Here is a 63,899-nt window from a genome sequence, read left to right on the forward strand (position 1 = left end):
AGTTGGTAATTTCGTGGCTAGTTATGCTGTTTACCCATATTGTTTTCTCGCCCTCCTTCTTGACTGTTTTTATTCTAACTGTCTTATACTATTGGTCTGACCAACTGCAAAGCACTTTGATCAACTTTGTTGCATTATTATGTGCTATAGAAATAATTTTTGATTTTTGTTGATATCAAGAGTGACACTGTGGTTGTACAGCAGAGTAATGTGTGCACTTTTCCAGATAGATGACATTGAGTGATCGAAAGATAAAAATCAGGACTGTTTAGGATTTTTTAAATCATTGCTTAAATAATATTTACAGTAACCTGAATTTGACTTTTGCTAATGTTAGTTAGCTGAAACACATGCCTACACCCCAGCCCAGGCTGCCTGAGCCAACCCATGATGGGTTTAAACTTGAACAAGTCTAATCCCAAAGTCCAAACAGGCTGGTCAGCGGGAACGCCTGTTCAAACAAAGCAGCATCAAGTGTGCCTTGTATCGCTGGGACTCTACCAGTTGATATCTAAGAGCTCAGTATGGATCAGTGTAAAAAGATCACAAGTCCTCACATTAGTTGAGTGATTTAACACAGATGTAATGACCTGAATTCTTGGCCATGCAGGTTCTGTAATTTATACATTTCTAACAAGAGAAATGAACTCTAATTCCCGTTTTAGTTTTTTCCAGTCCTTTTGACTCTGGAGTACAAAGACTCCTCTGTAGGTCTGTGTAGCTGATTAACAGATGAGTTGGTCGGATGTTTGCTGAACGTCACAGCAGAATATTTGTAGGCAGAGGAGCTGGGTTTGACAGTCGGTGTCTCACCACCAGCTCTGTTAGACCTGCTTTGAAAGTTGATGGTAGAGTAATGCAGTGAGTCAGGCTGGTTTGGGGGATTCACAGTGAGATAAACTGTGTTTGTTGCAGTTTCTGAGTCTGGATACTCAAGGTGCTCCTGGAACTCTTCATAGATATTCTCCTGCAGGAAAGAATGAAAACACACCGTTGAACAGTTTATATTTGATCTAACAGGAAGCCTTTTCCATGCAAAGCGCAAATAAAATTCCTGGCCAACTCATTTCAATTGTGACTTTTCTTGTGATAACATTATCAAGCAAGATCCAGTTAGCCAGCTGGCTACAACTTAACATTGATGCACTGATCTGGCAATGGTTAGGTCATAATTTCTTGAGCATATTCACACAAGATCATTAAGAAACTGGTTTCCTCTAACAATCACATTTTCATTGGTAAAATGGGCTTCATCACATGAAAGCAAGAAGCAACCCAGCTGAAAAATCCGCACCCAAAAGTGCCAGAAACTTGAGCTTCTCTCCACCTGCACCTTAACCCAAAAGCAAGGTAATCTCCATAAACTACCACATTATAATGATCAACAATACAGGATTAAAACGCCTGAACAAAAAGTGGTTTTGGTCTCACTGTATAGTTTCTCCAAGTATGACAGCTCTATGGAGGTCCCCGCCTCTCCTCCAGTTGTGCACTGAGCAGTGGCTCCCCACGAGTGTGTGTGCTGAGCCCACTGCTCTACACCCTCTACGCTACAGACTGACCTGCTCACTCCAGCAACAAGTGTGACAAGTGCAATACCCATAGGTTGTGTTTTTATTGTTATCTATTCAAAATGCTGCAGCTGGGAGTTGCTTCTAATTTCGTTGAACATCTGATGTTTAATGACAATAAAAGAATAGTTATCCTGATTCTGACTTTTTACAATTCATCCATATAGATTTTATAGTTAGATCTGTGACAACTCTGACTTGTGTTCCATTTTAAATCAGGTATCTTGAACTGGCTCAAGTCAGACTTCCAGTTCATAAAGATATAGCAGTCCCACCAAGCCTGACTTAACACTCCACAGCTGTGAATGTAAATAGTAGTAAAACTGTAAGACATGTTTAAGAGCTTTATCCAGGCTCTGGATGTGAGTGCGCTGCAGCTGTGTTTTCAAACAAAAACAGCAAGCACTGATGAATTAAAGGTTCTACCTTTTCTAAAGAGAGAAAAATCCTTCATATCTCTGCTTTTCCAACTTAATGCTTAGTTATTGTTACTGTAACAAGCTCAACTGAGGAGTCACTCCCAGCTCAACCATCAGACTTCTGAGGCATTACATTAATAATACTAATACATTACAATGCAATACAGTGAACAGACATGACACATGACACAGCCTAAGTCACTCACCTCTTTTATATTCTGTACTGCTGCTTCATTTCCTGTGTTTTGTAATTTTGAAATTCCTGCCAAACAGAAAAGAAATAGTGCAAATTGATCAAATTTCTACAAATCTCATAAAAATAAATTCAATTTCTTCCACGAGCTCAATGACCTTTAAAGAAAGAACTGTAAGAGTTTCATTGATAATGTAGTATTTACATATTAAAATATCAATTTCAAAAAGCAAATAAAAATGAATAGAAGCTGCTAACATCATCCTGTCTGCTGTGGGATTTTAGACATCATATGTACAAAACACAGGGAAGGAAGTGATGGTCGTTCTGTGCTCCACAAATGAATAATAAAATGTACTTACGTTTGTAGATAAGGATCAAGACTATCACAAACACCAGCAGCAGCAGCAGCAGCAGCAAAGTGACACAGACGATCACAACAATCCCTACATCTGAGGAAATGAAGGCAAACAAAAAGTCAGCATGGCTTTATCTCCCAGACTGTGGACGCTTGTGTAATTTTATTTGAGACTGTAGAGAAATTTAAATGAAACTGTTCTTTTTAAACCTCGTGAACATCTTCACCTCACTCGTGTTCAGCAACAGTTTTAAAACATTAAATGTATGGAATGGGTCTTGGTTGGAACTCAGTTTATCATGTTCGTAGTGACAAACAAGAATTAAAACATTAAGTGTAATCTCTTACCATGACTTTTAGAAGCTGCATCAGGTGCTGTGTTTGCATCTGTTCATGAGGAAAAACGTTTTATTTTCTTCATATAAGACAAACAAATCAAATATAAATGCATATGCAATGTTCAGTCGTGTTCGGGGAACAACCAACAAACTCTGAGCCTGGAACCAAAGACAACAGGCAGTGGTGTATTTTCAGAATCAGAATCAGAATCAGAAAGGGGTTTATTGCCAAATGTTGAGCAGGTTTACAACATCAGGAAATTGCTGCGGTGCTTCAGTGCAAACATAGTGTCATAAGTTGCGCTTAAATAGACATGAAAAAATAAAAGTAAGAATAAGAATTAAAAGTGCTACGTAGAAAGATATGTGCATGAGCTATACATGAGATATATACATGAGAATAAGAATTAAGAGTGTTACGTAGAAAGATATATACATGAGTGCAGGTGGTGATCAGTGCCAAACATGGAATGATGCAGTGAACACAGCGTAGGGTCATGAGTTAGTGGTGGGAACAGTCATATGGTTATTGTTCATGTGTCCAACAGCAGAGGGGAAGAAACTGTTCTTATGGCGAGAGGTTCTGGTGCGAATGGACCGGAGCCTCCTACCTGAGGGGAGCAGGTCAAACAGACTGTGTCCAGGGTGAGAAGGGTCAGCTGAGATCTGGGCTGCACGCCGCAATGTCCTGGAGGTGTACAGGTCCTGCAGAGATGGGAGTCTGCAGCCAATCACCTTCTCAGCAGAGCGCACAACACGCTGCAGTCTCTGTTTGTCCCTGATAGTGGCTCCAGCGTACCACACGGTGATGGAGGAGGTGAGGATGGACTCGATGATTGCAGTGTAGAACTGCATCATCGTCCGTGTTGGCAGGTTGAATTTCTTCAGCTGCCTCAGGAAGTACATCCTCTGCTGGGCTTTCTTGATGACGGAGGTGATGGTGGGCTCCCACTTCAGGTCCTGGGTGATGGTGGTACCCAGGAAGCGGAATGAGTCCACAGAGGTGATGGGGGTGTCAGTCAGGATGATGGGGGGGAGTGGGGCTGTGTGCTTTTATAAGAAGCTTGGATAAATAATCTGGGGCATGGCCATTTAGTGCTCTATGTTAAAACAAGAATTTTAAAACGAATTCTAAAATCTATTTGGAGCCAATGTAAATAATATAAAATGGGGGTAATGTGAGCACGCTTGCTAGAGCATGGTAGTAGCCTGGCCGCTGCATTTTGTATAGCTTAGAGGCGAGAAAGAGATGATTTGTCCAAGCTGGTAAACAGGGCGCTACAATAATCTAAACACGATGACACAAATACATGAACAATGTTTTATAATTCAGCTGAGGAACCCATATGTTGGAGTTTAGAAATGTTCCTTAAATGAAAGAAGCAGGAAGGAGGTCCAGAGAAGAATCAAAGCTTACTCCAAGATTTCGAATATTTGACTTGGCAGAAGGAAAGAAAGAGGCAATAACTTGACTGATTTTAGACTGTAGTTCTTAAGGAGCTACAGTCATGGTCTCTGTTTTATTTTTGTTTAAAATAAGGTAATTGTTAGAAAGCCAATCAGAGATTTGAGTTAAACACTGGACTAAGGTGGACAGCCTACCCAGCTGGTGAGGCTTAAAGGACATATGCAGCTGAATGTCATCGGCATAGACATAATAAGATTGAATTATGCCAGCTAAAGGAAGAATATAAAAAGAAAATCATAATAGACCCAAAACTGAACCCTGTGGAACCCCACAGGTTAGGGGGGTAATGTTAGAGGTAAACCTGTCAGTCCTAACAGAAAAGGTCCTATCTGATAATTAGGAAGAAAACCAGGCAGATCCAGATAGGCCAGCCAAAACCTTCAACTTGTTAAGTAGAATTTTATGGTCAATGGTATCAAAGGCAGCATGGTGGTTAGCACTGTTACCTCACAGCGTGGGTTCCCTCCGGGTACTCCGGCTTCCTCCCACAGTCCAAAGACATGCACTTTGTGGGGATAGGTTAATTGAAAAATCTAAATTGCCTATAGGTGAAAATGCAGGAGCGAATGTGAGTGCGAATGATTGTCTATCCCTGTGTGTTAGCACTGCGACAGACATGCGAACTGTCCAGAGTGTACCCCGCCTCTCGCCCTATGACAGCTGGGATAGGCTCCAGCGCCCTGACAAGGATAAGTGGAAGCGAATGGATGGATGGATGGTATCAAAGGCTGCACTGAGGTCAAGCAAAATGATCACAGAACAATCCCCTGCATCAGAAGCCATTAATAAATCATTATAGACCCTTAAGAGAGCCGTCTCAGTGGAGTGATGCTTTTGAAAGCCAGACTGAAAAGGGTCAGCAATCTATAATCTGCATACTAAGGACCTGAACAGATTTTCTACATTTCTTTACAGTAATTTGCTTAAAAATGGCAATTTTGAAATAGGCTGGTAATTACTAGTAGAGCTGTTTTTTCAATAGAGGAGTTACCTCAGCATGTTTAAAATAGGATGGAACACAACCTTGCCTCAGTGTGCTGTTGATGACGGATAGCAATGTGGGACCAATGCTGCTGAGAGTCCCAGACAGGACAAAGGGAAGTAATGGTGAGGATTTCATTTTACCTATCACTGTAATTAAATCATTAAGTGTGATTGGAGAAAAGGAAGTACATGACCCAGGACACCGAGGGGCATCTTCATAAGGGGAGGCACTTTAGGAGATTTTGGATCTCAAGTCCATCACCTTATTTACAAAGTGATGGAGAAAAGTATTACAATCTTAATCAGAAAGTAACTGAGCATGCTGAGTTGGAGGAGAAACAATACTGTTGATGGTATCAAATAGAATTCTTGAGTTATTCTTATGACGATTTATAAGATTATTGAAATAAGAGGATCTAGCCTTTTCACAGACTCGTTTTATAAGTGAAGAAGATCTTTGAATTGCTCACGATGGACAACCAGACCAGTGAACTTCCAGAGACGCTCTGCTTTCTGACAGGAGCGTCGAAGACCACAAGATTGATTATTTAACCAGGGTGTACGGGACCGAACAGAACAATGCCTAGTTTCAAAAGGAGCAACCTGATGGAGAATGGCAAGATAGTGTTCATTAAAAGAGTTAATGTGGAGCTCAACATCGTCAAAAGAAGTCTTAAAATCAAAAAAGGGAGAACATTTAGAAATAAAAGTCATCAATAAAACGCCTGCGCCTAATAAACCCTTGTGGAAGAGACTCTGAGTTGACAGATACATCAAAAGAGACTGTCTTATGATCGCTAAAAACGACGTCATTTAAATCCAACTGGTCAAGGGAAATGCCATAAGTGAAGACCAAGTCCAGAGTATGCCATGCAGTGTGAGTAGGGCCTGATACATGCTGAACAAAATTAAAAGAGTGCATGATGCTCAGGAATTCCTTAGTTGTACTATTTGATGAGTCCTCTGCATGAATGTTGAAGTCTCAAACAATGATGACCATGACCAGTTTAATAGTGGAAGTTAAAAGTTCTTGCAAGTCTGAAAGAAAAGCTGCAGCAGACCCAGGTGGACGATAAATTAAGATACCGTAGAGGGGCTAATCTCTTCCAATTTTTATCATGATCATCTCGAAAGAATTGTAACAGCTCAAAGAGATCATCTGGCATAAAAATGTCTTTTTAAAAATTACAGCTGTTCCACCTCCTCGTCCAGATATCAGAGGTGCACAGAGAAATGAACAGTCTGCGGGACAAAGCTCTAAAAGACGTGAGACTTCATTCTCACGTTGCCACGTCTCATAAACATGAAGTCAAGCTTCTTTGCACAGAACAAGTCATTTAAAATATAAGACTTGTTGGCAATTGAGCGGGCATCAATTCACTTTTTGCATCCCACCGGGACAGGGGTAGAGTCCGCACAATGTGGTAAGCCACACAGCAAATCAGGGTTCCTACTGCAATGAGCCGTGGCTTTCCATGCTTTCAGGTGACAGCCCGGATGGTAAACACAGGGAGTCGTGGGGATTAATCCAGCTCCAACAAGTTTCTGGCGTATCTTACCAGCAGCAGCCCAAGAGTAAGCCCCTGAAGACCAAGTTCTCTGCTTCCTCCGATGAGGCCTTGGAAGCAAAAAAGAGCTGACCAGCAAGAATGGAGGTAAACCGGGTGCTGCGCCGCGCTCAAGCGGCGGTGGGAAAACAACCTTGTTTCGTTGACTCTGAAAATTATCCATAGCAGATTTGATTGCCAATAACGCATGGAGATCATAAATGCGAAGTGCGCTGGACAAAAGTGTAGCAAAGACACTAGCACAACATGAAAAGTAAACAAACAGGGGCCATCTTGCTCATGACAAATGTATACACTTACTAACACAAAATAAACAAAATATAAAGGGCATCAAATACCCACTCAATTATGGAGTAGGAACATGTATGTAGTCAAAGGAGCTTGCAAAGAAAAGCATCTGGACTTCATCTTCACCAGTTTTTTGTCTGAGCAGCAAAAAAACTGGTTCACCCGAAAGATAAAACGCCAAAACACAGACTTAACAATGTGGTGTATGCTGTACAGTGCAGCGAGGAATGCCCAGACCTCTACATTGGAGAGACCAAACAGCCACTTCACAAGCGCATGGCACAACACAGAAGAGCCACCTCCACAGGACAAGACTCAGCAGTCCATCTGCATCTTAAGGATAAAGGACACTCTTTCGAGGATGCCAATGTTCACATTTTGGACAGAGAGGACAGATGGTTTGAAAGAGGAGTGAAAGAAGCCATCTATGTCCACTGTGAGCGACCATCTTTGAACAGAGGCGGGGTTTACGACACCAACTCTCTGCCATCTATAATCCAGTTTTGAGATCCCTTCCCAGACGCCTTAACGCCCACTCACATCCTGGGTCATCTGATCTCAGGAATTCGCATGATAAGGTGGGGCCAGGTTTCACAATGAACCCACCCGAAACTCTGGCTGATTGGGACCCACACCCAATTCCACACCTTGGCTCAGGCGATTAGAGGATCATCAGGGGGTCCTTTTGTCCCTCTGTGGGGGGTTACTCCCACTAGGTTTAAATCTGGGACTCTCCACCATTTGACCTTAGAACTGAAGAAGCTTCTCGGATGAGAGGTGAAACGTCTTCAAGTAACTTAAAGAAGTCCAGACGCTTTTCTTTGCAAGCTCCTTTGACTACGATGACCTGGATGACTGAGAACCTTCACAGACAACATGTATGTACATACTTCCTACCCGATGTTGAACACGCTATCAATTCACCATATTCAGTATCCGATCCCGAACCAGCAGACTGAGAGAAAGCTTTTTCCATCAGGCAATCAGACTGCTGAACACTTCATAGACACCTCGCCTTCACTACTGGAACTTCAACATTATGCACTCCATACTGTACATTAATGCCACTTGTTTTGCTCAATATCCTACTACCAACCTCTGTGTATTTTATATATTTTATTTTATTGTTTACTCTATTTAATTTGTAAAATTACACACACACACACACACACACACACACACACACACACACACACACACACACACACACACACACACACACACACACACACACACACATATACAGACACGTAAATATACATATTTAGTATACACATTCAGTAAGGCATATACAGTCTTATATTGTACATATATTTATTCATATAACTCTCAGATTTAGCCATTCTTATATTTTGCTTGTTCTTATGTTATTGTATTTTTGCACACCTCTGTTGCTTGTGAAGCTCGCACACAAGAATTTCACTCACATGTACTGTACCAGTGTACCTGCACATGTGATGTGACACTAAAAGTGATTTAATTTGATTTGATATTCATCATTACCCCCACTTCCCCTCAGTGCTTGTAAACACTCACCCCACACACAAAATAAGAGGAAAAAGAAATGAAAAATCTATGTATAAATATAACGCTAGATAGGAATCTGATATGAATTTGCATAATAATGTATACAATCAGTCATCAATTTCATTAATTTCTTCTTTTTCTAAAAGCAGGTTTTAAAATAAAAAAAACCCAATGTTCCACAGTTTTACTCCACAAATGGACACACAACAGGTTTTAACTGTTAACATTAAGTCTTCAGATTTCGCCCCAGGTTATTCTCTGTGGAAAACAACATCCTCTGTACATAACAGAGTAACATAACATAACATATCATAATTATACATGTATATAATTTGGCAGTTTTATATTTTATGAATTCCATGAACTTCATGATTTTAGTCTTTAAAAGTAGAACATTAGTGTGGTCTCTAAATCCAGCTTGATTAATGATCCTGATTGCTTTTTTCTGAGGTTTACACAATAGTTACAAAAAAGTTGTGTGTGTGTGTGTTACCTCAGACTTCCACACAGCACTCTAGGTACAGCAACATGAATGACTACTAAAATGCACGGTGATTTATAATGCTAAAAAAGCTTTTGCTCAACTCAGTACAAAGATGCTTTGTGACAGTTTGTGTGCTTTTATGTTGTACCCTGAAATTTTGCATGAAAGACTCGCCTTGAACAACAAGAGACAGTCCTCGTCATTAAAGCCTTTTCTTTTCTATAAGTGAAACATATGAAATAAAAACCTATATCATTGAGTTCTACTGCTAAACATTTTTTTTGCTTTTAAAACTTTAAAAAAACAACTTTTAAATACATTTCAGATATTTGATTTGGCATGTCTTGAGTTATTATACCAGACACCCTTGCTGATGTAACCCTGCAGTTTGTGTCTCCTCCCACTCATGAACTGAGAATCTTTTGTGTTTTAGATGCATTTGTAAAGTATTGCACCATGGAGCCACTTAAAGAATCACCTTAAATTAAAAACAAAAGAAAGAAAACCCAATATCTTGGAAATTGTTGACTATCAGGGAGCCTACAATGTAATGAAAACCACTGAAGAAGTCCGCAAACTACACTGTGTCAAACCAGTGTCGCTGAAAAAATAGACAATGTTTTATGAATAGGAAGTGTCGTTGTCAGTGTTGCATTACCCTGAAAAATGTGAACTTGATGAGGTTAATTTAAACTACATTTTAAATGACAGAAGACAAAGATTTAAAAAAAGAATTTCAAAACTGAAGCGATGTCAGCGATTTCAGTTGTGGCTGATAATTTCCTGCTATTGCATTTCTGTGGGTTACAGGAGGTGCAGGAAATGAAAACAAAAACAGCAGCAGCTGTACATGCTACTGCTGAGCTGTGTTGCTGTTAGAGTTATGATAACAGAACTGACTTTTTACAGGAATGGGTCTTGGTTGGAAATCAGTTTATCATGTTCGTAGTGAGAACAAACAATTATTTATTTCAGTCACTCCACTTAGAGAACGACCATGTGGTTTAAAATCAAGACTAAGTGTGTTGATCAAGCAGCAAACTTTGGGGATAATAAATGATGCCAATGTGGAACTAACACAATCTATAGTTCCTCTAATAGACTATGTGCACCTTAGCATATGCTGCTTCCGGTGGGAAAACTGTATAGCGCTTTGTTTCCAGTGCGATATTCATGCCTTGTTTACGGTCAGGTTTCCCAAAACAAGTCAACCAAATGAATGAATCAACAGCAATTTACATTTCTCTCAAGGTTCAAACCTTTGTAGAAAGATAAGTCCAGTATTATTGAATGAAACCAAAGATCAAACCCAGTTTTCAGGTCCAGAGCATGGGAATAGAGCAGCTGCGAGAGAATTCAACACTAATGAATCAGAAGTCCAACTTTTTGCGCTTCCTCTGCCTTTTGGATGCTACCGCAGGTGCCTTTGAAAAACGTTTCGTCGGCATTGTGTTTATTGGGGGGAAACTTACAAACATACAGTATTGCACTTCAGAGTCACACTGCTAGCGATCGATGTAGCGATTCTGTACAGGAGAGACGGCACGGAGGAGATCGACAATGATCTACAACTGATTAGGAAGCAGAACACAATGCACTGTAAAAAAAATAAAAATGCAAAAGTGCACTAATAAAAATCAGCGAAATAGCGAGGCCGCAAAAGGTGAACCATGTTATAGTGAAGGACCGCTGTAATTTTGAAGGTAAGTCACAACATACCCTTTGTAAATACTAATGTGTAAAACCCTTACCAGCAATCGTTCATTTTTTGTGTGGCTTTTTTTCACGGTTTGTTAACATGCTGTGTAGGTGTGTACTTGACTAGCTGATATCGACATAACGGGGGAAACATCTGGTTTGACTATTGTTCACCTGTAGTTTGAATGCTGAACATTTGCCTGTTTAAATCATAATAACTGTCACTATACAGAGATGTGCTTCTGAATGTGGACGATGTGTCTTCTGATTCTGTAATGCAGTTCTGCTTTTGTTGAGTGGTGTAAACAAACAATCGATTGCACACTCTTCAAACATCAAAATTGATCATTAGATTTTTTATGACACAGCAATGGTGATTGTTCCCACCTTCTGCTCTTTGTATTTTGGACATGATTTTGGAGTCCGTCTTCACAGTAGCAGCTGACTGCAAAATAAAGTTACGGGAAATGTACAACTGTACATCCGGTCTTAAAACAGGGACGGCTGCTACTAAAAATCCCTTTCTTCACATCAGCTGTATGCGGGTAACTCTTTTTAAAATAATAATTGGATTTCTCACAGTTAGCAGCTGCTGTGACTGCAGCACCTTTTGTGTGGTGCAGATCATCCACATTTGCGCTATTTCATTAGTACATTTATAGCATTATAGTCCTTCTCAGCATTGATGAACAGATATTTGTGTGTTGCAGTCATATAGTTCAAAATTGCAGCTTGCTAGAATTAACTAATAATTTTGCACTCCATCATATTATGTAAGTATGATCACCTCTGGTTCCAAAAAACAACCTGACGGTGTCCAAAATCCAAACATTCAGACTTTTAAAAAGTTTAGAAAGAAACAGATGACAGGTCAGTGGACACATCCATCTTTCATGTTTGGGCAAACTTTAGCTTTTTACGTTAGAAACTAAGTTTAAATATGTTTTAAGAATTCCTGTCATGGAACTCCTTTTGTGGTTTACTGTACATCTCAAAGTGACTCATTTTGTTGATAGTCCTTACGGAATTATTATAATTTGAAATAATATAAAAATCGTGACTCACCTACAGTCAGGAACAATCTGCCAAAGAAAACGTTGCTTGTTTGGTTGTCGGGTCTTTCTGCTCCACACCAGTATGTCCCACTGTCATCTAATGTTATTTCTCTCATTGTTATAGTAAGGTTATTCTTTCTATGGTTATCATTCATAGAAAACCTGTTTATGTTGTTTATGAGAGGCTTACATATAGATGGCTCGTCTCCCTTACAGAAAATTTTTTTAAGTGAGGAGATATCCTGTTTGTATTTACACCAATAGGTGACGGTCTGTCCAACAGTGGCTGATTTCTTTATTGCATCTATAGGAGTAGAAAATAGAAAAAAAGAAAAACATGATATATTTGAGACTTGTTTTTGTGTATTTGAAACTCAGAAGCTGAAAATGCGTAATACTCACATAGGGGCGCTGGGGTTAAGAGGTTAATTTTTACTTGTTTGAGTGAAAATCTTCCCTTATTTGATACCACTGCGCACCAGTAGACACCAGTATCCCATCGGGACACATGACTGATAGAGGCGCTAAAGCCATGGCTGGTGAGAATAATTAATCCTTTCGACTTTTGAGGATGATTTGTTAATAAAATATCTTCACAGGTGAAATTGTTCTTTCTGCAGAAAAACGTGAACCCAGACATGTAATCATCTCCAGGAGAGTCACATGTTTTTTTGTACAAAATGAGATTCAGTGTTCGTTGGCAGCTCTCAAGCTCTGTAAACAAAACAGTGAAATCAAATATTTGTCATCTTATGAGGACTTGGAATGCTTCTTTCATGTTCAAATTAATTTTCCTAAGTCTTTTGGCAATGATTTGAAATACATGGGGAATAGATCTCTTAGGTCTCTCATGATCCAGTTCATTTTTATAATAATACTACTACTACTAGTAATAATAATAATGATAGACGTGCTACATTTCTTACCAGGTTCTGGTTCCTCGTCTTTTCTGTCAGTCGAGTTTGATCTTCGGTTTAATTTACACTTATCTTTAAGGTCTTTAATGGCTGCCTGGTGATTTTTCCTATTTGTATCATGGTAAAATCTGCCTTCAGTTTCCCACACATCTTTCTCAGAGCTTTGAATGGTTGTTTCATTGGAATCGACTATATCATTGTCTTGATGTGATTTATTTATTTCAGGATATTTGCAGGTGTCTTGAAACCATCCTTGGTGACATGCTTTCATTCCAAAGCTGACCTCACAACCTGCAAATCAAAGAAACTGTTATATTACATCATGTTCTCCAAAAGGAATCTCATTCTCATTTTACACTGTCAGCCACACGCAGTCCGGTTTGATCTTAACCTCTATAGTGTCTCACGTTTGATATGTGAGATTTTGTGACTTCTATATCATCAGTGTGAGTCCTCTTGAAAAATCTAAAACAAAAAAATGTGCATAATACATTTTTAAGTAATAAACAGAAAAAAATGCCAGAATTAGCAAATATACAAATTAAAGTATTTCTTCAATTGTCAGAAAGTTTAATAAATGCTCCAGTTAAAAAAAAATATTCTGGTAATCATTTCATGGTTCAGACATAAGTGAAACTGCCCTTCCAGTCCAGCACGTCTCAGTTTTTCTGGACCTAATAAAGAAATGCTGTCAGCACAAATATTTGAGCTTATATTGTAAGAAATAATTAATAATAATAATAAAAAAGTGACAGAAAAATGTACGTCCTATAATTATAAAACAGAAATGGTTTGTTAATGCAGAGATTGTTTTCTTTTACTGTGAACCCATTTTTTTCACATAAAAAAAACTAAAGATAGACATTTGTGTCACAGAAATTACTAGATTTTTACTAGATAGTAGATGAAGTGAAGAAGAAGAATGAAAGGCATTATTTAGTATTTCTTATCCCACAGAAATAATATATTTGCACCACAGTGATATGTTTAACATGATGACTTTTATAAAATTTGCACATATTAAGAATTGTCCCTGCACCACATGTAAATGTTTAAATTCATCATTAATTGTGTGTTTATGATTATCACAACTGTGTGTATGTGACAGCAAACTTTTAAGTAAATTAAAATATTGTACACTGTCTTTTCAAAATTATTGTTCAGTTTGTGAGTCTGAGTATTTTATTATTTGCAGCTGGATTTCCTTCAGGTTCACTGTCAGACTGTTTCTACATACAGTTTGCATCCCTTTAGTGTTAAGCGGTCTTAAAAAAGATTACACCACATCAAAAATATGTTTGTTATATATAATATTATACATTCAGATAAACTCTGAGTGTTAATGTGTTAGCAAATGAATGTTTGTACCTGTTGTTATTGAGAGGACGAGTAGCAGCAGAAACTTCATTATCTGGTTTTGGATGTTTGTTTAAGATCTTGAAGTCTGAATTATTTATCTGCAGTTTGTTTCCTGATGTCTTTTTCCCTCCTCGGTCTGTTGGTCTACAGTGATCTTTCATTAATTTCGGTTTTAAGTTACCTAAAATCTTCCTGCCCCACTTTTCAATCTGTCCATTTTTTTTGTCTTAAACAGCTCCTTCCGCTTTGTATGTTGCTTCCTCTAATTGGTGGTAAACAGGAAATAAATGGCGTGTGTGGTGGAGAATCATATCACGCTTTGATTAACAGGAAGTCTTGAAACTGCGTGACAAAAATAGCAGTTTGTAGGTATTATAGAAAACTGCTTTTATCAGTTAGAAGGAGACGGGTTTCTTTTGTTTGCACAGTTCAGTAATGTAAACTGAGCCTCATGGATTTCAACATATAAAGGCGGCTCCTGTTTGACAGTACTAAGCTAACTTTATGGGGGAAATAAAAGTCTGCAACTATACTACTATACTATAAATATAGTAGTAGTAAAGCTGTAGTAATATTAATATTATGATGAATTGTACGTATGATTAATATAAATGTATCTATGATGGTTCTGCTGGTTTCCCAATCTACCAGCTTGCATCGTTCATTAAATTTTCAAACTAATTTTGAAGAACTTTTTTCCGTCTAGATCGACAAATGACATGTTAATTTAACTGCTGATTGCTGTGCAACTGCTGTGCAACTGCTGTGCAACTCCGACATGGCAAAAAAGAAACCAGCCCTGGCATTTTTGGTCCAGACAGCCCATCATACTTATATATGTCATGTATATATCATTTTGTTTGATTACAGATATTAAAAACAGGTTTGAATCAGGTTGGTACAGTTGATGTTAGTTGGGTTAGTTCTTGCTTGTACCACCAAGTAAGAACTAAGAACCAAATGATAGGAGTTATGATTTCTAAAGCTCAAGGTGTATAAACAGACATGTGTTTTCTCATTGGTGTCAGCTCAAAATAAATACACAACAACATTTTATTTAGGTAATAGTTTACTTACAAGAAGCAGGAACAGAAAAGTGTTCAAAGTTTCAGATGTATTGTACATGAAGTGGGATTTAAAATCTGATCAGTAAGCCAAGTAAAGATGTGTCGGAAGTTAATCTGGTTCTAGATAATGGCTCTTTACTGCAGGTGGCATTAGTGGACTGGACTTCACTCCATCTCAGTACAGATAATGTACACTGTATGCTTTAGCTGCAAGGTTGGCGACCCTCAAATAACACTGGAGTGAGAACAATATGATGGGAAAAATGAGACAAGAACATTTTCTCACTGCTTTGTCTAAACGTGCCTGCTGCCACTTCCCCATCAACCTTATGCATGGAAATATCACCAGTTAAACAAAGACAGTGTTTTTAAGTAATTAATTTTTGCTCTAAACAGTGATCTTGTTGTGTTAAACTAACCTCAGATGTTGTAAAAAGTAGCACCCACAGCACATCTGTCTCATTCTCCCCAGTAAAACATACCAAGTAATCTGAACCTCTAGCTGAGGTTTTTCTGTGATCCCTGTAAAATGCAAATCATTCAACATTGGCACAAGTGACTCAGAAGACAAATGCTGAAATCGTTTGTGAATTGTTCATATGTACAGTCTGTCAGTGTTGGGCAAGTTACTTTGAAAAAGTAATTAATTATAGTTACTAGTTACTTCTTCAAAAAGTAACTGAGTTAGTAACTGAGTTACAATATTCTAAAAGTAACTAATTCCCTGAAAAGTAACTATTGCGGTACTTAAAAATGTTTAACCCTCTGGGTTCCAGGGTATAATTGGCCATTTTTAACTACTTTTGATGTTTCCTCCACATTTCACCTTTAAAAACTATTTACTTTGTCTTGTTTGGTATCATTCTACTCAGCACAACCTCACGTGTCTGAATTTACAGTCATGTTTTCATTTTGACTGACTGTATTAACACAATTGATCTAAAGTCAGACAAAAAAACATAAAAACAGAGTAGAAAAACTTATATTTTTTACTGTAACAACCACAAACATGTTTATTGAATCATATTTCATAACTTTAAATGCAAATATAAATTGTCAATTTTAAAATCCTATGTACAAGTTTTGCAAACAACAAAGTTATTTGCAGCCATTTACCTTTTACCTTGATTTTTTAAATAACCATTTCAAACTATTTACACAACAATCAGCTGTTCTACATTCAATAAGATGTCACACAAATTATTTGTGCCACTCCAAAAAAATTATTTCTGTCCACTATAAAGGAGAACATCACAGCCTGATACCTGCAGGTCTGACAGCAGCAGGTGTATCACTCCTGTTTCTACCTGGAGACAGCATTGTTCTGACACACAACACAAAACTATCCACAACACTACACACTAACTACACAAGACAACACATTAACTACACACTCCAAACACGCTAATCTCTCAAATCTCTCACATCTCAAAACTCTCTCTCTCTCGCGTCACTCCTAAAACTTTGGGTGTTTTTTGTTTGTTTTTTTGCTCATAAGCAGAGAGGTCTCGCTGCGCTTTCCTTAGACAGTAAACGTGACGAAACTATTGAGGAAAAAACGCTGCTAATATATTTTTTATCATGACTCTGGTTTTACTGGCCTATCAACACAGTTTATAGACTGGTATATATCACCTTGTTGCTTTGTCTTGAAGTGGTCATGTGATTGGCTTACCACGACTACTTTATTCTTCCTCAGTCAAACAGCAGCACTCATGTGATTGTTTTGCCCCCTGAGCTCCAGGTGTTGTGCGAGACAGTGATCGTGATTACCGTCCGCGGGAGCGCGCGCAGCTGCTTGAAAAAGTAACGCCGTTATTCCCATCACTGCAGTCTGTGGGGTTGTTAAAAGGACACCAGGGATGTGTCTCAAAAGTGTTTCAATAAGGAGAGTTCACTTAAAAGAACATGATTTACTGACATAGAGAAATGATTGTATTTGGCAGTCAGACTCCAGCAGCTCATCATGGCAGAACACAATCCCAGCAGTTTTAGGACAGGACCCACCAGAGTCTAGGTGGTGGTGGTGAGGATGTAGACTGAGGTTTGGATGTTTCCAGCTGAGGTGGGTTTGAGGTTGACAGGGGTGGATTGCATCAGGGAGAGTCTAAAAGGGAGAATGATGGAGAGTGCAGATTTAAACCAGTGGAGGCTCAGCATCCTGATATCATTTTATTAAAAATGATGCTGCTATGTGTATTTAAATAAACTTTTCTGTAATTTTTATTTAATTCAGTTTGAGGTAAAGGCTTACTCTGACTTACTGCAGCATGAACATGATCAAGGCTTTTTTGCTGAATATGGAGTCTTTTAAGTTAAACATAACCACGCCAAGAGATTAAAGACATTTTCAGTTTAATTTGAAAATAGATTTCAAATCTTGGATTTAACCTATTTTTATCATTTCCAAATATCACAAGATTCCACTAAGAAATGTGGAAACTGTGACCATAAAAATATTACAGTATTGTGTGAATCCTACCAGCATTCATGAAAGCACAAGGACAAACAAGAAACGCATGCAAGAAGATTCATATTTTGTAACTAAAAACACCTCAAGGAAGGAAATGTAGACAGAATTTATCTACGCAACAGAACACCGCAAGTTTCACCTTATCAGACTGGTTTCAAAACATGTCACGCTCTACGTCAGCGCACTTCCTTTTCAGTTTGGGAGCATGTTGCCAACATTTTGATACACTTGTTTTGCACCTCTTTGTTTTTTTTTTAATTACTATACACGATTTGACATAAATCAGTCAATGTATTTCATATTTCTTCACAGACCTTATTTCTGTCTTGGCTTCAACTTGTTGACTTTTGAGTAGAGAGGCTCCTGTGGAGGTCTGGGTGGGTGTGTGGCAGTCGACGTCGTCAGACTCGTGCTGTGCTTCACAGTCGAATATTTGCAGGTCGATGAGCTGGGTGTGAGGATCAGTGTCTCAGCAGCAGCTATGTCAGAGCTGATCGGAAAGTTGATGGTGGAGTAATGGAGTGAGGCAGGATGGTTTGTAGGATGATCGACGGTGAGATAAACTGTGTTTGTGGCATATTCTGAGCCTGGACTCTGGAAATGCTCCTCTATTTCTTCATAGATATTGTCCTTGCCAGAAAGAGGAGAAGAAAATACAGTTTGAACTGTTTATATTTGATCTGATGAGGTTTACCATCAATCATTATCTGTACATCTTGAAATTCAAATTGGTGTTGCTAAAACTGTTAAGCAATGCTTAGTTCAGAACGCTGGCAAATAAAATGATATGAAAATGGCCAAAAAAGCTAAACCAGGGATTATTAATCATGCATCCATTAAATCAGTTCACTATTTTTTTTTTACTTGGGAGAGCTTTCAATCAGTCAGTGTTAGCAGGTACTATAAGGTCAGGCCTCGGCCGCACAGGTCTAGAGACTGGCGAGTGATGATGTGGCAGTGACTCTACTTTCATGTGTATTCTCTGACTGGTTGCTGTTGGTGCTGGCAGTTGCCAGGAAACTGCTAATTCCCTGGACACAGTGGACTAGAGAGGTGTCAGTGACCCCCCTGGCAACCACAGGTCTTTAGGAAAAAAATATGCATTGACTGATTGGTTGGCATGTGGTTGCTGGCAGCCAAGTATATGGTACTGCATCAGAAACCTCCCTGTGATTGCATGGATCATAGCACACTGCCACAGTCACACATAGAGCACCATTCACTCACCTCTTTGATATACTGTGCTGTTGCTTCACTTCCTGTATCCTTTGAAGATGAAAGGCCTGAGAAATCGAAAAGAAACAGAACAACGTAGATTCATTTCGACACGTCACTGAACTGAGACTTAACTAGCTCTTCATTTGACATCTGTCAGGATCCAGTGTGTGTGTTGCTGTTTGGCATATTTTTCCACAATGCACTCCAGAAGCTCCGATTCTCACATCCAGCTTCCCTCAACTACGGCTCATCTCTAGTAATAACCTGTCAGTATTTAAGGACCGGCTGAGACCTTCACTTTCCGCCAGATTGTTAGTACCACTGTAGTGCTGTTCGGCCTCCTCTGTCACTGGTCCTTCTCGCCAACTTTTTACCTGCTAGAAACTAACCACCGCCTTCTGCTGCTAACTCCGTCTTGACATCTTAGATCTGGAAATCTCACCTGTCTGCCCCCCTGCTCACGGCAACTTTCTGCCAGATGTATGATTAGATATAGATGTAAAAATGAAGGTAAGTGATAAATGAACTTACGTTTGTAAATAAGGATCAAAACTATCACAACCATCAGCAGCACTGGCAGCAGAAAAGCCATACAGACGGTCAACACAACGACTGCCTCAGAAAAAACAAAAAGAGTCAGGATGACTGGAAACTGATTCACATGCAATCATCACACAACACTGTCCGAGGATGTCGTGAAAATGTCTGTTTGTTTTCTGCGAGATAGTAAATGTACACTCTCACCAAAATTCTTATTCTCATGTGGATGGAGAATACTTCCTTGGTTCAGACCTTGAAGAAAAGGAGAGTGTTCAGAAAGTCGTATGTCTTATATAACTGAAACAACTGACGTTAATATGCAAAACACACAATTTTGAATATTAAGTCTTATTCCTTTAAGAAAAAGATCAAACGATGAGAATCTGTTTGGGGTTTTTTGTTTGTTTTGAGACAGAAATATTTTGAAATCATTTTTCACATCCTGCACAGCAACATATCGTCAAAGGTTCAGCAGTACAGACACTAGACATTATAATAACATCTCTAAACTAAATTCTTCTGTTGCAGTAAAGCTAGTTACAGAGAGTTTCAGATATCGTGCAGATTAAACTGTGCTAAGTAAAGATGTTTAAGGCTGATGGACTCTAGGACTAGTGCCCTCCCAGGTGAAAACACTGACGCTGTGAACGTGTTATATGTTTTCCTTGAATATCAAGAAGACTGCACTGTGAGGGAAAAGTTTTTCTAAAAAGTATTGTGTTCTGAGATTTCCCCTTCATATTAAATATATATAGGAAAATGAATGTTCATCAAGATAAACCTGTAAATATTCACGTCACACCTCTGCAGGTGGTGAAGGTGGTGCAGGAAGACTGAAGCATAAACAGCAACAGCCTCAGAGGTTATTACATTCATACAGTGAACTTTGTCAAGTGCTTTTGCAGAATATACTTTTGCAGACTTTGTAACCGATGCAAATAATGCACCTATTAATTAATCCCTTGACCTGACTTTCACTAATTCTGATCCAGACCTTTCAGTAGCATTTGAGGTGTGCGTGACTGAACAGATTTGTACAGCCTGCTATGTGGTGCACGCCATGCAGGTAATAGAATGCTAGCATTAGCAGTCTAATAAGCAGATGTGTTTCTGTGTGTTTCATTGTTACAGTGTATGGAACACACAACATGGTGGCACCCAAAACCTTATCAGTCAGACTTCAAAAGTCTAGAAACCAATGTATGTTTTTAATACACAGTTTCTGGTGTAGATCATTATCGATAATATTGATGTTAAATAATTAACTAAAGGTCTTGACTGCACTTTTAAGTATAAGTTAGTAGGGGTGGGAGATCAACCTTTTAAAATGATGTCATATTTTAAGGAAATTTGGGATATTTCTGATGATATGTTAGAGAAAATTTCATCATCTGCTTGCAGCTTGCAGGCTGCATATTAGGGCAAATATAATTAGGGCATTTTTCACTTTTCCCAAGGATTTGCTATCACTGATGACACAATATTGGGAAAGGAGGACTTATGTGGTGATGCAACATAAGACAAATGCAAAGACAAAAGTGTCCTAGCTTAAGTATAACATTTAAAATGCTGGTATTTTGTTACTAAACCTTGTAACTCTACAGGTTAAGCCTGCACAGGACTGTCACACAGTAAAATTTAAAAGAAACTTTTATTTATGATGTTGTATCCTGGGTCAAGTTTTTTAACCAGTACCTTAAAGCCTTTCTTAATTTCCATCCATTCTTATGTGCACTAGGGAAACTAAAGACACGATGTTGTTATATCACAAAATATTACACTGCTATTGCTGTTAATTATGATTGTAGCATAGCCCAAATATTCCACTTATAGTCCAGGAGAAAACAGTCTGTGTTACCTCACATTTCCTTTTGATTTCTGACTGACTACAAGCAAATGTCTTAAAAAGTGACATATATTTTCTTTGAAGGGTTGATCTTGACAGTCACCCACACAACAAACAGCACAACTTACCTACAGTCAAATTAAATCCATCAAAGAAGTCGTCATGTGTTTGATTGTGTTTGTGAGGGACTCTTGCTCCACACCAGTATATCCCACTATCGTTTGCTGTTACTTCTCTCACTGTAATGGTGATACTCCCGTTGTTCTCTTTCATTATAAATCTCTGGTTCACGCCAGGCTCTGTGCTGGTTACTAGCTGTTTGCATACAGTTGAATCTTCTCCTTTGCAGATGAATTTTATACATGAGGAGGCATCCTGGTTGTACTTACACTGGTATGTGAAGTTCTGTCCAATAGTTGATGTCAAAGGTTCAATATCTGAAGACAAAAAGACAAATATTTGCCTTCAGCTTATCAGCCAGCTTTTATCATTTAAACCTGTGATACTGAACATGTGGAATACTCACCTATAACTTTCAGGTGTACTTGTGTGTGTGATAATCTGTAACTTCCATCATTTGATTTTACTCCACACCAGTAATCACCAGCATCCTGTGAGTTCACATGACTGATGGAAATGTTCAAGGCACGGCTGCTGCCTGTGAGAGTAAACTTCCCTTTTGGCGTTGATAAAATGTCCTCACAGGCAAAATGTTTCTTTTTACAGAAGAACTTTTTGTGGGACTCGTAAACATCTGGATAATCACATGTGAAGGTGCTGTTAGCTGTTCTGTACACGCTGAGAAATGTTCGCGGGCAGTTTACATGCTCTGTAAACAAATCAGAGAATTAAAGCAGTTTATTTTAAGGACTTGTCTAGTTTCTTTTATGTTCAGGTGACTTTTCGAAATGTCCTTTGCTCCATTACTTTGAATAGATGGGGACTCACTAACTGTGGAAATGTTTTAGAAAAGTTCGTACTGCAGCTCAGGACTGCTCATGAGCCAGAAAAAAAGTTCCCAGTGTTTCCGAAACTCCTGTTTTATTCTGTATCGATTTTTTTAATCAAATATTCTGATTTCCTGTGTGTGCCTCGTCTGGTGTCTGACACAAGGATGATGGTGATGATGATGATATTTCTTACCAGTCTCCAGTTTTCCTTCCTGTATGTCAGATAAGTTCGATCTTTGAAAAAACCTGCACCTGTACTTCCCAAACTCTTGCTCTTTAACATGTTTTATTGCAACCTTGAGATTTTTATTTTTTGTATCATGGTAGAGGCAAAATCTGCCATTTTCTTCCCACACGTCCTTCTTAGAGGTTTGTACAGGTGTTCCATTGGAAAGAACTACATCAGTGTACTGATATATGTTATTTGTTTCAGGATATTTGCAGGTGATTTCAGCCCATCGATGGTGACATGCTCTCACTTCAGATTCACAACCTGAAAATGAAAAAAATCTCTTTGTAAGAATCTGGAGCTGCAGCCACGTAGTCAAAGTCAACATTAATTTCATGCACGCATGTTTGTTCTTGAAATGTATGAGAGAAATACAATTTTTAGCACTTCTTATACCACAAAGATATTTGTACACTAAGACCTGTTTTTGATTTGTTGCCTGGTTCATGATGTCTCATCCATGTAACTATTTAAATTCAGTGTTTGTTGTAGCGATAGACTCAGGGTGCTATGTTCAGATGGTACGACCCGAGATTATCCAATCAGACGTTTTACTTCCTAAAAGCTTTAATAAACAAGGTGAAGATGTGTTATGTAAAAGAAAAGAAATGGTGCACATAATTAATGTTAACATTTTTAAGATGGTATATTTTATTAAAGTGCATGAGCACAATTTTAGTTTTTCTATTTATATATTATATATGATTAAAATGTGATTGTTTGCTTGAGTTGTAAAAACCTTTTTGCCATTTTTAAAATATATGAACAGACTTAAAAAGTAAGAAATTGAAAAAAAAAAAAAATCTTAAACCAATCCAAAACACATAATCACCAGCAGCATATGTATTGTAATGTAACATTCAGTAGTCTGTTGTATTAACAAATGTTAGTTATCTTTTTACCTGTCAGTGAGAAGATGAGTAGTAGCAGTAACATCACCGTGCTGCGTGCTGATGCTTCTTTAAGAGTCTGATGTATCCTCGGCTTGTTTGCTTTCACTGGTTTGTCTGAGACTCTCCAGGGTTGTTTCTTGAATTCCACCCGTATGTGATTTTAAACTTTCTTGCCCCACCTTCCTGTCTGTCCTTTTTAATTTTTTTCCTTAAACACAGCTCCTCCCTCTGTGTAACTTACTTCTTTTGATTACCAGTAAACAGGAAATAAATGCTGTGTGCGTCAGGGTGAATGAGTTGGTGAAAATTTCCCTGGTTGAACTGGAAAGCTGTGACAGCGTGGCAGTCATGTCCAACAGTTGTGGCAGTAGCATTTATTATATCGACTTTCTTTTTCATACTTTAGATACGTTTTACATGTTTTTATGGGCAGCATGAAAAATCATTTCACATATTTAAGATTTTGTCAATTACTGGCAAATCCTTTCAGTGTCTAAAAAAGTACAATTATGTTCTGTAAACAACTAATGAGCCATTTAAAGATACATTAAAATCAGTTCCAGTGTCTTATTATGTGTGCATTACAATTTAAAGTGCATTTACAAAAAATGTAACTAAATTGAATATTTTTTCATGACCAAAACAAGAATTCAGTGTTGGGATGATTCAGACACTTAATGTTTTGTAAAATGTCACTCCTGGGATCATTCGATTGCACATTTGATTTAAAAAGAGAGAGAGAAACTGCAGGTTTGGACCATTTTAGTGATCCAGGTTTGCAGATTTAAGACCTCTAGTTTTAAAAGCTGTTTTTAACTAAACTAAAAGAGTAGCTGGTTTTGCTTATTGGGAAATGATAGCTTACATCAACAGCTTCAGCTAACTGTAATCTCAGAGATAATTTTGTACAAAAATAAAAACCTGCTTAGTTTCCCTTCATATCACAGACCCACTGGGGCTAAGACAAGAGTTTTTTTAATACTTCTTTTTTGAGATAATTTATACTCTACTCATATTCTACTCTTTTGTATTCTACTCTAAAAATCTGCCCTTTTTTATGTTACGAAATTTATCCCTTTAGTCAGTTCACTATTCCTGTGGTTTATACTACACAGTACGTATATACTTTATTTATATATCTCATTACAATAGGTAGTCTCATTAGAGTTCAAAATCTCTTTGCAGGTAGTAATTTATCTCAAACACACAAAATTAGCCACCACCCTTCAGTATCAAACCACTTCCTCTGATGTTTTCTGTGGTTTACAAGAATGTTTCCTTTTACACGTACAGGTTCAAGGGTTGTTGGTTCTATGGCTAAAAGCATATTAAGTTAAAAGCAAAGATAAAACGTGCATGGTCACCATCGTTTCATTTTTTTTTTCTTTTTTTTTTCTTTCTTCTTCAATATTGATACGTTTGTTCTGTTTTCTGTCTAGTTTGCAGACTGGACAAAGTGTGACCACACAAATACATTTGCATGAAATCATTTGTTTTTATTCATCTCTGGCTCTTCCTGTTAAAAGGGAGTTCTTCCCTCTCACTGTCGCCAAATGCTTGCTCACAGCGGGGTTGCAGGGTCTTTACTTTAAAATAAAAAGCACCTTGAGGCAACTATTGTTGTGATTTGGCACTATATAAATAAAATTGGAATGTATTGAACACAACTAGCATCTTAATCACTGCCTACACCCGATATCACAACAAAGCGTGTAACAGACACGCCTGTCATGCAGAAGTTGCAGTAATCTGCACTAATAACAAGGGGTATTTTATTTTATATAAAAGTATTTTATTTCCAGCCAACATGAAAATAATCATGGGAAAGCATTTAAACCGACATTATTAACACATTTACATGGCTATACATATTAGCCACCTAGCTTAATCGATTCTTTTTTTTTTTTTTTTTTTTTTTTTTGCCTGTCCCATTTGGTTCTTTAACCGTCAGAATTGTTGTCTGAAGACCAACAAGGATACCCAATGGATTTACTTTGCCAAATGGATCATCGTGGCATTGCCGTATTGGTCCATTTGGTCGATCTTTGTTTTTATTATTTATTATATTTTATTTTCAGATGTTACAGACGGGACAGACATGAGTGAGGGATAGGAAAGGGAGAAAGAAAGAGGAAGGAAAGGAAAAACAGAAGGGGAGAGGGACAGTGAGAAAGGGGGGGAGAAAAAAAATAAAAATCTCCTGGATCACCTGTTGAGAGAAGAATAGAAAACAAGCAGAAAAAAAAACAAAGCAACATACTAAACACAACACCATCGCATTAATCTAGCTAAGTGTAAACAGCAGTAAATACTAAATATTCAATGTTGTTGTGCAGCACGCAGGACAGATGTGCTTCGAAGTAGCAGCCAAGAAAGGTGTAATTTGGGTCTACGAGCAGTGAACACCCGTGTGCATACCTGTGTGGATCCGCGCGCTTGCATTCCAAAGGTTTCTCCATGTAATGATCTGCTAGGGAGTGTGTGGGGGGGCCACAGCCCCGTCCTCCGGGGTGTGAAGCGGGTATGGAGGAGATCAAAACTTCAGACATCCATGTATCCATCCATATATGAGGTTAAATCATGACTCAACTTCCTCAAAGACGAATGATCTAATGATCTAGCCATTAAACTAAACCAATGAGGTGGTAATATTAATTTTAATAGAGAATCATTTTGGATATTCAGTTTTACGAGTCTGCACCCTAGAGGTATGAATGAGAATTTTTCTATCAATGAGTTTTTGTGAACTGTACCCTTTTTTTATTCTTTTTTACCAGTTACTTTGCTCTGTCAATCATTCTCACACGGGTAATGTTTGTCTATTTATCTATTTCTATTTATTTTTTCAGTAAAAGAGGGAGTAACATTCTAGATGTCTCGTTTTAAGTCTGAATTTGAGAGACATAAATGAGGACCTTTCCACAAATGTTTATCCATGTGATGATGTCCTCTTGTTTTTAAATCTAGCTGCTGCACTGACTTCTTTTTTGAATTAAATGTTTTTCTTTGTTATCATTTTTTGTATATTTGTAATATTCCTTTTATGTATTTCATGCATGTATTTTAAGACAGGTGTGGATTATGTCTCCTCACCCCATCTTCATCATTAATGACTTAGTCCAGTATTTACTTGGGCGTGACTTAACCAATTAACCAATACTAACCCGGTATATGTCAGCTGGTTCAAACCTTGAAAGTAGGTGAAGTTGTGCCAGAAATGTTTGCTGTGGTTAACTCATAACTCAAATATTTGAGGGTGTGATTTGAGAATGAGGAAGTGATGGAGTAGAAAAAGATGGTGGTGGTGATTAAAATAGCTGTGGTTTTAAAAGAAGCACATATAAGCAGTCCCATGACCAAACACACAACCTTTGAAAGTAAAGACAGAACATTTGTACACTTTCAAGACACAAAAATGATAGAAAGTGTGCGTTTATATCTGTTTACAATCTTTGTTTAGTGACTTTGTGCGGAACAGCTCACTTGTCTCACAAAAGTATTCATGTTGTACCATCTGTCTGACCCTCTCTTTGTGTTCATTATCAAAGCCAATTCATTAAAATTCAAGAACTGAATTATGAATCACATTTAATACACACAAACAGCTGGAAGAAATAAACACAACTCGATCTGCTGTTTGTCAAACCAGGATGACACTAATCTCGCATATTAACTCTTACAGACAAATGAAGCACATAAACAGTTTTCTCCAATATTTCTGCACCAGGGGAGAAAATTTGAAAGTAAAGACTAAAAACCATCACCAGGTTTGATCGTTTCCCTTATTTGGTTTGAGATTTCATCTTGAGTGTGGATGTACAAGTGTGTGTCAGAGTGTGGTCACAGTGGTTAGCACTGCCTCCTCACAACAAACTATATATCATCAAGTATACGAAACTAATTGTTGTCTACATTTATGGTTAAAATGTGTCTTAGTACTTAGAATGGTCGGTCAGACTAGTTTGCCTTTGGCTGTTTGTCTCTCGGGTGTTTGGCGTCCAGTGTTGTTTCTTGATTGTTTCTCTTCTCTGACCTAAAACTTTGTTCCCTCATCTCTCTCTGTCCTTCCCTTTTAAGTTTATTTTCTCACCAACCTTATTGCTTCTTGTTGATAAAGAGGAAATAAGTGGTTTAAGTATAAATAACAGGAAGTGTGTGGCACAGTGTGACAGAAATAGACGTTTAGTACTTTCATAGAAAATTCTTTTATTGCGAGGAGAATCAGTTGAGTCTACACCGTTCTCACATGCAGCCTGAAACTCTGACTTCCACAGAGACATGATGCAATTGATGACAAAAAGATAATAATGACACATCCCCCACAGTCTGTATTTATTTCCCAACTTTACATCATTAACAGCACTGTAAAAACAAACTGGTGCAACTGCTGATGATCCCAATCCTGAAAAGCTGGTTTGTGTGTCAAACTCACAACATCACTTTTGATTGTTTTCATGTTATGTGGGACTGCTGACCAGTTCACTCCCTGAGTAACCGCCCACTATTCTGACTGGTAGAGAACGGTGGATCGACCTGTCCATGTGGTGACACAGTTAGCTTCGTAAGTATTTGTGCATCACGTTTTTTGTACTTTTGTCTCTGTAAACCATCACATTCAACTGTAAATATAACAACAATTAAGATGTGATTGAAGAGCAGACTTTAATTTGACGAAATTTCCCCGTGTGCCTCATTTCCATTTTAGTATCAGCTTAAATTCACCTCCACTAACTGTGCTCTGAACTGGTTTAAACTCTGCATTGGGCTGAATGAACTGTGTTCAACTCTGTGCATGATACCACAGCATGGTATAACACATTATCTCAGGTCCATTGAGACACAATGCATTTCACTGCTGATGTGAACCGGTAGATAATCTGGCAGAAGTCTAAGACCCCCGAACAGACGAATACTGTCACAAAAATGTGAGACTTTCATCTAAATAGCTTGGTTTAAATCCCGAAACCCAAAAGTAATCACATGATTCCTTGCTAATTTTTAACAATTTTACAACAAACATGTTCCTCACAGAGCTGATCTTTTTTTCATTTTCATTTTGCCTGATAAGTGGAGGATCTACTTCACCAGTCTGTGTGGTTCGGTCACGGTCAGGTCGTCTGGACACTTGCTGAACTTCACAGCAGAATACTCACAGGCAGAGGAGCTGGGTTGGAGTATCACACTGCCAGCTTTTTCAGACCTCACTTGAAAGTTGATGGCAGCGTAATGTGGCGAGGCAGTGTGGTTTATGGGATTATTGGCACTGATGGAAATCGAGTTCACTGCATTTTCTGGGTTCTGGAGGTTCTCCTGTCTCTCGTCACAGATACAGTCCTTCAACAATAAGCAGAAAATGAGTTTATGTCTAAACACTATCCATAAAAATTGTTCCTATGTTGCCAGAAACAAAAAATATGCTTTTTTTTTTACAATTTTTTTCTACTATTCAGCCTTGAATAACCATCAGCTGACATTTTTTTGTCTTGTCGTGAAGTCTGAAATGATTCCAAAATTGACGTTTTGCAGACATTGGAGAGTTTACATTGTTGTCTAGACTCACGTCTTTATATTATGTTTATAATGAAAAAATAAAACAAACAGTTACAAGAAGAGTGAGAGATTATTGAAAGCTAAATCACTGGGGAGACTGAATCTCACAACCTTTTTCCACTACAACCTATTCCACTGACCTAACAGCACAGCAATTATAGGATTATAGTGTAACATGATGACTTGGAAAGTCCAAGTAAGCAAAGTTCACCATGTAATAAATAAGAATTTACAATAAACCTGCAGAAATGTCACAAACATTAAGAAACAACTTTAACATCCGTCTGTCGACTGTGTAGTTCTTGCTTCATAAGGAAGACGACAGAGCCTTTAGCTGTCAGGCCCCTCTTCTGTGAAACCAGATGAGGGCTGGATTAGGTGACCCTCAATCCTCTCCCAGTTATGCTGCAGTAGGTGTAGGCTGTGGGGGTGATTCCCATCATGCATTGAGTGTTTCTCCTTCAGTCAGCTTTCTCACTCACTATGTGTTTATACACTTCTTTGCACTGAATCATTACTTATTATTACTACTCATTGTAGTTCTCTTCCACAGCATGTCTTTTGTCCTGTCTCCCTCCCCTCACCCCCAACCAGCTGTAGCAGATGATCTCCTCTCCCTGACCATGGTTCTACTGGAAGTTTCTTCCTGTTAAAAGGGAGTTTGTCTTTCCTACTGTCGCCAAAGCGCTTGCTTATAAGGGGCCATCTCATTGTTGGGGTTTTCTCTCCATTACTGTAGGGCTTTATTTTAATATAAAGTGCCCTGAGGTGACTGCTGTTGTGATTTTCAATTCAACTCAGTTTTGATAAATAAAAGTAAAAAAAGAAATAATTTCATCACGAACCTCTTTGACATGACGTCCTGCTGCACCATTTCCTAAAATAGCAACCAAGCAGAATTATTTATTAGTAGTTCATAGTTTGGTTTTAATGTAAATCTGGTTTAACTACGAATTGCCAAAGACCATTAATTTAATGAAATAAAAAAGATATCTTGAAACTGCGAACATTCTTACGTTTGTAGATGAGGATCAGTGCTATCAGAAACAGCAGGAGCACAGCTACAGACACAGTAACACTGATGATAACCTCTAAGCCATCTGTAAAATAAAAGAAAGACCAAAGAGAAAATATTAACCCACAGGTTTGTTTTTTAACCATCCAGAAGGTCTCTGTTGAGGAATTTTACAAAAATAAAGTTTGAAAATATTAATAATGTAAAATACTCTAAAAAAAAATATTGAAAACACTGAAAACATTTCAGAGTGATACATTAAAAAAACAACATTTTTTCACAGCTTTTTATAAACTGGACCTCGACAAAATACTTAAAACATGTCTTACTTTATCCTTTAACGTCACAATAAAGTTATTTTAAAATGATCTTCAAATGTTTCTATTAAAAGAAAAATGTTTTGTTGCAAACATATTTATAATTTCTAGCATTCTAGCATGAGTGGAAAGGGGCTGTAGTTACTCCAGTCTTTAAAGGAGGCGAGCGTGACTTGATATGTAATTATCGTCCAGTTTCCATACTCTCTGTTCTTTCAAATGTGCTTGAGAAGGCTGTGGCAGCACAGTTAATTGATTACTTAGAGACTAATCAACTGCTTCATCCAATGCAGTTTGGTTTTAGACCAAAATTTTCCACAGAAATGGCAAATTGCTATTTTGTTGAAAATATTAAGTGTAATCTGGATAATGGTAAAGTTGTGGGTGCAGTGTTCCTTGACCAAAAATAGGCTTTTGACACTGTCAGCCACGACATACTTCTTTCCAAGTTGATAAAATTTGACTTTGCAAAGCAAGCAGTTGATTGGTTTGAGTCCTATCTTCACAAAAGAGAGCAGTGTGTGAGGGTTGATAAAGAAAAGTCATCCATGTTGGAAAACAGAATGGGTATTGTGATCCCAATGATCTGTACTTGGCCCATTGCTATTTAATCAATCAATCAATCAAAGCTTTATTTGCCACATGCAGGTTGTCCTGCAGTGAAATGCCCCCCCCCCCCGACCTTACACAACACAGACATCACATGGGGATACAAGTCGGAGATCGGTAGCATTACAGAAAAACACTGAAATGTACACTACAATGGGAAAGTACAAGAGGGAAAAAAAGAGACCTCTACTCATGCTGTGCTTCCATGGTAGGACAGCACGAGAACAGGAAACAAAAAAACTCCTCTGCACAAAAAGCACATAATTGTCCACAGCACAACATTGTGAAAGACATGACAAGCCACAGGGGTGGGTGGGGGGTGAGGAGTAATCCGAAGCGAACACAGCAGCCGCCCTGCACAGCGCTACCATTCCAGCGCGGCACACAGCCCCGCCGTGTTCCCCCGCAGGAATCAAGCATCAAAGGCGTTTGGAAAGGGAGGGGGATGAGTGTGTGCTTATCAGTGTAAGTGTATGTGTGCGTGTCCATAGTTCAGCTGAGACAGTGTCCTTCGCCCTGCCAGGCTAAGTAAACAGTCTACCAGCCAACCCAGGTGGCCTGCATGGAATGGGAAGGAACAAACTAAACACGGGGCCGACCGTGGCTCAGGGGGTTGGGAAGCGCATCTGTAACCGGAAGGTCGCTGGTTCGAGCTCTCTGTCCTGGTCGTTGTGTCCTTGGGCAAGACACTTTACCCTACCTCCTACTGGTGTTGGCCAGAGGGGCCGATGGCGCGATATGGCAGCCTTGGAGAGCCGCGAGCTTCGCCATACTTGCGTTCTGTGATGTTGTCATTTCTTGTGCTCAAGGAGCCGATTTCTGAGAACTCACGGCAGTGTGCCTCACCGAGATGTCATCGAATTTGCGCCCAGAGATGTTATTCTGGGCTAGCCCTTTCGAGATGTATCCAGTCTGCAGTCAGAGATCTTATTCTGAGTATTCACAGCAGCCGTAGCCTCTCCAAGATCTTATCCGTGCTGCACTCAATGAGCCCATTTTGAGAAACTCATGCCTCTTCCCATCGTTCCAATCCCAGCGGGCAGCCCTGTGGGGGTTTGAACAGCCGGTTCCGCTTTCTTAATTCTTCGATAAGTCAGGGCCAAGCCAGCTCCGATCAGCAAGAACCCTGTTATCATGGTTCCGAATAGGTAGATATCTTCAGCACTCAGGCTCACCCGAGCCCAAACTTCTCGTTGAGAAAGGGGTGTCAATTGCATTTAGGGAGCAGTTGATCCAATCCATAATTCCTCTTTTAGGTTTTAGAGAACAGACTGTGAGAGAATGTTCCAGGGAAAAGTAGTAAAAAACACGAGACAAGACAAGGACATAAGCAGGGAAGATAAGGGAGAGGAGAGGAGAAAAGTGCGACCGCCTTCGCTGAGAGCCAAACGAGAAAGTTTGTTTATAAATGATTTGCCTGCCAGTTGTCCAAAAGCTAGCTGCCAACTTTATGCAGATGATGCAGTTATACACGTACCAGCTAAGTCACCTGGTGAAGCAGCAGACACCTTATCGGCACATCTAAATGATGTCCAACAATGGCTGGAACATAATCATCTTGTATTGAATAAAGAAAAAAACAGTTTCTATGTGTTTTTCTATTAGGAAACTAAGTTCATCTGATGATTTTAAAATCAAGTTAAGGAACAAAGAAATAAAAAAGGTCAAAGATTTTAAGTTTCTGGGAATAATTTTAGATTCACATCTTAAATTTGACAAGCATGTAAAGAAGATTTCTAAGACGGCCAACGCTAATCTGAATTGTTTTAAGTTGATTCGGCACTATATACCTAGTTCAGAGGCTCAGTTATTTATGCATTCTATGATATTCTCTCATTTTTCATATTGTATGACAGTTTGGACCCAGGCAACACCATCTATAATTCAGCCTGTGGTGTCCTTATATAACCAATCTTTAAAAATAATGGATAAAAACTCTGTTCGGTGGCATCACTGTCACATTTTAAAGAAATATAATCTACTTAGTTTTAAGAGTTTTAATCATTTGTGTTTTCTTAAATTAGTCTTTAAATGTATAAATAGGATGGATACATCCAGAGACAAGATAGTAATCGCAAGGTGAACGGCAACTGCAAGCTATTATATTGCAATATATTTACAGATAAAACCAGCAAGTGAAATAGACTGATTGACATTGCGTACAACACAGAGAGCCTCATTCTGACACTGTTGTGTCTCCCTTCCCAATTGAATGGCAAATGCAAGAGGGGATTCAAAGGATAAAACATGGACTAATATAAGATCTATTTGGTCAGTCAGCTTTTTCCATAAAGGCGTTGCCATCTGTGGAACACACTTCCAACCAAAATCAAATTGATTACAGACATCAGATCCTTTACATTGAAGGTTAAAGTTTGGTTAAAAGGAAATCAGAGATGTAGCCATTTTAACTAATTTTAATATTATTTTAATTTATTGTCTATTAACTGTAATTGTATTTATGATGTCATTTGGTTTTATGAAAGTGTATGCTTTATTGTAAAATGTATCTATTTTGATTGTAAGCCCAACAAGGGACAATTGTTGACAATTAGCAATAGCTATAAACTTATGTGCGTTACATCAGCTTCATGTTTGTACTTGGACTATGTTAAACTGCACTGTCCCTTTTAAATAAATAAATTCAAATTCAAGTTCATTTTTGCAGTATCGGGAGTAAAGTCCCTGCCTTCTGTGTTCTTATCGTAAAGCTCTTCAGTAACATGGAACTTCTTCATTTACATCTGCACTATAACATGTAGTATTTTAGTCATGCCCTGATATAAAATTGAAACATAAGAGGGTGAAGATGTGAATTACTCACCTTTAACCTCTAGATGTATTTGTTGAAGAGAAAACTCTTTGTCACCTGATTTCACTCCACACCAGTAGACTCCAGCATCCTGTGAGGACACATGACTGATGGAAATGCTGCTGCTGGTGTTTGTTGACATGATTCTCCAGTTTGGCTGCGGAGAAGGGCTTTTTGGTAAAACGTTCTGACAAGTGGAGTTATCCTCTTTGCAGAAAAAAGCTGGCTTGTATTTTCCATCAGGAGAATCACAGGTGATGGTGGTGTTATTATTTCTGTATGCAGTTTGATTAAATGGTTTGGGGCACCCATCTTTATCTAAAGGGAAAAAAGAAAACCAAGATAAAACACAGTAAAGTGTGTATCAGATATTTTACTCTTCATTACATTTATCTTATTTAACATTGCAAATAAAGTTTCTTTTATGGGACCAAAAAACCCACAACTTCGTACCAACTTCAAATTCTGTGTCTTTGGATTGTTTTCCGTTGCTGTCGGCATTATTAAGCTCCTTGACGATCAACTTGCCAGGGTTTATTTGGTTTTTTTGAGGAAGATTAACAACTTTTTCCATTTGAAATCTTCCATTTGTTTTTTGATTGAAGATGAATTTAACCCACTCTCCTTCGCAGGGTGCTGCTTCTGACATCCGCTCACAACCTAAAGACAAATATTCACATCATGTCAGATGTCAAAAGTCACACACAGTTATTTATTTTAATGTCTCTTATTACATTTGTTTTAAATGGCCAGTTTGATCTAAATTAGTTAGATTAATATGAATGCATAATTATGGTGTATGACAAAACATACAAGTGTTTTATTTCTTCTTGTTCAGTTTCATTCTTTGTGAACAATTTTGAAATGTTGTGTTTTTGTGTTGTAGCCGTGCCTTTTAGCTCGATATATAACAAATGAATTGCAAAATGTCTGTCAAGGTTCTCAGTCATCCAGGTCATTGTAGTATAAGGAGTTTGGAAAGAAAAGCGTCTGGACTTTTCTTGAAGATGTTTCATCCGAGAAGCTTCTTCAGTTCTAAGCCAAGCTTCATTTGAAAGCCTGATGCTTAGCCTCGTCCACCCCAACTGTAAAACTCAGAAACCAGTCTTACTTGTTATCATCTATCGTCCACCTGGGCCTAACACAGAGTTTCTGTCTGATTTCTCAGACTTTTTATCTGATTTAGTTCTGAGCTCAGATAAAATAATTATTGTGGGTGATTTCAACATCCATGTAGATGCTAAAAATGACAGCCTCAACATGGCAACATTTGGTTTCTCTTCATTGGCTTCCTGTTAAATCCAGAATTTAATTCAAAATCCTGCTCCTCACATACAAGGTCTTAAATAATCAGACCCCATCTTATCTTAATGACCTTGTAGTACCATATCACCCTATTAGAGCACTTTGCTCTCGCTCTGCAGGCCTACTTGTTGTTCCTAGAGTATTTAAAAGTAGAATGGGAGGGAGAGCCTTCAGTTTTCAGGCCCCTCTTCTGTGGAACCAGCTTCCAGTTTGGATTCAGGAGACAGACACTATCTCTACTTTTAAGATTAGGCTTCAAACTTTCCTTTTTGCTAAAGCATATAGTTAGGGCTGGACCAGGTGACCCTGAATCCTCCCTTAGTTATGCTGCAATAGACATAGGCTGCTGGGGGATTCCCATGATGCATTGAGTTTTTCCTTTCCAGTCACCTTTCTCACTCACTGTGTGTTAACAGACCTCTCTGCATTGAATCATATCTGTTATTAACCTCTGTCTCTCTTCCACAGCATGTCTTTATCCTGTCTTCCTTCTCTCACTCCAGCCGGTCACAGCAGATGGCCCCGCCCCTCCCTGAGCCTGGTTCTGCCGGAAGTTTCTTCCTGTTAAAAGGAAGTTTTTCCTTCCCACTGTCGCCAAAGTGCTTGCTCATAGGGGGGTCATATGATTGTTGGGTTTTTCTCTGTATCTATTATTATAGGATATACTGTACAATATAAATATATATTTGAGGCGATTGTTGTTGTGATTTGGTATAAATAAATTTGAATTGAATTGAATTGAGTTCTAAGAGCAAATGGTGGAGTCCCAGATTTTAAGCCCTATGGGAGTGTCCGCAAGAAGGTCACGGACACCTTATTGATCCTCTACCTAATCACGTGAGCCAAGGTGTGAAAATGAGTGTGGGTCAAACTCCAGACGCTTTTCTTTCTAAGCTTCTTAGACTATTCTCTGCAAAATGATTTAATAAATTAATTTATGATACTGAAAATTTGCTTTGAAGATTCACAGTTACTGTTTTATATTTCCGAAAAAAAGCACAATAATAAAAGTTTTATTGTCTAACACATAAAAACAACTGAACTGTCTCTTTACTGAGAGGGATTTTATTCTCTCAGTATTTTAATCTGTCTGCATGAACGCATGCTTCTGTAAACTCATATAGTTATCAGTTATAAACACAGTACAGAAGCACATCACTGAAACTGTACTGACTATATAGAAAACTGTACTGTAGTGGCGCGGCTGCCCCTCTGTTGGTCTTCCATGGTCTCTTGTGTTCTGGGGGCCTCTGGATATCTGGAGTTTTGATCTCCTCCATACCCGCTTCACACCCTGGAGGACGGGGCTGTGGCCCCCCCACACTCCCTAGCAGATCATTACATGGAGAAACCTTTGGAATGCAAGCATGCTGATCCACACAGGTATGCACACATGGGTATTCACAGACGCGGACTAAAGCTTTCTTGGCTGCTGCCTCAAAGCACACTGTGCGCTGTCTATCTTGCGTGCTGCACAATATCGTTTATTATTTAGTAAATATTGATATCTATGGCTAGCTAGTTTATTGTGATGGTGCTTTGTTTTCTCTATTATTATGTTGCTCTTTGTTGTTTGCTGTCTCCTCTGTTTGTTTTTTTTGTTTGTTTGTTTTTTTTTCTCCATACAGGTGACCCAGGAGTTCTTTTTTTTTTTTTTCTCTCTCTTACCCCCCCTTCTCACCGTCTCTTCTCCCCTTTGGTTTTCTTTCTTTCTCTCCCCCTCTTTCTCTCATTCATTCCCCCTGTCCTATTTATTAAAAAAAAAAAAAAAAAAAAAAAAAAAAAAGACAAAGGATGAACTGAAGCTCTGCCATCACGTAATGTCGCATACTGCTGTTTCTGATGTCATTTAAAAAAAGAAAAAAAAAAAAAAAGAAAAAAAAAGAAAACTGTACTGGAGGCAAAAATGTATGTTGTAATAAATGTTTCCATAACATGATGTCATAACAGTATAGCAGCGACTAGCATGTAATACCAGATATGATGTGGTAGAAACCTTTTACCTGCCATCAGTGAGAGGATGAATAGCAGCAACTTCATCTGTTGTTTTTGGATGCTCATCTTCAAATCTTGATTGTCTCCTGAGCTCGACTGATGTTAGTGAATTTCTGTCTGTCCTCACCCTGTTTTACTTTTAAAAAGAACTCCTCCCACCTTCATATCTCATTACTTTGCGTCAGTAAACTAGATGTGGTTTGAGTTTAAATTAACAGGAAGTCCACAAAACAGGAATAGCAGTTCAGAAAATGACTTTATGAGTTGTAACATGAAGTAAAGGCTTTTTTTGTTTGTTTTGGGTGATTTTTTTAGTTGAAATCTTTATTTAGTTTTTAACTGATACAGTTTTTACTGGGGCGTGGGAGAAATGAAGACAGTGGTGGTGATGACTAAATAGAAATTAGGAAAAGAAGCTGACTCATGCTTCGCTGTCTTTATATATTTTTAATAGTGTTGCATCATAAATAACAGGATATGACTCACATGATTTTGCAGTACAGTCTATACTAGAATGACTCTGAAATATTTGTGTTGTAAATATGCTTTTAAAAACAGAATTCAGTGATTTTCACAGCTGTTTAAAACCTGTGTTGCATCACATCTTTTCATGTTCAGCAGGCAGGATAGGACCCAAACACAAGAGGGGAAAACTGAGAGAGGCAACTTTACTGCTGTAGGTATTTCAACACTAAAAAAATCAGAAAGCATAACCAAAAACTAGGAACAGACTCTGAACTAGCATTGAGAAAACACAGACAGCATACGTGTTGGGAATAACGCCGTTACTTTTTTCAGTAATGAGTAATCTAACTAATTACTATTCCTATCATTACAACGCCGTTACCGTTACTAACAAGAAAATGCGGTCGCGTTACTATTGTGATCAGTTTACGGCACCTTATATCAGATGTAGCTGTAAGTAATCTGGGCGCTACAGCTTTAAGCAGCTGTGCGCGCTCCGGATGGCAATCACTTTCTGGCAGGGATCTCTTTTTGGCACAACACCTGGAGCTAAGAGGGCAAAACAATCACATGAGTGCTGCTGCTTGGCTGAGGAAGAATAAAGTAGTCAGTGTAGTTCATGTGTTGTCTTGTGTAATTAGTGTGTAGTGTTGTGGATAGTTTTGTGTTGTGTGTCCGAACAATGAGGCGACTGCTGTCTCCAGGTAGAAACAGGAATGATAGATCTGCAGGTATCAGGCTGTGATGTTCTCCTTTAGTGGACATAAATTTTTGGAGTGGCACAAATAATTTGTGTGGCATCTTATTGAATGTAGAACAGCTGATTGTTATGTAAATAGTTTGAAATGGTTATAAAAAAAGGGTAAAAGGTAAATGGCTGCAAATAACTTTGTGGTTTGCAAAACTTGTGCATATGATTTTAAAATTGACCATTTATATTTGCATTTAAAGTTATGAAATGTGATTCATTAAACATGTTTGTGGTTGTTACAGTAAAAAATATAAGTTTCTACTCTGATTTTTTATGGCAGCAGTTACTAAGTTTTAATATTACTCTTATTACTCTTTTTGTGTCACAAAATAAACTTTTAAGATATTTTCAGGCAAGAATGCAGCTGTGTAAACTTCAAATATCTTCTCGGTTTATCAAGATATCACATATTTGCAAAAGTGCTCCGAAGTGCTCCTTGATAGCTAGCCGGGAGCTCGAGGGTCACTAGAGCTGTAGGGAACAGCGAACTCCCTGCACATCGTTTTCAGGCCCCACGCGGTCTTTCGCTACTCAGTGTTTCCCCCTCTTGGTGTCCTCTGCCTTGTTTAGTTATGAACCAGTAGTTTTGCCCTTCTGCATTCTGTTGTGTCTGAAATAAGTCAAATCACCAAATACATTAATTATTTTGTCTCAATAAACAATGTTCAGTTCTTCCAAGCGATCTCTTTTTTTTTTTGAAGTGTATATAGTCTTGTCTCCCCTTTGACCTCCTGTTAGACTCTAATGTTGATTTCATTGCTGGGATCTCTAAAACCTGCTTTATGGAATTGCTTGTTTTTCTGTTTTGCCACAGATTTTTAGGTTGTGTTTTCTGAGGCAACCAAGAGCTCAATGCTGCCATCTACTGTATCTGCTGCTCATTAAAAACCTCATTAAAAGGAGAATAATAACAAACTGACAAATTGATTCTAATATCACAGACAGAATACTCGTGCAGTTCGTGTTTTCTTAATGAAATGTATGACAAATATAAAACTGACAAACAGTTGTTGAATAAACATGATAAATTATCCCCCCGATTAAAACTGGTCACATTATAACTCATAAAACTGCACCGTAGACAGACGGACAGCTTCCAGGCGGTTTCTATGTACAGCAGGGGTAAATTATCTCTTACAAAGCAAAAACACTGATGTAAACAATATGTCCGATACACACAGCACCGTGGATATATTTAAGCATGAAAATATTGAAGTCAAGCAAACTGTTTAACTACTACTGCACACATTTTCGTGGTACATGCTGGAAATGATTTAACATCATTTACTGACTGATACAAAAAATGTATTCCAGACAACCTCTTCAAGATATTTTTCATTGCTTAGAGGAAACATTGTGCAACAACAGTATATATATAAATATAACTCATAGATCATAACACAACTGAAAGCAATAAAAACAATAGAAAGTGTTGAAGAGAGAGTTCTGTGCTGTAAAACAGAGGTGCACATTGCACTTCAGACACATCACTTTTTTGTTTCTGTGCACACAGGAATCCTCATCTTTACTCTTGATTCAATTCACTTTGACTTTTATAGTCCAAGGGCGTAGATTTGGTTTTGGCATTGGTGGGGACGGATGATTCAACCACCAAACCCTGCCCTGTTTGTTCTTTTTTTCCCCTTTCTGTCTTTGCTTCTTGATAACAAAATGAGAAATATACTTGCCTACATATGCTATTCTATACTTTTAAACCATTTAAAATTACAATTCATAGTTTTGGTTACATGGTTACAGACGATCTTAGACTGAAGTGGGACAAAGAACATAGGAGTGGTATATACATACATGCATATATATATATATCTGTGTGTGTGTGTGTGTGTGTGTGTGTGTGTGTGTGTGTGTGTGTATTACATATGGCTCCCTTAAAAAGTTCCCTTTATCACACAAGGGCAATGGAAAGAAGGAAAAAACATTTTTTTAACATTCAAAATGAAAACACAGCATGAAACATGAAAAAAAAACCTCTATATCTTCTTACACTCACATGTACTCTTTTATTTACAGTTTGTCATTTTAATTACACTTACAATGGCAGCTTCACACATCATCTGGTCCTGTGACCATGTGTCAGAACAGGATGCCCCACCGTACTAATACTGCTCGACAGTGACTCAAACATCTTATAGGACTGAAATTTGATACTTTTTCCAACACTCTGATTGGTTGGCTCAGTTCATTTCACATGTACTGGGCATGTTGTTGCCCAGCAGCAATGCTGTGCTGTAGAGAGTTAAGTTATAAATAACAGCTAATTCTTTTGATATATTATTATTCAATCCAGATGCTTAGGATACTTTCACATTCCTTGTGGTTAAAGTCAGTGGCTCTAAGTGTGGATGTTGTGTATCGTACCACAGTGTGGTACAAAAGCACTTGACCTCTTTGTTGGCTTCTCCTCCTGTGAAAGAGGCAGGTCCGTATCTTCCTGATAGGCTTTAATAATTATCTTCACAGGGAAATAAAATCTAAGATCTCAGAACAGATCAGCACCAAAACACCATCACAAAATCACTGTGACTCAAACACTAAATACATTATTTTTATTCATAAATCTGTTATATTCTTTAAATAAATGATCTCATTTTCTTAGCTTGTTGACTGTTGAGTAGAGCGGCTCCTCAGTCGGCGGGTACAGTTGGGTGTCACTCGAGTCAGTTCGACATTTGGGAAACTTCACAGTAGAATATTCACAGGCAGAGTAGCCGAGTCTGACTGTCTCAGCAGCAGCTTTATCGGAGTTTTGAAAGTTAATGGTAGCATAATGTGTTGAGGGCACAGGGTTTGGAGAGCTGACGGTGGCATAAATTGTGTTTGTTGCATTTTCTGAGTCTGGCAGCTGGAGGCGCTCCTGTATCTCCTCATAGGTACAGTCCTTCACGGGAAGAATGAGAAATTATTATTTTTTTAAGCAGTGTATTTGATTTCTTTACTGAAGTAATATGATCATTATTTTTGGTCATGTGAGAGAACTCTGACTACACAACTGTTGTGTGTGGAAATAACATTTACATGTCTGTTTATGGTGAAGTCTTTGCTTTCTTTAAATCCATAAACTTCATTTCACTTCTCAAATATCACGTTGTGTGTCTCCTATATGATATATTTAACTGACATTTGTTATTGTAACAACCATCGATTTATACAGGAAAACAATGACTATTAACAAGGTTGGCCAAACTTTTGCATCCCACTGTAGATTTCGGGACATGTATTCTGTAATCTGTAGTGGAATACATTTTAAAAGTAACCTTCCCAACACTGGTTATGCTGAGTTGGTTATGTCTAAGGTAAGACAGTAAACTAAAAACTAATGACCATGAGCTGTGATTGCAGATGAAAGAACGAGGTTAAAACTGTTCCTGATCAGTGACATGCTGCCAACAGCGCCTCCTTCATGTGAACATGCTGACACCTATTCTGGGAAAGTGAAGCCAGATAAAGAAAAGAGATCCTGTGCACGGTGAACTTCGGATGAACACACTGGGAAGAAAACGAGGTTTTGATCTTGTTTGCCGCAGAAGTGTTGCACAGTAAAACTACACCGCACACCAGCAAGACAAAAAAAGCAACATTTCCACACAAACCTCTTTGGTACGGCATGCTGCTGCACCATTTCCTGTGTTTTTTGAACGTGAAAATCCTGTTAAACAGAAAACAAAGACAGCAAAACATAAATGAGCAGTTTATGTTTTGGATTTAAGTGGACATTTACAAAGATTATCAGCTTTAATGAAGTAATGTCTGGATACTTTTGCTGCTGTGTTTTTAGACAGTGTGAGATAAGGAAGTACATGAATGTGGTTTGTGGGTACAAATTAGCATATCTAGTAATGTTGTGCAAACAAACAGTAACTTACGTTTATAGATTAGGATCATCAGTATCACAAAAAGCAGCACAGCCACACAGACGATCACAGAAATGATGGCCTCAGAGACGCCTCACAAATAAAACAGAAACATATTCAGCATCAGTTAAAAAGAAAACGTTTGCGACGCACACATTTCTATGCTGAGGAATTTAAAGTGAATTTTACTTAAATGAAAAAGTAAAAACTAAAACAAACTAAAAGTCCTCTCTCACCACGTGTCCCAGCAGCTGCAGCTGTAGTCGTCGCTGTAGTCGTCGCTGTAGTTGATGAAATGGTAAACGTGGATGTTGTTGGTGATCCTGAAAGAAAAATGAAGGTCAAGGAAGTTCTACTTATGAAAATGTTTGAAATTTTTATTGATTTTTATTTTAATTAATTTGATAAATAAGACAAAATGTGTCGGTTTAAAGGTTTATTTTCTTCTTTTTTCTGTTAAAACAAGGACCTTAATAATACATTCTAATCCCAAATTTGTGTCAGTAGTTATTAAAATTGACCTGATCCAACTTTTACCTATGGTTTATTGTCACAGAGACAAAAACACACAATTAATGCAGCAGAAATTAACTGCATGAATATAACCGATTAATGCTGCATTTATTTGAATTTAGCATCCTGCTAATGTTCATAGCTTGACATCACACTTTCATAGCTCATTGGGACACTTAGAACCGTTGATAATGATTCTTCACACTTGTGTAAATGTCTATCTTTCTTTTAAGCCCTGATCTCGAAGCTGGAACCGCAGATTTTTAGCTTTGGTTGATAATTTTCAGACATCACAACTCAAAGGGAGGAGCAGGAAATGAAAACAAATGCAGCAGCATTGCTGTAGGTACTCTGTATGCTTGGTAGTCTGTTTTAGAGTAATGGGACTGACTTCTAAAAGTGGCTGATGAAACCATACAGAGCCAGTTAAACTGATTCTTTCGCAGCATATACAGGACTCACTGCAGGTCTCACAGGTCTGCAATCAGAGCAGACTGAAAGTTGTGGAAGCACACAGATTTAAGATTCTGTGTAGTTATTTTAAAGTTAATGTTAAATCATTTTAGTTGTACAATCTCAGTCCTTAATGACACAAAAGGTTATCAGCTGAACACGCCCACGTTACTGTCTTAAAGCTCTTTCTGTATCAAACCACTTCCTCTCATGTAACGTTTTCCTGGTTTGCTTCTTTACATAAAATTAAAGGGTTCATTGAGTTTTTATTATCAGATATCAGAAGTCTTCACTTTAGAAGACTTTTTATTGGCTGAAATTTAACAGGACAAACGTATGTTGTTATTATAGATAAAGTTTATGTGAATTATTACTGCTCTGTAATATCCTGTACATTGTGAACATGTCAAATAACACCCACAGAATAAAACAGCGTGACTCACCTACAGTCAGGATCAGTCTGTTGCAGATTTGTTGGTTGTCGTTTTTCGCTCGACACCAGTATGTCCCGCTGTCATCTGCTGTTACATTTCTTATTGTAACAGTAATATTTGTCTTGTCTTTATCATTTATGTAAAACTTCTTGTTCTTATCAGGCTCATTGGTCGTTACTAGAGTTTGACATATAGATGGATCGTCTCCCTTACAGATTGATTTTGAAGGTGAGGCCTTCTCTTTGCATTTACACCAGTATGTGAAGTTCTGACCAGCAGCTGGTGATCTTGTGAAATTAGTAATATCTGTAGAAAACAGAAGAGAGCAAGTACTTGAAAACACTGTATTTAGGCACGCCTTTAAATAAAACGGAAACTGCAACAACTGGAAGACATTACGAGAGTTACTCACGTTCCACATCCAGTTGTATTTTTTTGAGTGCGACCACTTTTTCTAATTTCACTCCACACCAGTAGACACCTTCATCCTGTGAGCACACGTTACTGATGGACAGGCTGAAGTTTCTGTTTGTCTTTGTGAAAGTGAATCTGCTGTTTGACTGTCGAGGATATTCTACCATGTTCTCACAGACAGAGTTATTCTCTTTGCAGAAAAAAAATGGTTTGTTGTCTCCTTCATAATCACATTTGATCGTGGTTTTAGTTGTTCTGTACGCAATTTGATTAAATTGCTTCAGGCATTTAATTTTCACTACAAAGGAGGAAAAAACGGTAGATTAAGCATTCCAAATGAAATACATTAACCTAAATTAATCTCCTCTTAATCTGCCTCTCTTTTTTAAAAAAAACTGCAACTTTTTGAAAATGATAATTTCTTAATTTAGCTGATGAGAAATGATGACTTGTCAGGCTTAGGCTTTTAGACTAGAAGACAAAAAGGCATAATAATAAAACTAAGCTGATCTAAAATTTGATGTCTATCAGTTTGTTAAATGCTGCTTTAAAAAATATGTGCTATTAAAGTAGCAAAAACTTAGATATCACATGAGTGGTTTTTGTTTTTAAAAAAGGAATTCTTACCAGAGTTTTTACAGTTCCAAGAATCCTCAATTTTAAGTTCCCTGAAGACCACTCTCAGGATGGTTTGCTTTCTTTGTTGATTTTCTTGAGCATTTGGTTTGTTGCAGGTGAATTCAACCGATGGGCATTTATTCGATTTTGATATCTCACAGCCTGAGGACAAGCATTCACTTCAATTCAGTCACTTAAAAAAAACCCAGAGATTCATTCAAAACTCTAAAGATACGTTCGTCACATGTTGCCTCCTGTGAGATTCCTGACACCCCTCCCCCACCCATCACCTTCACTCAATACCAGGTTGAGATGCAAATGAGGAGACTTCACTCAGGCAAGTCTGCTGGACCAGACGGAGTGAGTCCCCTTGTCCTCAAGACCTGTGCCCCCCAGCTGTGTGGAGTCTTTCATAAACTGTTTATGCTGAGTCTGAGTCTGCAGAGGGTCCCGGTGATGTGGAAGACATCATGCCTCGTCCCTGTACCAAAGACGCCTCGTCCCAGTGGCCCCCAGGATTACAGGCCCGTGGCACTGACCTCCCACATCATGAAGACCCTGGAAAGGCTCATCCTGGACCAGCTGCGACCCATAGTAAGACCACATCTGGATCCCCTTCAGTTCGCTTATCAGCCTCGTCTCGGAACAGAGGACGCCATCATCTACCTGCTCAATCGTGTCTACACCCATCTGGACCAGCCGGCGAGCACTGTGAGGGTCATGTTTTTTGACTTTTCCAGTGCTTTCAACACCATCAGGCCGACCCTCCTGGGTGATAAGTTAGCAGCGATGCAGGTGGATGCTTCTCTGGTGTCCTGGATTGTTGATTACCTGACAGGAAGACCACAATATGTACGTCTCCCACAGTGTGTGTCTGACAAGGTGATCAGCAACACAGGGGCACCACAGGGGACTGTCCTCTCCCCCTTCCTCTTCACCCTCTACACCACAGACTTCAGCCACTGCACAGAGACCTGCCATCTTCAGAAGTTTTCTGATGACTCTGCGGTGGTTGGATGCATCAGCAGGGATGATGAGACAGAGTACCGGGCTGTGGTCGACTCCTTTGTCACGTGGTGTGAGCAGAATCATCTGCAGCTCAACGTGGCAAAGACCAAGGAACTGATCGTGGACTTCAGGAAGACCAGGAAACACTTGACCCCTGTTTCAATCCAGGGGGTCAGTGTTGACATTGTGGAGGACTATAAATACCTTGGAGTACACATTGACAATAAACTGGACTGGGCTAAAAACACCACAGCACTTTACAGGAAGGGCCAGAGTCGTCTCTATTTTTTGAGGCGACTGAGGTCCTTCAACATCTGCCAGAAAATGCTGAGGATTTTCTATGAGTCTGTTGTGGCCAGTGCGATCCTCTATGCTGTTGCATGCTGGGGGAGCAGGCTGAGGGTCGCAGATGCCAACAGACTTAATAAACTGATCCGTAAGGCCAGCAATGTTGTGGGGATGGAGCTGGACTCCCTCAAGGTGGTGTCGGAGAGGCGGATGCTGTCCAAGATAAAGACAATGTTGGATAACACCTCCCACCCACTCCATGACATGTTGGTCAGTCACAGGAGCTCGTTCAGTGAGAGACTGAGATTACCGAAAAGCACCACTGAACGACACAGGAAATCTTCCCTGCCTGTGGCCATCTCCCTGTACAACGCATCCACTTAACACACTGTTTGCTGCTACAACTACACATGTTTCTTTTCCAAATATTTATTTATAAGTGACTTATGTATGTATGTATGTATATATATGTATATATTGTACTATTCTTAGTTAGCGTATTGTCTGTCTTGTCTTAATGTTGGTTTAAAATGGAGCACTGTAACAAAAAATAATTTCCCCCAGGGATCAATAAAGTATTCTGATTCTGATTCTGATTCTGTAAACATCACAGTCTATCTATCTATGAAGTTCTCAGTCATCCAGGGTTCTGAATAGGAAGTCCAGGACCCTCTTTGGGGCACTCCTATAGGGCTTAAAATCTGGGACTTTCCACTAATTGCTCTTAGAACGTAAGAAGCTTCAGTTCTAAGTTTCTTGAATTCTTCAAGAAACTTAAAGAAGTCCGGATGCTTTTCTTTCCAAGCTCCTTAAATCAAAGTCTGTCTGCATTAGTAGATCATTAAGATTAAGTAATCACATATTATGTTAGATTATCATATATCAATTAAAAAAAAAGAATAAATATGAAGTTTCCTAACTGTATTTGGACTTATTTTATCTTTTTGTATAATTGTGATGAGGCTATTACTTTTACTGTATATGTTTCATTAGCTGGACCAATCAGTTTTTGTCATAACTCAGACCTCCAGGAGCTTCATACTTTCACTCCTGCAGTGCAACGAAGTGCAGAAAAAAAAACGCATTATCTGGTTATAGCTTATGTTTGTTAAGTTGAAAAATGTGCCGTGGTTAAAAAAGTGGAGCAGTGAGTCTGTTAAGCTCATGTTCAAGATATTCAAAGAGAGCTGTAGCTATACCAGCCCACAGGATGTACTGATTCAAGCTACTTGCTTAAGATGCAGTAACAGATCTCTCTGTCTCTAATATCAGTAATAAAGCCATAGTTATAGTTTTTACCTGTCAGCAGGAACATAATGAGCAGGAAACTGCTTTTCATGTTGTTGGTCCTGAATGCTGAAGTCATCTTTAAGAAATTGAAACTCTGAGTTCTTCTTTTCATCTCTGGGGTGATGTGGTTGTGTGCACAGCCGTGTTTCCTCAGTTTATATTTTGGGCAAACTAAAAGTAACCCTGCCCCCATCTTCCTCTTCCTCGCCGTGTTTCTGCCTCAACCTAACACTCTCCACGAACTCCTGATTACTCCTCACCTGCTACTGTTGACCAGACTGCATGAAAGACAAACTGCTTGAGTGCTGTAGTTTTATGTCATGATACACTGTGTGTGGCAGGCAAAGACACACACAGCTAGAACGAGATCACAAAAAAGTTAAAAATGTGAAGACATGAAGACAACGCACATTATTCTAACAGACAGGAAGCAGCAGGTGTCGCTGGTGTTAATCAGCACTTCCCCTTTCAGGGGTGTGACCTCTCGTCTGCTCTTCTCCCTCTACACAAACGACTGCAGTTCAGTTTGCAGCTGTGACATGACAGTTATCTGACTCATTAGCAATGAGTTTGCATACAGTCGTGGGTTGAACAGCTGGCCTTGTGGTGCAGTTAGAGATGATTATGCTCAGAACTCGAAGAGAGATGACAGGAGGAGCCGTTGTCCCCCATGAAGTTACTTAACAGCACTGTCTGCTGTGGAAAACTTCAGGTTTCTGGGATCCACAGTGTCCTAGTAAAATATACTGCAATAATCCAGTCTGCTCGTCCATCACTGCATAATTTGGATCAGCCATAAAACAGGACAGTGAGCTCTATAGAAAGAAATTATTGAAGCAGACTTGCCCTCAATTCAAATCCAGTCAGGAAACAGGCAGGCAAAATCATCGCAGAGCCCTCACACCAGGTTCTGTCCAACTCCTCTGCTCTGGCAGGTGCTACGCCAAAACCAGCAGACTTCTGTATGGGTCCTTGCACCATTCCATCATAACTATACTATACGTTCATTGTTTATAAAATTAAGTGCAGGATTGGCATATTTGATAAGGCTGATGCAGTCTGATTAAGCGTCACAGGTTTTACAGCAGCTGGGGGAAGGAGACACAGGTGGGCACGTTCAGACAGTGAGACAGGGTAAGAAGCCAAACGCAGAATGTGAAGAAGTTTTAACAAATAACCATTAATGACATTGGAAAACATGAAACATGAATTTAATTAAATAAATAAGAAAATAAAGCCCAAAGTAAACAAAGAGAAAACATCTAATAATAAGCAAGAATGCAAAGCTCCAAAGAACTAAAAACCAGGGACGACAGCAGACGTGGAGAGAGTTTTTATTACAAAAAATGTGTTTTTCAGGACAAGCAGGGTCATGGTGTCCTACTGTATTTATAAATCTTAAACAACAATTAAACTAAAATTGTTGTTTATAGATTTCAGTCTGACAGCACCATCCTCTGTAAATATGTTGTATTGTATGTTAAGTCTTGATGTATTCAGATGCATTGGTGCAAGCACTAAATATTGTTTTTAGTCTTTAAACACATACAGTTTGTAATAAACCTAGAAGACCACACGAGATGCAAATGCAAAACTTTTTTAATAGCATCATCAGAAGCTTTTTTAAAATTTCCAAATCAACTACAATACAAACTGTAACTGAGAAAGAAAAGAACAAAATAAAAAGGTACAATCATTAATATGACGATGAAGAAGAATTGCTTAAAAACATGAATGGTTTCATCCTGGGAGGAAACACATCCCATGGGGGTTGTGTCAGGATGGGGATAAAAAAAATGGCAACCTACTTTGGAAACCCTTTGTAACAAAGGAGCAGCTGAAAGTAGCATCGACTGAACCTGACGTCATGGCGACCATGCACAAAAAACAGAAACAAAGGTAAAAAAAAAAAAAAAGCTGCGAACAGGCAAGTAAAAGTGCACATTTGGGAAGTAACAAATGAATAATAATTTTAAAAATAGCATAAAAAGGTTCCTGGTGCAGCTCTAATTGTCACGGTTCTGGGTCATTGTGACCCAGCTTTTTCTGTTTTTCTAAATATATGATTTGTTTGGGTTTTTGAGTTGTGCTGGTTTGATTTGGTATTAAGGGTTATTCTTAGTTTTGTTCTCTTTACTTTATTTGGTGTTCTGGCCTTCAGTTTAAGTCACTGTCTTCTCTGTTTTGTGTCATATTCTTCATGTCTCTCTCAGTGTCAAGTTTGGGTCCTTTTTTCCTGCCTGCCTGCCACACAGCCAACCATGACACTAAGGCTACGTTCACACTGCAGGCGAAAGCGCATCACGATACATATCCGATGTTTTAGGAAGCGACTGCTGTTTGACGGTCATGTCGCATTAAATCCGTCTTTTACGTCACTGACACAAGACAGACGCTAATTATCAGCCCCGGAGAAGACACCGCGAACGCTTCCTGGCCATCCAGTGTAGATGTCAGTGAAACTGTTGGGAAGACAACGTGAACATTTTCTTTGTACTGTATAATCTGCAGATTCTGACAGAAATCTGCAGCTATCCTTTGAAGCAGCGCTCCTCTAAAACAGGAATAAGGATCATTATTAGGTTATTTACATTATTATGTGAATAACAAAATAACTTAAAGTAAAAATTGGGAAATGTAAAGTCCGAAGTCTTTATATTAAGGCCATCAGTCAAACAATATTGTTGCTCTGGGTCTAACCAGAGCGCGTTGTGTGTGACGTCTTCTTTTGCGCATGCGGCCGCTTTGAGCGTTCACACTAGAGCGCGTTTGCTGTCGCATTTTATTTGTATTGTGAACAAGCAGACAAAAAAATCGGATTTGATCAAAAAATCGGAATTGAGCATCAAGACCTGCAGTTTGAACGTAGCCTAATATCTTTCAGTAGATTTGCTGGTTTGGATCAACAGTGGGGGGCAGATGCCTGCTCTGTCCTTGCTTGTCCAGGTAACTGTGGGTGGCAAACACACCATGTCGTCCCTTTTCTGGCCTATAATAGGCTTGCATTTTTTTAATATAGTGCTGTGAAAAAGTATTCTGCCATCTTTCTGATTTTTTTTCTATTCTTTTAATGTTTTTTTGCATATTTTTTACATCTTACATTTTTCAGATCATCATTTTAAACAATGGCTTTTTTATTAAGAATATTTCCTTCATACATATAAACAAATAGAGAAGAGAAGGATTACAAAAGTGAAATAAAGGAAAAAAATATAAACGTAAATAACATAGGATCTGGCAAAATAATCACATTCATTCCCACCCAGGTCACTGCCCTAGATCTGTACAGCTGAAAAGTTCTTATAGATTTTGGATGCATCAAGAAAAGGTTTGAAATTTCCCAGATCATCAAATTTTAATAGCTAGAAAGCAAGCAGTAAATAGAGGAGCAGTCAGGACTTAACCCTTCTCAGTGCCGCAGTGGCATTGCAACGACAGGGAGTAGAAATTGTCAATTGAAACTCTGGATGGATGATTTGCTGTAGACTTCCTATCATGCTGGCCTGGTTTCCACTGACTACAATCTGTATCAGAGTCAGCCTCACCAGAGATGTTTTAAACCTTGACTTTGGATTCATGCATGAAGAAAGCTGGGTTTGTGGGGAAGTTGGTAGTGGCATAAACTGTTTTCATTGCAGGTCTTGTGACGGACTTCTGGGAAGACTCGTGTATTGCCTCATAGATATTATCCTAAAAAATGACAAACACAAAAAAGGTTTATATCCAATCTTAATAGTAAGCATTACATGTACTAAAGACCTTAAAAAATGGAATTGCTCTCTATCACTAAAACCTGCTAATTACTGCCCAGGTGCAAATCCAGCTCAGGGGCTTTCAGGAGCACTGCAGTTGAAACCGGCATCACTGTAAACATAACCAGCACCCCATTCTCTGCGACCTGCTGGAGCGGGGGGGCTAGGAGGAGGAGTTGGCCGTCCGACTGCGGTCTGGAGTGTGGGGCCTTCCTGCTGCTGCAGAGTCGGGGCGGTCTGCCTCCCCCCACCGCAGGGAAAAGTGTAACACCACCTGGGTCTGGGTGCAGTTCCCCCCTCCAGGGGCAAGGGTACCTAGACCCGGTTCGTAGAGTACGCTTGGGGAGTGTGATCGTGTGTACAGCGTCTCTTTATGTCTGTCTCCACGTTGGTTGAGTGTGGAGTAAGTGCATATGAGAGCATGAGGGTGGGAATGGATGTTTGTGTCTGTGTGTGCCTGTATGTCTGTGTCTATATGTCAGGTTGGGTGTCAGGCGCCACCTCTCTGGGGACATCTCAGGCCCTCCAAGGTTTGGAGGCCTATCTCCCCCTACCACCACTTCCCCTGCCAGTGGCGGACTCCCTCAGACATCGGTGCGTTGGTGGTTCTTTGTGTCCGGGGATGGGCGTCCAGGTACACACCGGCTCACTCCTTGGCGGCCGCTTATCGGGGCCTGGAGCCTGGGGCTCGCTCGGGCCACTTCGGAGGTGGGGTGCCCCCGGCCTCTCGGCCTGGGGCTCGGTCACTCAGGCACGGCTGGCTGCCGGCGGAGCTCACGGGCGCGTCACTGCAACTCCCCCTGGCTTCTGCTCCGCGGCTGCTGAGTGAGCCCTCATCTGGGACTCTCCTCAGCTCTTTCTGGGACAGTGGCGCGGCTGCCCCTCTGTTGGTCTTCCTTGGTCTCTTGTGTTCTGGGGGCCTCTGGATGTCTGGAGTTTTGATCTCCTCCATACCTGCTTCATGCCCTGGAGGACGGGGCTGTGGCCCCCCCACACCCTCTAGCAGATTACATGAAGGAACCTTTTAAAAAACAAAAAACAAGCGCGTCCATGCTCACAGGTGTACACACGGGTGATCACACCCACAAACTACACCCTTTTTGGCTCCTACCTCAAAGCACACTGTGTTCTGTTGATCTTATGTGCTGCACAATAATGTTTAATATTTAGTATTTACTGTCATATTCCCATATATCATTGTGATGTTGTTTATTCTATTACTCTTGTTCTCTTCTGCTTGCTTGCTTTTTTCTTTCTCAGCAGGTGATCCAGGTGATTGATATATGCATTTTTTTTTCTCTGCCCGTTCTGTTGGTTTTTGTCTTTTGCCCTTCTCCCCCGTCCCTCTTCTCAGCTGTTTCTCTTTCCCTCTTTCTTTCTCCCCTTCTTTCCCCCAGTCAAGTCTGTCCCGTATTCAGTAAGTGAAAATAAAATAAACAATAAAAGGTGAATCAAATGGACCATTATGGCAAGGCTGGGATGGTCAATTTGGTAAAGTAAATCCAACAACATGTATGTAAACTTGATTTTATATTTGAGTTTCTTGCAAACAGGTTTTCACTAAAGTGCACACACTGTTCTGTTAAATGCCGTATGTGTAAACCTGATTTAGACTGGTTATGAAATTTTACTGAAAAACAGTTTTTACACGGGAAAACAATATATGTAATAATAAAGTAATATATATATATTTATTGTAATAATATTGTAATATATATATTACAATATTATTACAATATATGTAATAATATTGTAATAAATATATGTATATATGTATATATATATATATATATATTAAGGGTGCAACAATACTCGTATCGATATATCGATACAGTGCTTTCGGTTCGGTACGCATATGTATCGAACAATACAAAATTATTTATTTATTTTATCAACTTTTCTTCTGACGATGCTGTCTGTGTTGAGCGCTCAGTGGATCTGCGTTCCACTACTCCGCCTAGGCTACACTCTCGAGCGCAGATCCACTGAGCGCAGTGCAAGCTAGAGACAGAAGCTAAGCTTGTTGCAACATGGCAACTGCCCCAACGCTACCCGAAATTGAACTTCCCCCATCCTCATTTAAATGTGGCATTTGGAACTATCTTGGTTTTCATGTGAAGTATGACCCTGAAGGTAAGCACGTCATGGACAAAAGTAAAACAGTATGTTGGATGTGCCATGCAATGCTCAATTACATGGGTGGGAACTACTGCATTAGCGCCGTTTGCTCATTAGCGTGTTGACGCCGTCTAGCCCCACGCACGGGGCGATCCGCGGTAACTTGTTAACGGAGATTTGCCGCGTTATGGCGTTAACGTCATTTCAACGAGATTAAAGCTGACAGCACTAGTGGGAACACAACGAATATGACTGCACATTTACACCGACATCATTCTAGTTAGGGTTGCCAACCGTCCCTTAAAAAACGGAATCGTCCCGTATTTCGAAACAAAAGTACACGTCCCGTATTGAGCTAATAAGGGACACACTTTGTCCCGTAATACAGTGAGAATCAAAAGTAGTCTATAAATGTTAATGGAATTAACGGTTTGTTTGAAAACATAATTCCCAGCCCCTCTCCTGCTTTGTGACCAATGAGCTGACAGCACACTTATGACAATTCGAGTATGACAATTCAGATGCTCATCTCATTGGTCGAGGAAAGGTCGCTTGCGGAGAAAATACCGGAAGACAACAGATGACCACAACAAGAAGCATGGCCAACAGGGAAACAAACGCCGACACTGCGGTGCAAGTCTCGGACAACAGTACACCTAAAGCTGGGCAGACACTGTGCGATTTTTTCAGTCGCGTTATTCAGCTCCTGCTCAAACTGCACGATTGACTCGCAGGGGTTAGAAGTTGGTAGGTCACGATGCAGGGTCTCACACTATACGGCCCGATGCTCTGATGCGACCTGAGTGCGCACACTGTGCCTCCATAACATGAAGGTTATAACAGAAAATCTGTCGCGCTCTCTCTCTCTCTCTGTCTCTCACTCACACAGACACACCACCATCAACTTTGCTAAATTGCTAATGAAAAACATTGATCAGGCAGCTGTGATTGAGCAGCAGTGTAAATCCAACTATTTTCACGGTTGTTGTGGTCGTGATAATTTTGTGAGGCCACATCGAAAAGGCTCGGATGAGCTTTCCAAAGTTCTACAAGTTGTGCCTCCATCGCTTGTGTCCAGATCACACGCTGCACAGCCGTGCTGCTCCGTCTTTTTCACCGACGTTTACGTGTTTGCACGTGAGCAGTGTGAGCGACTGTGGTGACACCCTCACGAGCGATTGATGATCGGGAGCTGCTCGAGTTGTTAATCGCTTCTCGTTACCCCACGTATACTACACGATGCACGATGAAGGCCAAAATCGGGCCGATCACCAAATCGGTCGCACGACTCAAAAATCGTCTCAAAATGGGCCAAAAATCGCACAGTGTAAGCCCAGCATTAGAGCAGCAATGTTTGTTCCCCTCAGAGAAAGAAAAAAAAAGGCTGCAAAAGTACAGGGAGGAATGGGAAAAGGAAAACACCTGGCTGGGAAAGTGCACGACAAACACCTATAAAGCGCACTGCACTGTGTGCCGGCGCACTTTTTCCATAGGCATGCTTCTAATGGTGGGCACATGAAGAACATGAGAGGCGTGAAAGCTCGGGGAACCCTTAACCAATTTTTTGTCCACCAGGCCACGGCAGAAGCAGATATGGTATGTAAACATTGGGGTTAATATGGGCATGTGCAGTGAATATCAGCGCTATGTGGCCAGAAGTGTGATAATATAATTTATTTTGTGTAATAAACAACTGCAAGGATAGATGATTACAACAAATAGATGACTAATACGTAAAAGTAATACATAGATGAATAATGATGATGAGTTAAGATGTGTAATCATGGGAACAAGCGGGTTTACAAACAGGAGCAGCTGATTAGCATTAGAAAAGCTGAAATAATACCTCAACTGAAGCCAATTGTACTAAATGCACTATATGTGCACAGTTACAAGAATATTTTTCGTTCTATTGCTTTCTATTAATTTATATAATTTTAAGTTAAGCAGGACAGAGTTCTTTTAAAGAAAGATTTACTTATATTCTCAAAAGTTAAGCATGACAGGCTTCTGTTTAAGAAAGAGACCTGTTTTACTGTGTTAATGTTGTCATTTCGAGCTAAAAATAAATGGCTAAATGATCATTTGTTTCCCATATGGTCATATCACAAAGAATATGCATCTGCTTAAATCAAATTCAAGTCAAATGGTTAAAAAATAATTTCACACACAAAAAAAAGAGCTACCACACTGGGAAGGGTGAAGACAACTGGGTTGCCCGGCCCTGGCCACGAGGTGTCCCTTATTTATTTTTCAAGGAGTTGGCAACCCTAATTCTAGTGCAAAGACAAGTGGAAGCAGAAAAAAACAACAAGCACGCAGGCTACAAACTAAACTTTGTTTAATATGCTGCTGAGAATATAGCCCAGGAGAAGCGTATAGTATAGATTTTATTTTGGAAAGAGACATTTCTCTGTAATAAACTCTCTTTTCCAAAGATGAGTGATTTCTCGATCAGATAGATTTTTTTTTAATCATTATTATTTTGTTGTTTTAGCAACATTAAATTTAAAAACTGTACTAAAATATATTATATTAAAATATATATTTCTAATTTTAATAAATGACAAATTAAAAAGGCATGAACCTTTTTTGTATCGAAAAAATATCGAACCGTGACACCAAAGTATCGAACCGAACCGAACCGTGAATTTTGTGTATCGTTGCACCCCTAAGAGATATATATATATATATATATATGCGCGCGCACACACACACAGACATGTATACATACTTCTTTGTTCTGTGCCTCTCCATTCTTTCTGTGTTTTGACCATGAAAAACCTGACAGAGAAAAATAAGAAAGCATAAAGAAGTGAAAAACATTTTTCTTTACCTAACAAAAAACTGTCCAAACTGACAGACTTACATTTGTTTCTTTTAATTTAATTGACTAATATATGAACCGCTAAATGTGTCTGACTACTGAAAAGTAAATATATTTTAGATACTTTATACATGACTATGTTAGAATGGGCATTTTAAATTTATATTTTACCTACATTTGTAGGTGAAAACCGCAATAACCACAAGTAGCAGGAGAGCAACGAGGACAGCCGCAGTGATGACCACAGTTAAAGGAGAACCAGCTGTAAGACAAAAATCAGAAAGAAATATCACAATAGAGCTGTAAACACAGACATGTCTGCTAGAACTGTCAGTTTAATAGAATTCACATAAATATGCTGACAGACTCTTTTAATCTATCAATAAGAGCACTTTCTCACAGGGACCTGTCACAGGAGGTGTCTGGGTTGTAGAATTGGTGGCTGGAGATGAAGGATTCAGTGATGTAGTGGAGGATGTAGTGGAGGGGTCTGGGTACACAAAAGTATGTAAGTTGTGCATTGAAACAATAGTAAATTAACAAGCTGCCATTATTACAGATAAATTAACAATATTTAGTGAATTTAAAAAAAGTTCATTATTTGGAAACATCGCTGCCAAGTTTAGTTTCTTTTTTCATGAGACATAATATATAAAATACAATGAAATGATTGTACCATTTTTTTACTGCCTGTATTTATTTCAAATGTATTAGATGACCATAATAGGGATATCATCTCTGAGTTACTCTCATTACTTATAGATCAAACATTAGAAAAAGGTAGAGGATTTTGAAGCACGAATTTTTGTCTCACATGGATTATTTGTTCACATTTGGCCATTTATAATGAGCTTTCAATAGCAAAGAATAGTCCGAAAACAAAGGTTGTGTGTCTGAAATGTCCTGTTTCACTCTTTGTTTAAAGATTCTAAATAACATTTAATTTGTATTCTTCTATCAAATATACTATATGTTCCTCTTTCTTCAACATTTGTACACAAAACTGTTAGATTGTCAAGAACGTCAACAAAAGAGAACCAATGCACTCATTGCACACACTGTGTGTGTGTGTGTGTGTGTAAAAAGAGATGTGCTGTCAAAAAGAGAAGGCAAAGAAATGAAACAAATAAATGTTAAAAATGTAAATAAAAGACTAAATCATTCCCTGCAAATAATTAGAAACTAGTCAAACCCTTTGACCAGATTATGCAAAAAAACCCCAAAAAAAACCAACCCTCTACCTCGTACTGTAGGAGTTTCTACTATGACTGATGTGCATTTTAATACATGAGCAAGACATGAAAACATGTGGAGCACATAAATAGAAACACACATACTAGATTATTTTTCTCACCTTCAACCTCCAGTTTTATTTGTCTGACTGAAACTCTGTAGCTTCCATCCTTTGATCCCACTCCACACCAGTAGACACCAGCGTCCTGTGAGGAAACATCCCTGATGGACACGTTGAAGCCTCTGTTGGTGTTTGTGAGTCTGAATTTCCCGTTTAACCTCTGACCTTTTGTTGACAAAATATCGTTACAGGTGAAATTCTCCCTTCTGCAGAAAAACTGGACCCTGTACTTGAAATCATCATCTGGATGACACTTGATGTTAGCTGCTCTGGTCACAGTTTGAGTAAATGGCTGCTGGCAGTTTTCTGTATAAAAATAAAGACAAAACCCCCCAAAGCAGGACGATAAAGTATTTGAATGTCATTCATTATATCACAACATGTAACTTGTACTTTGTCACACACTACTTTAACATTTTTAACTTCCTCGTGTGCTGACAAAGGTGTGAAACAGATGAAGACACGAGCAAACTGTGAAATTTCCTTTCAAAAGTCTGAGATGTAAAGTAACTTCTGAGATTAAAAAACAAACAAAGTAATGTAAACATGCGTTTAACCTGTAATCTGTAATAAATCTTTACATTTCCAAACTATGATTTATGTTGTGTGATAGAAACAAACTATATAATACCAAAATACAGGTGAGGAAATCTGATTTTAGTTATTAATTTCTTGTGTTGTACTAATAACATCAACAACAACAATAATAATCACATTTCTTACCAGATTCCAATTCCTTTTTGACAGGAGATCTGTTTGAGCCTTGATCAAATTCACATCTGTACGTCCCAAAGTCTGCTTGTTTAAGATCTCTGATGCCCACCGTGAGAGTTTTATGTTTTGTATCATGGTACAGAGAAAATCTGCCTTTATCGTCCCAAACATCCTTCAGAGAGCTTCGTAAGCTTGTTCTATTGGGAATAACTACATTGACGTGGTCATATTTTTTATTTGCTCCAGGATATTTGCAGATGAATTGAACCCATCCTTGTTTGCATGCCTTCACTTCATCTTCATCATCACCATCGGCACCACGACCTGCAGATCAAAGACAAAAAGTTGTTTTGAATATTTTTAGTATTTCTGATTTGAGAGAGATGATGTTGCTACACAGTCGTCACTATGAGTAAACTGCATGTTGAACTTTTCCAACAGGTTTGTGATTTTTGCTTTTTGAAAATTGGTCAAAACCTCTTCTCTCAAAACAATAGAAGATGGGACGGTCTCTACATCAGAGGTGGGCGAACTCCAGGCCTTAAGGGCCGGTGTCCTGCAGGTTTTAGTTGTGTCATTGATCCAACACAGCTGATTTAAATGGCAAAAAATACCTCCTTAACATGTCTTGAAGTTCTCCAGAGGTCTGGTGATGGACCAATCATTTGATTCAGGTGTGTTAAACCAAGGTGATATGTAAAACCTACAGGACAGCGGCCCTTGAGGCCCGGAGTCCCCCACCCCCCCTGTACATATTAGAGACCAAACCTCTGCCCTGATGGAAGAACCTGATTCAATCATTAGTCTGATCTTTTCGTATTTTTGGTCTATCAGGAAGGCTTTCATTTCATGTAGATGCTCAAGGTCGTTAAGAGTGGCACCACTACTCTCACAGCACAGTTCAACTTTTTTCCAATTTGCTCATTTTTCTGATTATAAGACTTCTAAACCTCCAAGTCAGAGAAATGTTTGAAAAAATGAATCAACAAATGAAGAAGAAAACATTTAAATTAATGTCCAGTTTTTGCAGATGACCTTGGTATAAAGGTGTTGGGATATTCACCTCTGAGAAGATTGGCAGCTCTCTTGGGTGTTTTCCACTCATGAATAATCACTCTAAATTTTGAATGATGGACTTCAAATTGTATGACTTGAAATAGTCTTACAAACCCTTCACAAATTGATGGGCAGCAGTAGTTGCTTCTCTAAGATCACTGCTGATGTCTTCTCTGAAATGACGTCATGTAATAAATCATGTGTCGTTGTTCATCTAAGGCTGTTTATACCTAATATTAAGACCTTTCATTATGTTGTGACATGTTAACCCTTAGGATTTACAGAATCTAAAATTTAAAGCTTACTTTGTTTTTATCATGACTGTAAATGGCAACAATTTCTGGTCATCATATACATGAAATTATTATAATAATGAATGTGTAATATTACTAATCAGTAGTCTTACCTGTCATCAGCGTGAGGATGAGCAGCAGGAGCTTCATTATTTTGGTCGTCTCTTTGAGTCCAAACAGTGCGCTTGTTCAAGCGTCTCCGCGATGTCGTCTAAAACTTTATAGTGCCACTTTGTTTCCAGAAAAAAGAGGAAACTGCTAACGTCATGATTATCTAAAAAAGGATATGAAATATGTAGTTCTTCCTCAGTGTCTATATGGTTTTTACAGAATTACATAATCTAGTTTAAAGTTAGACTATAGAAAGAAAACAGGATGTGACTCACTTTAACTCACTGCCCATTGCACAAAAACACAAAACCACAGCTTGTTTCATCAGCTGTTATTTTCAAAAGTGTGGTACGAGTCGCAGCTGAGTGCAGTCTCACTTTGATTACGTGTCCACACACAAACTGAGCTAAAGAACCCGCTTTATGGATAATAACAATAATAACAACAACTGCATACAAACATAGCAAAGCATCGTTTCGACCTTCTGTTTTTGTGACAATACTTTTTAGAAAATGAAAAAGTTGACCTACTACTTGACCCAGTTTTCTAAACTCGTCATTAGTCATTGTTAAATCATGATTACTGTTATCGCAGCAGCACAACTCACAAAAGATGATCCACAAAACACTTTACACTACATCACAGGGCCAGGCTATGAAAGTAAGTGCTAAGTTTAGAAGACCTCCCAAGAATACATGTAAAGGGTTTGTTTACTCATACTAAGCTCATTCAATTAAATAATAATAATAATTTAAAAAAACGATGCTGGGTCTAGTATGTTACTATTATTACTTTTTTGGAGAATGCAGTAATTTAACAGCTTACTAAATCAGTAATACACTACAATTACAATTATTTTGCTACTTCTATTACAGGGTACTTCAATTAGCTCCACATGGGCAGATAAAAAGGAAGAAGAAAGACATCAGTCGTGCTTTCTTCTTCCTGTGTAGTTAAGGTACAATTAGCTGACTTCAATTTGTAGCATGTGTGTGTGTGTCTGAGATGTGACAGTGGCAGGACCTCCTGCTGTTGGATCTCTGGCTGACACACCTGTGATCCATCAGTTTATCTTCCTGTTGTGCACTTATGGACGAGCGCTCTGTCAAGAGCATCATCAAATACTTCCTGAGATTCATCTCTGCAAAGAAAACTCACCAGCCTGATCTACCCACTCCATAACTCAACCTCCACCATTTAAGTGGCTTTTTAACTTTTGCAGTAAATCCTTAAACTTGAATGATGCGTTTACTTCCACCTGCTGCACCAGCCTGGGAACCAACAGAAAATTGTACTGACACAGAAATGGAGATAAATGAACAACGATTGAGTGAAGAGGGAGAAAGTTTGATCAGACTAGAAATGGACTGTAACAATATGTTACTAGCGTGTGTGAATGTTTGAAACTGGGCATTACTGGAGTTTAATGAGTGAATAGCATCTGTTGCACAAGACACCATTAAAGAAGCATCCTACAGGGATGCGCGGACCAAACAGTCCTCATACGAACTCCACAATCACCAGCAGATCGTGTAGATTGTGTTGAAACCTACAATTTAAACCCATCTGTCATAACTAATACTACGCATAATTTTTCCTGACAATCCTCAGCGGGTATCTTGGCTGTGTGGACTAGGAGGGACACCCCCTTTTTTCATGCAGCACTAATGGCTTTTGGCCCATGTCATGGTTTTGGAGTCTGATAACATACATCATCTGCTCCAAGGGAAACATGGAACAATGGCTGAGTGTGTATTTATGGTTTACGAGTGTGTTTGCAACCTGTGTGACTGCCAGCCAATCTGGAAAGAAAACATAGATAAGATAAGAGATTTTATATGGTTTGGGGTCCTCAGAGCCAAGTGCTGTACTACACACACATGCAGAGCTGATTGGTTTATAAAGACTCTGGCTGTGATTTATTGGTTATTTATGATCTGCTGGTGAGAAGAACAATTACAAGGGACGTCTGTTAGAGTGATGAACAACAGGCTATAAAGAGGCAAGCAAGTGCATGCATGACGATATGTTTGTTTTGTTTCTATTTTTTGTTCCTGTTACTATTTGGCAGTAAAGTTTCTGAGTTTATTATGTGCTAAAGCCAGTCCTGACATTAATAAATCAACATTCAAACACTTGTTTTATTAACCTTTAGGTGCTGTCAGCATGTCCTAAAATTTGCAAAGTGTAAATGTACATGAGTATTTTCAGGCCATGCACATCGGTCTTTGATAGTCCCTAAACTAATTCCTTTCTATGGAATCATGGTAACGGCCTCCTTTTTGAGAATAATAAGTACCTGGAAAGTAGGTCTGTCATTAAGCTGGGATCTTCTACACACTTGAAACATCACCAGACTGAATGGCTGTTATCAGTGGTTATCGCTCTCATACAAATTACCAGTGGGCACTCCTGTTAACTCGTATGGGACTGACAACCTTCTTGCAGATTGTTATAATCCATATATCCATCCATATAATCAAAGCCTACTTTTTCCTAACCCTGTACTTTTTTGTCAAAACCTAGTGCAGTACTTTTGGCCTAAATCTTTACAGCTTACAGTTAGGTGTGGCTCAGGTGACTCTAAACCTTTGCTGCTATAGGTCGACACTGCTGTGGGACTTTTCATGATGCACTGAGCACCTCTCCTCTATTCTCTTGCTATTCATTAACTTTTCTTTACTCTCTCCTCTTGTTTGTGTTTTGTCCTGTTTGTTGCAGCTGTTTCATACCATGAAAGCTAATTAAGTATTTCTAAGGTCTAAACCTAAAGCAACAGTCTCAATAAAGTAAACTGTGGTTGGAGACTACAACAATAACATTATTAAGACAGCATGCAGCGAACAGGGACTCTTGTTGCATTTAAAAGTTTTGCTGCTTCAAAGACAGGGATCAGGTCTGTGACCACTCACAGTCAGTCACCATCTTAACATGCAACAATGCTACGATGACAAATCGTCAGTATATTACGCTTTCGGCCACCCAACACGTCCCTACGAGTTTGGAAAAATGAGGAAACATGATAACCGTTTGTAATGAACCGACACATGTATGTTTATTTCACTTAAATCGCTGTGGAAAACACTTTCTAACTATCTAAGGTGGTGGTTAACGTTAGGGATAAGATTAGGGTTAGGGCTGGAATACAAGCGTTATTTTTTTCAATTTCATGCACAATATGGCGTGTAGCATAGGAACGAGGACGGTCACCTTCGCGTTCCCATGGAATGTCTCGGGACGTGACAAATCATCGGTATATTATTCATTGGGAGGGAGAGCGGGCTCTAATGTATGGCGTTATTTTTGTGCCACTATTCTGAGCGCACATATAAAAAAAAGGTTTGCAGGTGCAAGTGTTGCATTTTGAGGAGAAATTTATTTTGAGTGAAGAAAAGCTGAATTTGAGTGAACAAAATTCATTCCTGTGTGCAAAAAATGTATTTCAGTGTTTGCTATTATCCACACACACAACAGCAGCCCCTCTCGCTCAGTTTTTGCATTTGCGCTCGCTCACAATGTGTTGCTCGCGCTCTCAACATTTCTGCCCGTGCGCGCTCAACTCTTTGTGTACGCCGTTATAGTTGTGCCACAAAACCAGCCAATCACAGACTTGGATGCAAAAAAATCTGATTGGCTGTTTTGGTCTCCAATCAGCTCGAAATGACGAAATGCAATATCCCAGAATCCATTTCGTCCAAAACTCAAACGAGGCAGTGGTGGAGGAACACAGAGTGGCGGAGTTTGAAATATTACTCTTTCTGGGTTACAAAATAAACTTTTAAGATATTTTCATGCGAGAATGGTGCTGTGTAAACTTCTAATACCTGCTCGATTCATCAAGACATCACATAAGTGCTCTAACGTTTTCGGAGATGCCTGTTACCCACCAGTTGACCGGGTGGTCACTCGGGTTAAACATAATATAAAAGGCTGAACTGACAGAAAAATCACCGACTACACCACCAGGTATTACAGGAAAAACCATAAAGCCTTTGAACTAAAACAAACGCTGTTGCAACAGTGACGTACACTGTCTTGTTGGTATATATGTATGATTTGTATCACCTTCATGTTTCCAAACCGATATCATGAGCAGCAGCTTTCTGTGGCTCCAGCAAACATCAGCTGATACTAGAAATTAATTTTAAATAAATTCTAACAACAGCTGATCAAACTTGAACGTGCTGCTGTTGTTTAGCGCGACGTCCGCTGGTTTCCTGTTTCTGGCGCAAAGTGGGAGATAAACAAACAAGAGAGACGATCAGCTGATCATTGATCAGTTTCATGATTGAAGTAGCAACAGGAGAGGGAGGGGAGAGAATGAGGGGAGAAGAGGCAGCTGAGCAACGTAAGGACAGAATAACTCCAGCTTTGTCTTTTTTTCATTCTAGCTGAACTACAGGACGAATCGCGTTCCTTTTCCTCTCAATACAGATGTATTTTAATTGGTCCAGCCCAGAGTTGATCATGACCAATTGGCTAATCCACCACCTTTCATTGTTAATACCATTACAAAGACAAA

At 38.9% G+C, this 63,899-nt stretch overlaps 3 protein-coding genes across 3 annotated transcripts; all 3 read right to left on the reverse strand.

Annotated features, from left to right (window-relative positions):
* Window positions 1-16,476: 16,476 nt before the first annotated feature.
* LOC146670606 (uncharacterized) lies at window positions 16,477-34,402 on the reverse strand. The gene is made up of 13 exons (XM_085408076.1): window positions 34,200-34,402; window positions 33,759-34,064; window positions 30,010-30,093; window positions 29,839-29,870; window positions 28,529-28,777; window positions 28,035-28,062; window positions 22,515-22,814; window positions 21,898-22,200; window positions 21,500-21,808; window positions 19,730-19,777; window positions 19,395-19,597; window positions 18,082-18,397; window positions 16,477-17,401 (listed from the first exon to the last, which is right to left on the reverse strand). The coding sequence occupies exons 1-12, from the start codon at window positions 34,393-34,395 to the stop codon at window positions 18,083-18,085; spliced, it is 2,373 nt and encodes a 790-aa protein (XP_085264202.1). The 5' UTR covers window positions 34,396-34,402; the 3' UTR covers window positions 16,477-17,401; window position 18,082.
* A 5,883-nt stretch (window positions 34,403-40,285) lies between these two features.
* Window positions 40,286-47,251, reverse strand: LOC146670607 (uncharacterized). The gene is made up of 8 exons (XM_085408077.1): window positions 47,162-47,251; window positions 44,576-44,728; window positions 43,947-44,246; window positions 43,544-43,840; window positions 42,371-42,457; window positions 42,147-42,227; window positions 41,874-41,929; window positions 40,286-41,161 (listed from the first exon to the last, which is right to left on the reverse strand). Exons 1-8 carry the CDS (start codon window positions 47,226-47,228, stop codon window positions 40,868-40,870), a joined length of 1,335 nt encoding a protein of 444 aa, XP_085264203.1. The 5' UTR covers window positions 47,229-47,251; the 3' UTR covers window positions 40,286-40,867.
* A 3,078-nt stretch (window positions 47,252-50,329) lies between these two features.
* LOC146670608 (lachesin-like) lies at window positions 50,330-59,416 on the reverse strand. Its single transcript, XM_085408052.1, has 7 exons — window positions 59,380-59,416; window positions 57,927-58,241; window positions 57,204-57,509; window positions 56,250-56,339; window positions 56,025-56,111; window positions 55,757-55,806; window positions 50,330-50,842 (listed from the first exon to the last, which is right to left on the reverse strand). The coding sequence occupies exons 1-7, from the start codon at window positions 59,414-59,416 to the stop codon at window positions 50,708-50,710; spliced, it is 1,020 nt and encodes a 339-aa protein (XP_085264178.1). The 3' UTR covers window positions 50,330-50,707.
* Window positions 59,417-63,899: the final 4,483 nt, after the last annotated feature.

The sequence above is a fragment of the Rhamphochromis longiceps genome, linkage group LG5 (genome assembly GCF_057381845.1).
Source record: "Rhamphochromis longiceps isolate RC_006_pf linkage group LG5, R_longiceps_female_GT1.1, whole genome shotgun sequence".
NCBI classification, from domain to species: domain Eukaryota; kingdom Metazoa; phylum Chordata; class Actinopteri; order Cichliformes; family Cichlidae; genus Rhamphochromis; species Rhamphochromis longiceps.

Bases quoted from the DNA above. Each gene is read 5' to 3' on its own strand.
- LOC146670607 (XM_085408077.1), bottom strand. From the start codon at position 47,228: ATGACTTCAGCATTCAGGACCAACAACATGAAAAGCAGTTTCCTGCTC. The intron at 43,841-43,946 runs GTGAGTAACTCT...TGTTTTCTACAG, and splicing joins AATACAACTGGATGTGGAAC to ATATTACTAATTTCACAAGA. The intron at 42,458-43,543 runs GTGAGTCACGCT...TTTTTCTTTCAG, and splicing joins CAGACTGATCCTGACTGTAG to GATCACCAACAACATCCACG.
- LOC146670608 (XM_085408052.1), bottom strand. From the start codon at position 59,416: ATGAAGCTCCTGCTGCTCATCCTCACGCTGATGACAG. The intron at 58,242-59,379 runs GTAAGACTACTG...TTTGATCTGCAG, and splicing joins CATCCTCACGCTGATGACAG to GTCGTGGTGCCGATGGTGAT. The intron at 50,843-55,756 runs GTATGTATACAT...GTCATTTTTTAG, and splicing joins GAGAGGCACAGAACAAAGAA to GATAATATCTATGAGGCAAT.
- LOC146670606 (XM_085408076.1), bottom strand. From the start codon at position 34,395: ATGTCAGAAGCAGCACCCTGCGAAGGAGAGTGGGTTAAATTCATCTTC. The intron at 34,065-34,199 runs GTACGAAGTTGT...TTTTCCCTTTAG, and splicing joins AGACACAGAATTTGAAGTTG to ATAAAGATGGGTGCCCCAAA. The intron at 28,778-29,838 runs GTTCGTGATGAA...TTATTGTTGAAG, and splicing joins CAGGACGTCATGTCAAAGAG to GACTGTATCTGTGACGAGAG.